At 38.1% G+C, this 72089-nt stretch overlaps 2 protein-coding genes and 2 pseudogenes across 2 annotated transcripts; 1 reads left to right on the top strand and 3 right to left on the bottom strand.

Annotated features, from left to right (window-relative positions):
* The first annotated feature begins 6072 nt into the window (after nucleotides 1–6072).
* On the top strand, nucleotides 6073–30921 carry SLC6A14 (solute carrier family 6 member 14). The gene is made up of 14 exons (XM_021686389.1): nucleotides 6073–6193; nucleotides 7214–7379; nucleotides 10567–10698; nucleotides 11955–12116; nucleotides 13459–13597; nucleotides 15214–15346; nucleotides 17496–17636; nucleotides 22691–22919; nucleotides 24394–24519; nucleotides 25823–25941; nucleotides 26505–26604; nucleotides 26838–26947; nucleotides 29291–29458; nucleotides 30429–30921. The coding sequence occupies exons 1-14, from the start codon at nucleotides 6146–6148 to the stop codon at nucleotides 30573–30575; spliced, it is 1920 nt and encodes a 639-aa protein (XP_021542064.1). The 5' UTR covers nucleotides 6073–6145; the 3' UTR covers nucleotides 30576–30921.
* A 2364-nt stretch (nucleotides 30922–33285) lies between these two features.
* On the bottom strand, nucleotides 33286–34767 carry CT83 (cancer/testis antigen 83). The gene is made up of 2 exons (XM_021685449.1): nucleotides 34693–34767; nucleotides 33286–33591 (listed from the first exon to the last, which is right to left on the bottom strand). Exons 1-2 carry the CDS (start codon nucleotides 34765–34767, stop codon nucleotides 33286–33288), a joined length of 381 nt encoding a protein of 126 aa, XP_021541124.1.
* An 8771-nt stretch (nucleotides 34768–43538) lies between these two features.
* Nucleotides 43539–44580, bottom strand: LOC110577122 (annotated as a pseudogene).
* A 13258-nt stretch (nucleotides 44581–57838) lies between these two features.
* On the bottom strand, nucleotides 57839–58751 carry LOC110577113 (annotated as a pseudogene).
* Nucleotides 58752–72089: the final 13338 nt, after the last annotated feature.

The following is a 72089-nucleotide window of genomic DNA, read 5'->3' as shown; positions in this document are numbered from 1 at the left end:
GTTGCTAACAATTTAAAGAGTACCTGTAGTGGCTACAGAGCCAGTGTTCCAGGGTGATGGAAAGAATGAATATTGATGTACTGAAGAAAGGCCATATATGTCCTAGGAGAGAAAATTCTTGATTTGTTTATTCACACACACAGAATAAATAAAGAAATAAAGATTTAAAAAATTCACATTAGCTCTATTGCCTGGTTTGATTCAGGTATCTCTTATATTAAGGATTGGTTTGGTTAGGGGCGTCTGGGTGACTCAGTCAGTTAAGCATCTGCCTTCAGCTCTGGTCCCGATCCCAGGGTCCTGGGATGGAGCCCCATGGCAGGCTCTCTGCTCAGCGGGTGGTCTGCTTCTCCCTCTCCCTCTGCCCCTCCCCCTGCTCATGCACTCTCTCTCTCTTTCTCTGTTGGGTGCTGGCTTGCTCTCTCTCAAATAAATAAATAAATAAATAAATATCTTTTTTTAAAAAAAGGGTTGGTTTGGTTAAAGATATTTAAAAAAAAAAAGCTGTATTGTGTGGGATTTGGTCCCACAGGCTCCAAGTCCTATGTGTATGTTACAGAAAGAGCATTGCATGTCTTTCTTTGCTTCTAAGATCTAGCTACTGAAATCCACCCTCACCCTGAACACTACTGATTAGCCTCACTATGAATCAACTGAATCCAAATCTCTTGATGGTGACCCTTGCAAATTGATAGTGTGAGACTCAGCTGGGAAGGCATCATGAATGTCTAAGTCGTGACGTCTTCAAGGAGGCAATGCAGAAAAGCTTATTCAATCTTCCCAAAGATGAGATTAAAAGGTTTCGTTTCTGTGGACTGTTCTACTGGATACAGAGGATCAAATGATGCCTAATTATTCCATGTCATCATTCCTGCTGATGGAGTGCCAAGTCCTCTGAGGCAGGAATTCCACAGATAACGCATTTTCTAATGCCTTGTGCTCATGTTCTTATTATAGTAAGGTGGTTTGGGAGCACAGACTGGAGAGTCAGATAGTCTGGGTTCAAATATTAGACCTGTCACTTACTAGTTGTGTAACTTCGGGCAAGTCACTTAGCTTCTCGGGGCCTCTGTTTCTTTGTTTGTAAAATGGGCGTTCCTACCTCAAAGTGGTTCTATGAGAATCAAATGCGATCAGAAATGTGGCTCACTTAACACAGTACCTGGCCCAGCATTTCTCTTCTTTTCCTATTACTCGCCCGCTTCCTTCCATCTCCCTTCTCTTCTTTCCACAAACCTATTCTGTTCCACGTGGCCTTTAAAATCGGTATGGTAGTGCTAGACAGAATGCAAATTGGAAAATCACTTTGGAATAGTGTTTGGCAACATCTGTTAAAGCTAAGTAGGGTATACCCTGTGATCCAGAGCATCCATACTAGGTCTATGCCTAACAGAAATACACACAGAAGACTTTGTTACAGGAAAGTTTGGAGCCACGTTCTTCAAGATAGCCCCAATCTGGAAACAGCCCAAATGTCCATCAGTAAAACAGATCAATAAATTGTGGTATAGTCATACATTGGAATACCATGTAGAATGACAGCAGATGAACCAGAGGTCTATGCTACAGTATGGGTGGATCTCCAGAACATAATGTTGAACCCAAAGAAGTGAGACATAGAAATGTACATGCAATAATATCCATTTATATGAAGTTCAAAAACTGCCCCAACGAATTTATGGTGTTAAAAATTCAAGATTGTGGTTAACCTTGAAGACAGTAAGGAGGGGTCTTCTGAGGTTCTGGCACTATTGTTTCTTGAACTTGAAACTAGATGCATGGGAGTGCTATATTTGTGCAAATTCATCAAGCTGTACACCTATGATTTGTACACTTAATACTTAAGAAAAGCTGTATGGTATGCCACAGTGAATGTAAAAATTATGGAATTTGGGGCGCCTGGGTGGCTCAGTCAGTTGGGCGACCAACTCTTGACTTCAGCTCAGGTCTTAATCTCAGGATTTTGAGTTGGAGCCCTGAGTCAGGCTCCATGCTGGGTGTGGAGTCTACTTAAAAAAAAAATTACGAAATTTGACAGATTAACTTTTTCTGTTAGAAAGCACCCACATGAAATTAATCACCAAGAGCTATCGTTTTCTTTCCAGTTTCTCTGGCATGGTACCCTCGAGTATTCTGTAAGAAAGGAGTGTGTATTTTCTCTGTCTCTTCACTAGTTGCTCCAGCTAGACAATCATTACCTCTTCTGCTGGCAGCAAGGACATCTATGCAATCTGTCTTTCCTGAGTCTTGCTTCCTAGAACTGAAAGACACTTTTTTAAAGAAATAATTTATTAATTACTTATTAATTTGTTTTGACTAAGGACAGAGCCTAATTTTTTAATCAAGTGTTTAATGTCTGAAGCTATAGACTTTAAATGGTGTTTTTAAGATTTATTTATTTATTTTAGAGAGAGAGAGAGTGAGAGCATGGTGGGGAGGGCCAGAGGGAGAGGGAGAGAGAGTCTTAAGTAGACTCCGCACAGACCCCAATGCGGGGCTCGATGTCACCACCCTGAAATCACCACCTGAGCCGAAACCAAGAGTCTTACGCTTAACAGACTGCGCCACCCAGGCGCCCCTGAAACTATAGACCTAAAAGAGATAATTCATATATACACATTTACTATGATAAAATTTTAAAAATACATGTTTATTTCTTTTTCCTGTTGATAGACTAGTAGGGTTCCTTTTCTTAAGGCTTTCAGCTGGGGAAGTTTAATGGGGTTCTTCCGGGAGAGGGTTACAGAATGGTGTGGTTGCTCAATAAGACATTGGGTTTTTGAGATTGTTCAAAGACCTTCTGATTAGTGCAAACTTTTCACATCCAAATAGCTGGAAGAAAGCTTTAGGTAATGAGTGTCCTTTATTTTTAGTGACTAAAAATATCGAAGGGACTTCCATGAATAATGACATAAATTGATTCTTAGTACTAAGGGCAAAGAACGTGGGATATAACTATTGGATCGGTTCTTAACTTTTTTTCCTGGCCAAATCACAGTTAATAAGATGATCTTTAGTTGCTGGTGACTTACTAAATAAATCTTTAAATTGCTGTCAGTGCTTTTTTTTTTTTTTTTTTACAGCTAAGCAGATTCATGGCTGTGGTGTGGGTGTCCTGGAAGAGCTGACCCATAGTTAAAAGTCCAGCATTGCACAACTCGGTGCATGGAGATCGTTAATTATAATTCTGAGGTATTTTTGCACAACCGAAGTAGAGTGTACCATGTGTCATTCCCAAGGTGACAATCACTTTACTATTGCCTACTAGACCATGGCTTAGGCCTAGATTTTGAGGCACATAAATGGCCACACTTTCTCTCTCTAACATTATTTCTTATTATCCTATCAATTAGCAGACTCTTCTCATATTTTCCCACATCATGCTCATTCATACCCCTGTGACTGGGTTTATGTAGTTCCCTCTCTCTTATGCCCACTCAACTTCTTTTTTTTTTTTTTTTAAGATTTTATTTATTTATTTGACAGAGAGAGAGAGCACAAGCAGGGGGAGTGGGAGAGGGAGAAGCAGACTCCCCGCCAAGCAGGGAGCCCAGTGTGGGGCTTGATCCCAAGACCCTGAGATCATGACCTGAGTGGAAAGCAGACACTTAACCGACTGCACCATCCAGGTGCCGTTACCCACTCAACTTCTTTTTCATTTTTTAAAAAAGATTTTATTTATTTATTGGAGAGAGACAGAGTGAGAGAGAGATCATGAGCGGGGGGAAGGGTAGAGGGAGAAACAGACTCCCCACTGAGCAGGGAGCCTGATGCGGGGCTCGATCCTGGGACTCCAGGATCATGACCTGAGCCGAAGGCAGCCGCTTAACCAACTGAGCCACCCAGGTGCCCACCCACTCAACTTCTATACTTCTTTCAAGTCTCAAATAAATAAAAAAAATCCACGAACGCAATTTGTCAGTTACTAAGTCAGAACCCAAAGAGAAGGAAATGCAGTCCTGGTATTTTATGATTTCTTGGGGATGGATAGTAGACCAGTTGTCCTTGCCCTTTCTGGACCACGGGGTTATTAGATGGCCTCTCTGAGTCAAATTTCCTAATAAGCATTTACTGAATGCCTGTCTGTGTCAGGTTTTGTGCAAGGTGTTGGGAATACAGGAATGATTAGGACTGTTATCCTGCCCTCCCTCGGAGAACTGGCAGTCTAGAGGACCGTAAGCAAATAATTTCACACGACGTAATGTGAGTATGGGGCAGCATAGGACTATAGAGGAGAGACATCCAAACCGTGTGTAATAATCGAGGTGCAACCATTGGAAAGACCTGAGGAGGTGACACCTAAGCAGAGTCTTAGAGCATGAGTAGTAGTTAGCCAAATGAGGAGGGTGAGAATTTCCAGAAGAAATAGCATGAGCAAAGGCACAGAGGTGAGGAACGGCAGGTAGGTGCCTGCACAGGAAACGACAGGCAAGCTTAGGAGTTTGAGGCAGAGAATGGCAAGAGATGCATCACAATGGGAAAATATCCCTCAAACAAATAATATTTTCTCTCAAATACCTTCTATTTTAAATATTATGTCCCTGATGCTCTAAGCTCTCAAGTTGTCAGACGCTTCTCTACTGCGTAACAGGCCGGGAGAATTGCTAGTTGTTTCCTCTGCATGCTCCCTACCCCTGCCTTGATATCCCCATAATCTATCTGTCCCTAAGACTCCTATTCTCTTTCTATTCCCACAGTCACCATCTGTTTCCAGCGCCCCTTGGTGGGTCCCTTTAATTTCTATGAGATGTTGATAGTTGGGGCAAATGCGACTAGATGTGTTTTTCAGCTCATCTTTTTACAAAGAGGGTTATACGTCCCTTTGCCTCTCCTTTCTTCTATGTCTGAGACAGGCTAATAATTCCTTCATTTTAGCCTTTAGGTCACACCTAGTTGTGTGTATATAATACTAGCAGGCACATGCACACACACGCGCGCGTGTACGCACAAAGCCGGATGAAATTCATTAATGCTTTCTCATGACTACTTTCCCACTTCCCTCCTGAGCTTTTCTCTGCTTTACCTGTCCAGACTCCTCGGGGTGTATTTCTTCTGCAAGTGAGAAATTCGTGTTGGTGGATGGAGACAAAAGGAGATGCACACAGGCTACAGAATTCGACTCTCTGCTGGTTCCTCTGTGTGCCCTGATTCCTACTGTGTTTCAGAAAGCAACCACCATCTTTGACCTGAGTCAGATTAAATCCTTTGAGCTTTCTGAGGAAAGGGTGCTACATTGGTAAACAGCATTATAGTAATTCTTTCCTCCCTGGCCAACCTGGAAGGCTTCCTCATAGTTTACTTTCCATAGTTACTTTGCAAGAGCAAAGTGGAGTCCTTTGTTAGGGTTAAAATTTCCCATAAACCCACTTGGTAATTTGTTTTTGTTTGCCCTCTTTGAAATGCTACACAAAGCAATCCCTGTAAAGGGCAACGCTGTCCCGAAGGCTGAGAAAGGTCCCTGAGACAGCGGCTCAAAGTTGCTCTTTTCAGGCAGAGCCAGCTGAGTAATCTTATCTCAGTGGCTGCCTTTCAAGGTGCCCAATTCAGGCGCTTTCCCTCTGGGAGCAGCGTTCGCCCCAGGGGATCACGTGCTTTCGAGTGAGGGGCAAAACTTTGAGACCTCCCAGGGCCCAGGACGATATGGTCTGTTCAGAAGAATCTTGGGGAACGGAACGGGCCCCACAGACCGTGCCCTTCACACCCCCACCCCAGCGCCAATGGAGATCAGCACTTGGCGTCAGGACAGAGACCAGATTAAGAGAGGAGGTTAGGAGGAAGCAGGGAACCCGGCAAAGGAGGCGAGATTGCGAAGGCACCTGCACGGCTCTGAGTCAAAGGCGGTCAGTCACTTTGGCTCAGGCTGCTCGGCTCGTGAACAGCCCAGCCCTTTCCCGGGGCCAGGGCAGGGGATTGCTCCATGCCAGCTTACCTGGGGAAAAACCAGAGCCTCACTTCGGTCCCTTCCGGTAACTGACACGACAGGGCGCCCTGAAGGGGGAGGGGAGAGCTCCCTCCATAAATGGTCCCACCCCTGGGCAAGGTGGCTCACTCAGGCAGGTAGCAACGGGGGAGTGTGCACCTGCCACCAGTCGAGCTCAGCCAGACTGCGAGACGAGTCGGAGCGAGCTGAGGGAGTGAGTCAACCATGGACAAGTTCAAGTGCCCGAGCTTCTTCAAGTGCGGAGGGAAGGAGGTAGGGGTCTGGAAACCGTGGGAGGTGTGGGGGGCCTGGGAAGGGAACACTTCAGGGGAGGCCGGCTCAGGTTTTGCCTTCGGCGGCTGTTCCTTGTTCTCCATATTTTTCTTCTGTTGCCTTCAAGTGTGCCTGAGATGTCCCCATAGGATAGAGGGAAAAGGGAACAACTCTTACTGGGGCAGCCAGAAGACTTAGGATGGATCACCTCAACCTCCGCCTTGGGTGTGCCCACAAAATCCTGGTCTTTGTCCCTCTCCAGACCGTGGCCATATGCTGGAGGAAATGAGAAAATGCATTGTCCTTATCTGACCTGAGGAACCCTCCATACCCCAGAGCAGCTAACAGGTTGGGAGAGAACCCCTTCCCTCTGAGGTGGAGAGAGAGCTACTCCACCTGGTGGGACAGGAGAATTTGTCTCTGAATATTATTCTGTGGCTTCCAGCCGGGGATAGGGAGAGAAGTTAAACTTGCCTTAATTCCAAACATCCCAAACTATCAGCCTATAGGAAAAGGAGTCTATAAACTCTTTTTGTTTGTTTGTTTTAGTAGAAGCTATATTGGAGCCTTCTTCTCAAAGATCTCCTGCAATCTCAAGAGTGTTGATTTTACCTAATTCATCTTTAAGACTTGTATTTTTGAAGTCTTATTTGTGCACCTTCATTTGTCCTTCATGCTGGGTACCACATGTAATCCTTCTAGCAAAATTTGTATGATCTCACCCAAAGAAGTAGTAAATATTCCCACCTGAAGAGGTTTTTGGTTTTGGTTTGGTTTGGTTTTTTTTTTTTTTTTCATTTCAAGGGGTAAATGTTGTAAAGTAAAAGCGGCCATTAGCAGAAATCCCCTCAACCTTTGGAAAGTGTTTCCCTTGGCTAAGGCTTTCAGGGTTCATTCTCCCCCCACCTCTCTCTCTCTCTCTCTCTCTCTCGTGTGTGTGTGTGTGTGTGTGTGTGAAATTATGCTTCTGTGGATTTTTAATAGTAGAAAGACAAACTCGTGATATTTTCTCTTCTCCAGAAAGTGACGGCTTCATCTGAGAATTTCCATGTTGGTGAAACTGATGAGAATCAGGACCGTGGTAACTGGTCCAAAAAATCGGATTATCTTCTATCTATGGTTGGATATGCAGTGGGATTAGGGAATGTGTGGAGATTCCCCTATTTGACCTACAACAATGGCGGAGGTACTCTCCCCCCCCCACCCCCTGCCCCAGCTCAACTTCTTTCCCTTCCAGTTTAAATGGTGTGCTGTATGGCCTCTGAAGCTATTTTAAGAACTGAGGAAAGGTATATGACAGTTTGGGTTAGTGGGGGGATGGGAAACAAGCATACCGCATCCATCATTAGACTGAGTTGCTAGCTCAAGTTAGGAAGCTGGCTTTGCAAAATCCTCAGGTATAAACTTGATAAAAGTTGTACATTTAGCACTTTTGAGTCTCTGGTTTAGGATCCAATGTAATCTTCCACTATGACTTGCTCTTCTTCATTTATACACGTTCATGTGATAATCTGTTCAGACTCAAGTTGTGTTTGGCTTAATTTATGGCTGAATCTAAGCAAGAGGCTGGGGATTCTCTTTCTAATATGAAGCTGAAATACATTGGTTGCTTAAGTAGCGTGAGGCATTACATTTTGGAAATACAAGTGTGGAAGGAGATGATTAAGAATTAAAGGTTTAGTATTTTAAGCTGCAATATCAAATTGGATTGACCATGTAGAGGATCCTTCTAGAATGCAACAGACTTTAGTTCAAGACTAGGTGTTTAATTTCTGCAAAATGATACTGTTTATACCTCAGAGATCATTAAGGAAGACTCAGTTAGAACAAGGAGAAAAAAAAATAACTCTGAGGTGACACGCAAAGGGAAACAAAATGAATTGCACAATTCTCTAGTAGTGTCGAAACAACTTTTCACTTACACCATATTTTATTTACTTGTAATTACAGGTTCTATTAGAAGTGTAGAGGTGACATGCCCTTAGATTTCATAATTGGGAACCAGTGAAACTGTGCCACTATAATTATTTTTCTTGGTATAATAGGATTTTGTGTGGTGATGTTTCAATCTTATAGTCCTTGTTAATTGGTTGCATTAGAACATTCATACTGGCCTGTGGAGACTTAAGAGAGAAGCTCTGTTTATCAAACACTTTAAGTGTTGGTGGCAATAAATTCTCCTCTCTGGAGCCTACATTGTTTAGTCATGGGTTGGGTCTAAGTTTGAACTGGAAAATGAGTTAGGAATCAACAATCCTTTGAGTGCTTAAGTCCTAAGGTCTAGTGTAACGAAGAGCGTTCGGACTTCTTTCCAGCCTCTAGTGCTCAGTTTCAGAAAAACCCCAGTTCAGAAATTCCCCGTGTCTTACCATCGTACATCAGTCCAGTGGTGGCCATAAACTTCCAGGAACTATATTAAACTAGGTTTAATAGAGAATTTGAAACGTAGCTCCCCCCAAAATGCTATTATCTCTCTCACCTTTTCCTCTAAAAATTAATATATCACATCAGTTCTCAGTTTTTAAAGATTGTATCATTTGGGTAATGCATGATCTAGGCTCTTTGGATTGCTTCTTTCTCTCCTGTCCAAGTGTAGGAGAGGAACATGAAACTCAGATTTGCCAAGTGTTAATAGATCAGATTTTTAAATATGGTTAGGTTTGGAAAACTATGGCTAAAATCTGGAATCATTTTTATCTATAGATTCTTTTTACCAGTTTATAAAAGAGAAGTATCATACAACCAAAGGGTCTAAGACGGCAGTATCAACAATTTGGGACCAGGATATTATATTAGCAATTTACCAATTATGGTTGTTAATAAAAACAATAATATAATGGGTAAAAAACTATATATGTCACTCAGGAAAATAATCTTTTTTTTGAAAAAAAAAACCAAAAAACAAAAACAAGCCAACTATTTATAATGGGCTATTAAGATTTACCTTACTGTTGTATTGAGACAGGGATAGTCTCTATTACTTTTCTTCATATTTATCACTGGTAAGACTAAAACTTCTATTAGTCATAGTAGTGATGGTATGTACATTGCAACATCTATGAAAACATATTTGTCCCTGTGTTCTAGTGACTAGTGACTTGTACATAACAAGTATTTTATTGTCTTATTATTTTTAATGGAATCTATTTTGAGGGTTGGGAAAAATGTTATTCCCAGGTATGCCGTTACAATATCATAGTATGAAAAATACATGAGGGAAACAGTGCCACATGGGTCAATGAAATGTATGTAATCCAAAAGCCCATTTTTTAATCTACTGATCCCGGTTTCTTATTAAACTTTGTTAAGACTTGTAGAGTACTTGATCAATAAATTTAATATTCTGTCCCTGCTTCTACCTACAATCTGGCCAAAGTTCGAATGAGCAATTTATTATGTCCCAGAAGTGGGTGGAAAAAAATCAAAAAGGGATCTGGATAATCTAAATGTATGAGCATTAGTCCTTCCTTTTAAAATAAAGAGCTAACTTTTTTTGAGAGAGAAAGAGCACTCTCACATGTGTGAGTGCTGGTGCGGGGGAGGGGCAGAGGGACAGAGAGAATCTCAAGCAGACTCTATGCAGAGGGTGGAGCCTGACACTGATCCCACAGCCCTGAGATCATGACCTGAGCTGAAATTAAGAGTCGGACACTTAACTGAGCCACCCAGGCGCTCCAGAAAGTTAACTTTGAGTGTGCCTCAAAACTTCAGAATCTTTTAACAAAACCAAGAACATTCTTATTAACATTGAAGAAAGACCCTTATGACTATTTGGAGAATAATCCACTTAGCTGCAGTAACTTCCACTCTGAACCACATGTAGCATTTGCACCTGAAGTCTTAAAAAAATAGACTATTTGGAAAGGAGAAAGGAGGGAAACTAACTTTGAACACATACTGTGTGCCTGCCATTTTGCCAAGTGTTTTCACAGAGGCTCTATAATTGAACGCTTACCACAGACTGATGAGCTGGTATCGCTCTCCCCATTTATGAGGAACCCAAGGTCCCGAGAGGTTAGGTAAATTGGCCCAGGTTACATAACTAGTAAATGGTGGAGTCAGGATCTAAACCTAGGTGTATCTGGCTCCAGAGCCTGTGATCATTCACCTCCTCTGGATTGCTTTTTTATAGGTTATCGTTTTTAATAACCACAGCAGCCTCTTTAGGTCATACTAGAATCCCATTTCACAGATGAGGAAACCAAGGTTTAGAGAATCAACTACTTTCTCACAGAAACTGGTAAATCTGGGGCCTAAACCTTGTACTCTGACTCCACTATATCAGAATGCTTTCAAAATGTTATGCTGGTTATCAACGTGCCATCAACGTTTGGGGACATAATAGTGCTTTGCTTCTCTTTTGCATTTTCTAGGTGCCTTCTTGATACCTTATGCGATCATGCTGGCACTGGCTGGTTTACCTCTGTTCTTCCTGGAGTGTTCACTGGGACAGTTTGCTAGCTTAGGTCCAGTTTCAGTTTGGAGGCTTCTCCCATTGTTTCAAGGTTAGTGTTCACATGTTTTTCTTACTGTGCCTACTGGTCTCTTGGGGTCTATAGCTGTCCGCACTAGGGGGCGGGAAAATGTTTCATATTTGGACATGTTAAAGGCAAAGAAGCAGATGTTGTTTTGCTGAATATTTGCCAGAGAATTGAAAGACCAAATGGTAATTTGTATTTCTGTTTCTCTCGGGCTGAAGATACAGAAGGGGTTAGGGAGGATACTGGAGGGGGTCGTTATTGTCTTATATTCACCTTTTACAATCCCGTGGCACATAGTTATGGTCCTGTTATGCATTAACTTTGTGGCTCTGGCTTTTTTCTCCTTCACGTGCAGTCTTTTGTCTTCTCGCCTTTGCGTATCTTTGACAACGCCTCATTCAGAGAAGTTGAAGGGCAGGTCACTATGTTTTCTGGGACACTCCCTAATAGAATAGGACACTGGCGAAGTTTTTCAGAGTGCCTTGATTGTTATTAAACATCAAACGGCCTTCCTGTCTGAAGATTACATATCCTTTTGGTGTGTGCTAGTGGTTGCAAACTATTTGTAAAAGCTTCAGTACAACATCAAATATAAATTTAGAGTGAGGCGAATAGAACATTGTGAGGGAATATGAAGGAAGCCACCTCAAAAGCGAGTCTTGAGCGTATGGGTTATATTCAGTATGCTAAACCGCATCTTGAAACGATGGAGTTCAAGAAATTTTGGAAGTTTAAATTCGGATTGTTACTGGATTATTGACTTTTCTTTACATGCGCTGCTAGAAATCCTGTACATTAACTCCGAGCCTGTATCTTCTACTTGCCAAAATATTGGTTTATAGATGAAGATGTAAGTAGTGGTCAGTGGGTCAATAGGATATGAGCTTTGTTTGTTTGTTTTTAAGAACAGGACCCACTCTGACAAGAACTTTCAGACATAGTAAGAGAGTGATGGCCATGAGCGATTCTTTACGTGAACTTGATGGATCCACACAGGTCTTCTGCCCTTGGTCTTAGTACCATTTTCTAATTAACTAAAAAAATGGTTTCAGAAGGTCAATCATCAAAATAATTTTAAATTTTGGAAGAAAGCTATTTAGACAGTAGTCCTTCCTCCCCACTCCCTTGCCCCCCACCCCCCCAAAAAGAAAAGACAATGTTTGAACCTGCCTTCTCATTTTCAAATAGATTTTGTGAAAATTGAGATGCAGCTTTTTTTTATGAATTAGCAAAAGAAATTGCACTTGTTTGTTTTTGATTTTAATTGTTCTCTTTTCCAGGTGTGGGAATTACAATGGTCCTGATATCCATTTTTGTGACAATCTATTATAATGTCATAATTGCCTATAGTCTTTACTACATGTTTGCTTCTTTTCAAAGTGAACTACCATGGAAAAATTGCTCATATTGGGCAGATGAGAACTGTAGCAGATCGCCTATAGGTAAACTTCATTTATTTACCTAAAAATATTGTGAACGAAGCATCATTCTTTTCTTTTTTTTTCTTTTTTTTTTTTAAAGATTTTATTTATTTATTTGACAGAGAAAGACACAGCGAGAGAGGGAACACAAACGGGGAGTGGGAGAGGGAGAAGCAGACTCCCTGCCGAGCAGGGAGCCCGATGCGGGACTCGATCCAGGGACTCCAGGATCATGACCTGAGCCGAAGGCAGTCGCTTAACCAACTGAGCCACCCAGGCGCCCCATTTTTTATTATTATTATTTTTTCTAATAAGCTTAAAGGGTTACATGATTTTCTAACCAATTTAGGGGCAATTTAAAGTGAGCCACGGGTGGGGCGCCTGGCTGGCTCAGTCTATAGAGCATGTGACTCTTGATCTCGGGGTTGTGAGTTCGAGACCCACGTTGATTACTTAAAAATCAAATCTTAAAGTGAGCCCAGGGTTATTGATGAAAGCAGGGTAACTTTGGCTAACTTTGAAAACTGATTAATGCAGTATGTTAATTTCTGAGGGCCGCCAGTAAAGCCAAGCCCTCCTTAGGAGTAGGCAGGAGAAAAGGAAGAAAGTGGGAAAGTGGTAGAGACAAGCACTATCCATGATAGATAGTACTACTGTGTTTCAGGAGCCAGTGAGTATCATCCACATAGTAAGTTGCTGATCTTTGGAATCAAGTAGTATTGATATTATAGACTATTACCACTGGGATTGTCTATGTATATTAGAGAATAAAGTAATAAAGCTTTAATGCTTCTTAGGAATTTAAAGGTGTCATTTATCTATATAGGTTAAATAAATCCACATACTAACAATTCCTTAGAGCACTAAGTCCTGTCCGAAATGATTGTTACTTTATAGCGGTTATTATTATACATATAATCATAGTTTAAAAGGCCAGATATTTACTCACCCCCAGGTTGGTAGTAGAGAAGATTTAAGATGCTGAATGTGCATGGCTTATTCCATTTGCAAGATTTCTCCTCTGCCCTCACCAAGTAACAATCTAAATGGTTTAATTATTTTACCATTAAAACTTTTTTTCAGGAAGGGCGCCTGGATGGCTCAGTCTGTTGAGCAGCCGACTCTTGGTTTCGGCTCAGGTCATGATCTCAGGGTCCTGGGATCCAGCCCTGCATCAGACTCCACGTTCAGTGGGGAGTCTGCTTCTCTCTTTCTCCCCATCTGCGACTCTGCTCACATGCTCTCTCTCTCTAAAATGAGTAAATAAATCTTTAAAAAAAAACACTTTTTTTTTTTTCCAGGAAAGTACTTGTCTAAAACTAAGTACGTGTCTCTGTGTGTATTCTTTTTTTATAATTTTTAGTTACTCATTGTAATATCAGTACACTCTCGGGGGAGAGCATCCAAGTGAATAAAAGCGTGGTAGACATCAACCCTTTAAACTGCATCAACGGAAGTGAAATTTATCAGCCAGGGCAGCTTCCCAGTGAACAATATTGGAAGTAAGTATGCTAGATGATCTACTTCTTTTTGGTTTTTTTGTTTTTTTTAAATTATATTATGTTAATCACCATACATTACATCATTAGTTTTTGATGTAGTGTTCCATGATTCATTGTTTGCATATAACACCCAGTGCTCCATTCAGTACGTGCCCTCTTTAATACCCATCACCAGGCTAACCCATCCCCCCACCCCCTCCCCTCTAGAACCCTCAGTTTGTTCCTCAGAGTCCATAGTCTTTCATGGTTCATAGATGATCTACTTCTTAAACAGATGTTATTTAAAAGTTTTTGTAAATAACAATAAAATATTAATCAGCTTGTTTCTTACCTCATATAGGTAGAAAAAAAAGGGGAATCAGAGCAAATTATACTTGATAGGACTCAAATGCTTATCTAGCTTGTGTGGGGAGTAGTAACCTGAAAGATCAGCTTCTAGTCAACAAATTGTCATTTGTAAATTGCTTATCAAATGAGAGCAATACTGTCAGTAATGATCTGTTCAGTGTTTATTATATATAAGTTAGGGCATTGCTCTGAAGAATAAATACTCAAATTTTAGACTATAATGAGCAAATTTGAATAATAAACTGTTGGGTGATGAGTAATATTGGGGGCAAAATTGCCATTTAAAGCTGTAATTCTTCATTATCCATTTTGCTTATAATTGTCATTATATGATAAAAATAGATATTCAGGGTTATATTTATTTGTATTAACTTTAATTGATCACTCTTTACTCTCCTGACTTATACCTACATTTTACCCTTACCAAACTGCCTTGATTATTGCTGTAATGAGCTCTTCCTCATCTACATGTTCATGCTCTGTGGGACCCTTTCAAAAACTGGGTCTTAAAATGTTCCCAAACACCAAGCTAAGAATTAAAATCTTAGATCCATGCATTCCTTAATAGAAATCACTGATTTTTACAGAAAGCCTTTGAAAAAGTCATAAAAATTGGAATCATTTAGGTTTGATGCTAACTATAAGTATGATGAATAATTTAATTTTAGATGTTTTCTTCATCTTTTTACCTTGAGAAAAATACTGTAACAAATAAAAGAAATGATCTGATAAGGTTCTTTTTTTTTTTTTTTTTTTTTTTTACATAAAAGATCTTTGAAATATTAGGGGGCAAATCATAGCTAAAGGAATTAGTAGATTTTTTATTCTGGGGTTTGGAACTTTGGATTGGCTACAGTTAACCCTAAAGTTCAGAGCCTAGCTTTTTACTGAACTATTTTTGCCCCTCTGTACAATAGTATCAATAAAAGGCTCACATGGGTGTGCCTGGGTGGCTCAGTCGGTTAAGCGTCTGCCTTCGGCTCAGGTCATGATCCTGGAGTCCCGGGATGGAGCCCCTCATTGGGCTCCCTGCTCAGCGGGGAGTCTCCTTCTCCCTCTGACCCTCCCCTCTCTCATGCTCTCTCTCTCATTCTCTCTCTCTGAAATAAATAAATAAAATCTTTAAAAAAGTAAAAGGCTCCCATGACATTGATGTATTAGTAAGATAGAATACTCATGAAACATCTCCCTGGATGATAGATATTACAAAATTCAATGTATGAAGACAAGTGATTCTGTGTTCATAAAAAAGGCTTGTGTGTTTTCAGTAAAGTGGCACTCCAGCGGTCAAGTGGAATGGATGAGACTGGAGTAATTGTGTGGTATTTAGCACTTTGTCTTCTTCTGGCTTGGCTCATAGTTGGAGCAGCGCTATTTAAAGGAATCAAGTCTTCTGGCAAGGTAATTTGGAAAACACATTAGATGGTGATGTAGCTCTTTTCCAATTTCATTGCAGTTCAATGTCAAGCATAATCAAATGCATGTTTTTTTCTATAATGGGAACATTCGAATGTGTGAAAAGCTTTCTAAGTAGGCAGCCTAGCTGTAGGAAAATACATAAGATCCCTGCTATTGGTACAAATACAACAAAACAAGCAAAACTAGTACTAGGGTTGTGCAATTACAGCTGACCCTTGAACAACGTGGGGGTGAGGGGTGCCAAACCCCCCTTGCATTTGTAAATCCAGCTATAACTTTTGACTCCCCCACAACTTAACTACTAACAGCCTGATGTTGACCAGAAACCTGATAACCTGAAGTCAATTAACACCCATTTTAGTATGTTATATATATTATATACCTTATTCTTACAATAAAGTAAGCTAGAGGGGCACCTGGGTGGCTGAGTTGGTTGGGCGTCTGCCTTTGGCTAGGGTCGTGGTCCCAGGGTCCCGGGATGGAGCCCCACGTCAGGCTCCCTGCTTGGTTGGGAGCCTGCTTCTCTCTCTGCAGCTCTCCCCTGCTCATGCTCACTCTGTATCTCAAATAACTACTAACTAACTAACTAACTAAATAAATAAATAAATAAAATCTTTAAAGTAACCTAAAGAAAAGAAAATGTTATGAAGAAAATCATTGGAGGACATCCATTTACAGTACTGTATTTATTGAAAGAAAAAATCCTCATCTAAGTGGATCCACACAGTTCAAACCTGTGTTGTTCAAAGGTCAGCTGTATCAGAAGTTGGACCCTGCTAGCTAATATAGCATTCGGAGACTTGAGTGTATATTTTAAAATTGTGTGTCCTCTTACATAAGTAAGCATCTTGGATGGAATTATATATTGCAATGTTTGGTTTGGCAAGTCTAGATCCTCGTTATATAAGGTTAGTGTAGGGATTCCTTTAATGGGAGAGAGAAAAAAATCAAATATGCAGTTGTTCTCTTAAAGCTGGCCAGAATTGACTCAGAACCGTCTTTTTCAGTGAAGAGTCCTCTTCTGAAAAACATTATACTTTCCCCCTTTATTGTTTTGTTTTTTAAACTTTCCCGAGAGCATCATGGCAATTTCAGGGAACAACATGGAATTTTCTCCACGAACAGTTGTAATGGTACCCAGAAAGTGAGCATTTATGGTAACTACTAGACTGAAATCTCCTTAAAGATGGAAGACTGGGGTAACTGTGGATACTACCTTTGTATTCCTGGTATAATATCTAGCGCATTCAGTTCATGCTAAATTATGATGAGACATTCTGTTAGATCACAAAAATATTGTGAACCTCAAAAAGTCAGTGGAGACTTTCCAAAATAATGTTTCAGTTGCACATTTTTGAAACCCATGGTTCCTTTTTGACGTTAATATTGAAATAATCCATTGAAGGCCATTTGCCTAGGCAATTAATTTTTATTGGTCTCTGGATGACTTTAGATTGTCTCCTTGGGCATATTATCAAACACAGGACATCTATGGATCAAAGAAATTGTCCACATTAATGAAAAGCCGGCCTCAAAGGCAATCTGCTCATCTGGAACCATGTGTTATCCAGGATACAAGTACACTGCTTTGTGTGCTATCAAACTCTCTTACTGGTATCTCTAAGGATAATAATACCGAGTGTTCGGTATTCACTTTAATCAGCTTTCAGGGGATTTGGACATCTACTAGGAGATTATTTTCCTTCTCCTTGGGGACTGAATATATACTAACTATTGCAAGTATACAAGCATTTCCCTTTCTACCTCAATGCAGTAATTTACCAAGAAGTGATATTCAGTCCCTTCAGACATTTACAGCCATATTTAGGAAAGCACTCTACGTAGATTCCAAGTTACCCCTGCTGATGTACTGTGTATTTACAACGTGAACCCAGGAAATACTGCTTCATACATCAGAGTGTTTTGAAAATGGATCATCTGAGAGTGGGGAGAAGAGAAAGAGAAAATTATGCCATTTTTGGTATTGGTATCACCAGGTTTATTAATAACTTATGAAATCTTTAATACTTTATTTTACTGATGTCAACCGGCTAATAACTTTGTGCATATACAGTTACATAACAGGACTTAAAGATTTAACTTACCCACCACTGGTTGTTTCTCTTGGTAGGTGGTATATTTTACAGCTCTTTTCCCCTATGTTGTCCTGCTCATCCTGCTAGTCCGAGGGGCGACTCTGGAGGGTGCACTGAAAGGCATTTCATACTATATTGGAGCACAGTCAAATTTTACAAAACTTAAGGAAGCTGAGGTAAGACTTCATTTGGATTTCAAATTATCTGAGGAGGTAAACCTTAAAAGCAAACACTGAAAATCTTTGGTTGCATATGAGTGTCATAATGTAGTGGCTTGCAAAAGAACATGGAGTTAAATTTATTAGTGTTTCTGTCCACTAGGAAGTCCAGTGTAGCCATTTAACATGACACTAGTGCTTTCCTTTTGGAAGTGAGATAATCATGTTTAGTAGTAAGGCTTCAAAAGTCATATTATTCATATAACTGATTCTATTTGACCAAAAGGATTTGGGGCCTATTAATCTGAGAAAGAACCTTTCATGTTTGGATACCTACCTACAAGTTGATGAGTAGGACGGTGAGACTTCTTGGATAAACTCATAGATTTCAAGATTACAGGTGAAAGTCTAATGGTCTAATATACATTTTAATTGTCTTCAAAAGGTAATATCCCCAAGTTAAGATCAAAGTGTACCTAATGGATTATGAAGTTAAACCACAAATTTGAAATGAAGCATTCCATAAATGAAACTGTTATTTGTCAACATAAATGTGTGCCATGAATATGAATTGGGTAGCCCTCTTTTAACTAGTCTTTCACCAGATAATGGCTGTGTATATCATGGATACATAAAATCTTTTACACTTTTGACTGCAGAGAGCATACAGATTAAGTGTACTCTATATAGGATGCATCTATTCACACAGCCTAAGAATGGTTTCACTTTGCCAGTAATCACATCACATTCTTGGCACACATTAAGCTTCTGGCCAGCTAAAACACCAAGTCTTATGTTGAAGTCAAGAAACACTATGTTACTATAATCTTCCATAGTAGCAGTGCTATCCAAAATGGATATTCGTTTGTTTGCTATGGTGTTCTCTGAGGAACTGATGCTAATTTCCAGCAATTTGCTATTTTCTAAATACTTACAATCTGGATATTTACTTTTTTAAGATTTTATTTATTTAGAGAGAGAGCGCATGTATGGGGAGGGGCAGAAGGAGAAGGAGAGAGAGAATCTCAAGCAGGCTCCCCGCTGAGTGTAGAGCCTGACGCGGCCCTCGATCTCATGACCCTGAGATCATGACCTGAGCCAAAATCAAGAGTCAGACACTTAACCCACTGAGCCACCCAGGCACCCCACAGTCTGGGTATTTAATTATTTGTTGTAGAATTTTTCTGGTAAGCAAGTCAAATTTATCACTTTTTAATCCTTCCTTTACCTTTTTTGAAAATTGAGATGTCAGTGTCTGGCCTTTGGTTTCCTGTACCCAAATAATTTTCACTCAGCAATTAACCCGCAACAGACTTAAATTATTTTAGAACTATGAACTTTTATTATTTTAGTCTTGGAGATTAATATAGTTTGATGTGTCCACAGGCCATTTGTTCATTTCTTCATTTATCTTGGGCCTCACATCTTTTAACCTTGTTTGTTAATATCTTTCCAACTCGAAGACCATTTTTGATGATGAATAAGAAACAAATAAAATGGAAGTTGGGAATCATCATCTTCTCTCTGTTAGGTTGTTAAACAAGATAAAATATTAATTAATGCACTTTCAAAATGGTAAACTGTTATATAAATATGAGCACACAATTATTTCAATTATTGCTGTTATACTATACTCTACTATTATGGATGCAACATTTTCCCTAAGAAGAGGACCCTCCATTTTCTTTAAACTTCTTAACTTTGAGCACAGGTGAAAAGCCCCTTTGATATTCTTTAAGTGACTTTTCCAAGCCTCAGATCACCTGAGCTTTATAGTTCCTGAAAAAATTATATGATTATTTTATATTGGTCTGTTTCAATGTCTCTATTACCTTTAAAATATCAGACCTAAACCTAAAGCTCCCTTTGAAACATACAATTTAATCCTCCCTCCTCTTCACCCCAATAAATACAGTACCCCCACTGGTACTGTATTACTGCTGGTAATGAGAATTTTTTCTTACACCTTTTTTTATTTCTCACAATCCATATTCTGAGCATGGGATCATAAATATATATATTTTTCCTTTTCTTTGAATATCTGAACTTTGTTGCAACCTCTAGGAGAGCAGAGAACCATACAAATTTATAGCTAGAAGGGTCTTCTGGTCTTCAATGATTATTTTACTAACTCCTTCATTTTACAGTGATGAAACTGAAACCCAGAAAGATTCACATTTAGTTAAATTTACACAGCCAGTTTGTGTATCTTGAATTAAGATTTTCTGATGCCTAAATTACTAATTTTGTATATAGCTATGAGATTGATAGATACGGAGATTAGAACTATGTTTGGAATTTTGCTTCACTTTATTTGCAAGCTAGGTATACATCATGGTCTGCAGTAGCATTTTGATAGAACCCAGACCTGCTACACCAATTTCCAGCTCCCCCTAACTCACATATGAATACAAAATGTTATCAGGTAAAAGCAGCTGAGACATCAACATAAGCATGTTGTTCATCTCTTAATATGTACAGGTGCCTAAAAAATAAGAGCATTTTATTTGTAATGATTTTGTTATAAGTGAAATAACATCTATCTATCCATCCACTCACTTTGCTTTCTACTGGCTGCAATTATAATGTAATAATAATCTAACATCAAGCTGTATTCTGAAGACCTAGTAAATTTTATTCCCCAATGACTTTTATATCTATTGAAATTGGAAATAGATTACATACCTTTCAAAGGGGGAAATTATAATTTTTAATTTCCATAAAAGAAACCGAGTATCAATTTATGATTATTTTCCATAGTAACAATAATAGCTACCATTGAGCATCCTAATTGCTTTACATATGCTCTTATTCAATTCTCACATCATTCCTAGTACACTTATATCATCATCATCATCTTCATCATCTCCATTTTACAGATGAACGAACAGACTTAAAAATGTTAAATAAATTGAAGTCAAGGAGAGTAAGAGGTATTGGATATAAATTTCATTCTTTTTGACTCCAGAGTTAGAGCTCTTTGTCGCCATGTTATATTGCCTGCTTTTCACTGAGCAGTCCTGTTTTTCAATGGACTAAAAAAAAAAAAAAAAAACCACTTTTGCCCAAATCTTTGCCAATCTATTTGAAATCTATACAATTAGGTTTTTTCTTTTGTAATGTTCTATCTACAGAATTTCACTGTTAACATGGATTTGCTTAGTTTCTGAGATTATTGTCCTTTAGCAAAGATATAGGAGGGGTAAATTGGAAAAGGCAGACTAGTAAAAGGGTAGGATTAGATGGAATGAGTGGGGGGCTGCTTAAAGAGTTGAGGTTGGCTACGCGAGGCTCTAATCGAACAAACACAGGATGAGGGAACTGGTGATCTAAGGGATTATAAATATATCATTATTCTTCAAAAATTGCCTAGTACTGTCCTTGTTAAGAATGGATATGTATCTATTGTCCCCAAATTGATATGTGGAGTCAATAGAATTTTAATCAGATTGACAGCACAGTTTTCCTTAGTTGTTGAGAACGGATTGTAAAATTTACACGCAAGAGAAAAAGGCAAAAAACAAAACAAAACAAAACAAAACCCTGTTTTTGAAGAAGGAACACTTGTCCTACCAGATATGAAACGATATTATAATACTATAGGAATTAAAATAATGTGGTGTTAGCGTAGATATAGACTTACAGACCAGTGGGACAGAATAGTCTCAGAAATAGGTTCATGAACATTTGGAACTTGATATGTGGCAGAGGTGGCCATGCAGATCAATGGGGAAAGGATGGACCATCTAATTGATATAACTGACATCCAAATGATTATCTTTAGATAACTGATACTCCATTTAGAAAAGAAAATGAATTGGACTTTCCACTTTAATATGTACTGTATCAATTTTTCGGGCTAATTGAAAACAATATGAACAAAGCTTTAAATCTTTTAGAAGAAAATGTAGGACAGTATCTATGATCTTTGGCTAAAGATTTCTTTTTAAGTCAGAGAAATCAAGGACAATACATAAAAGCAAAGATGGGCACCTTTAGTTACATTAAAACAACAATAAAATCTTTGGCTCAAAAGAATAAGCCACAAATTGGGAGGAAAAAATAACATATATAATAGACAAAGGATTAGAATCCAGCATACATAAAGAATTTCTAGAGATCAAAGAAGACAAATAACCCAAACAAGAAATTGGCAAAAGACCTGAACAGGAATTTCACAGGGAAAAAAACCTGTGGAATATGAAGACATAAAAACATACTAAACCTTATAAATAATTAGGGTAATGAAAACTCTCATTTGACAGCCACCAGATTGGAGAATATTAAAAATTCTGACCAATACTGGCAAGAACGTGAAGGAATGGGAGCTCTCACACCTAGCTGGTGAGAGTCCAAAGCGGTAAAATAATATGGCACTATTTCATAAAAGAGAAGATGCATATACTCTTTGACATCACCGTTCCTCAACTCGGTATGAGGAGACATGCACAGGAATACTTATAGCTACAACATTTTTAATAGCAGAATATTGAACCACCTCAATGTCCCTCAACAGGATAGAGGATGATCTGTGGTATATACAGTGGGGCAATACAGCAGTGAAAAAAAAAGTTCAAAACTACATATATTTAACTAAGCCATATGAATTTGTCTATATTTTTTCAGTTTTGACACAAAATTAAAATTTCATATGGTTCAAATTGATAGCGGATAACTCTCATACAATACTGAATGAAAAAAGGCAAGTTGTATAGGTTTACATGCATTTAGAAAACTTTTCTATCAACTCAGTAACATGAAAAGCTAAATACCATATTGCTTGGGTTTACATGTTTCTAGGGTAAAATCTAAAGAAAAATGAGGAAATGAGAAACCCAGAAGTCAGGATAGCAGTTACCACTGGAGGGTGAAGGGTGATCTAATCAGAAAGGGGCCCTGGGAGGTTTCCAAAGACTGGTAACATTTCATTTTTTAAGCTGAGCAGTGGGTTTGGTGTTCTGGTGTTTACTTCATTATTATTCATATTTATTCATTTGTATATATGAAATCTTTTGTAGAAGTAAAAAGTTTAAAGTGTATGTTTTTAAAGATGAAATTATCTTCTCTTATAGGTTTGGAAGGATGCTGCCACTCAAATATTTTACTCCCTTTCAGTGGCTTGGGGTGGCTTAGTTGCTCTATCATCTTACAATAAGTTCAATAACAACTGCTTCTTAGATGCTATTTTAGTTTGTCTGATAAACTGCTTCACTAGTGTGTTCGCTGGATTTGCTATTTTTTCTATCTTGGGACACATGGCTCATATATCCGGAAAGGAAGTTGCTCAAGTCGTAAAATCAGGTATGTGATGCTATACATTAATAACTTCAATTAATTTGGTGTAGCTCATTTAAGAAACACTAATATATTTTATAGCAATTTACTTAAAGCACTCAAGCAATGTTTAGGGTGTTGCATTTTCTTTCTCATTGCATCTTATATAATTTGATTACTTAATGATGTAATAATTCTTAGACGGTCTGAGAAAACAGGACTATATTAGGGAATAATTGTTTAAGAAAATAATTTCCTGAATTTTGTCCAGTCCTTAATATGAACTGTTTACTGTACAAGTATCAGGCATCATGGATGCCTTTACATGTGTTATCTTCATTTAATTTATACACATATACATGTGTGTATTCATATATCTATGACTGTATGAGAGTATATGTGTGTGTGTGTATTCTTCCATGTACAAGTGCAGCCTTGGGTCTGAATTTTTAAAACACATTAATATCATATAGATAGAAACCCAGGTAACTTTGAGTGTCCAGCTATGTCCAGCTTTAAAGGAATCTGATTAATGAACTTCCTAACTTTAAAGACATTAGCTAGGGATGCTTAATTATCTGGTTAAGATTCTTAGGAAAAGAATTCCAGGGTTCTTAGTAGTAGGAATCCCTCATTAAATTTTTATTTATGGCCAATATCATTTGATGGAGAGACCAATGCAGGAAAATAGAATGTTAGGACTAGAAGGGACTTTATAGATAATCTAGTGTCCAGCTCCTCATTTACAGAGAAGTGGACTGATGCACAGAAATGTTATGTCTTGCAGAAGATTAAATCATTAGGAAGTGACAGAGTCTAGGCTAGAAGCTAATCCTCCTGAATCCTAGGTCAGTCCTCTGGGAGTCTGGAGAAACTTAAAATACTTCAAACAACCAAGCATCACATAATATAATTGAAAAAAAAATTAAAAGCACCTCTAACGATAATATACATCAAATAGAAAATAAGATTCAGCTTCTAGTTTTGTTACATACAATTTTGCAAGTGTCCTTATACTAATTAAAATGGCTCTACAGCTAGTGACCCTGGGTGAACATCTGGAGAGACAGCTGAAGACTAAAAATGTAGTTCCATAAGCATAGCTCTCTTGATAGTGTAATTCTTCTAGAATTTCTAGGCTAAGATAACTTATTTTAGGTTTCTGGAGTTTAAGACAGTTGTTATTCTTCATGAATCTCTGAAAAATGAAATAGGTTAAACAAAATCGTTAAACAGTTAAGATTTCTTATGCGAGAAATGTACCATTTACAAAATTCATCTCACTAGCTTAGTTCACATCACATGCTCACATTATCACTTCATTGAACAACCAAGTCAAATATTCTTAAAAGTGGCAAGTGAAATAGTTGCCTGAGAATGTATATCATGGACTGAGTCGGCAAATCAAAATGACATTTTTCCAGTATCTCATTTTGAAAATGTCCAAATGTGTGAACTTTTTGGCAACTAATTTAAATGAAATGTCATACATTTTTCTTAGGTTTTGATTTGGCATTCATTGCTTATCCAGAAGCGTTAGCCCAACTCCCAGGTGGCCCATTTTGGTCCATATTATTTTTCTTCATGCTTTTGACTTTGGGTCTCGACTCTCAGTTTGCATCCATTGGTAAGTAATACTCCCAGTGTTACCATATCCCTCTTATATCCTTTTCTTACCCTTGTTTTCCCCATTAGCTTTTACTCTCAGAATCTGAAAATTCTTTTTAACTTGATTTTAAATACAGAAAAGTACAAAGTACTCATGTAGTAGATACCCAAAAGGAACAGACATTAATATCTTATATTTGCTTCAGAAATGAAATTGAAGTCCCATCTTTTTCTCTCCCATATACAATTCACATTTCTTCCTTCCTAGAACTAACTGTCCCCATGGATTATGTGTTACTCAGTCCATGTCTGTATACGTTATATATGTATCCATAAATAACATATAAATGTTGTCACATAAACGTGAAGTTTCATAACATACATATCATTCTGACAGTTGCTTTTTTTACATGTATTGTGAATCTGTGTTGATATATACTCATATAGATCGACTTAATTCACAATCTATTGCCATAATGATGGGCAGTTGGATTATTTCCGAATTCTGACAAATCACACACGCTACTGCAATGACTGTTCTTGCACGTGGCCCTAGGGTACACACCTAGACATTCTGAAACATTATTCATCAGATCACTCTTACATAACACACTTTAATAGTTGACTATGTACAGCATAAAGCCTGGCTTTCTTTAGCTGTCTTTCAAAGCCCTTGAAAATTTCAAACCTGTATCTTAATTCTTTCACCCCTACATCCTTCTGCTTTCAGCCAGTACTGTTTCATGAACACATTTATTTCTTAAACCTAGAAGGCCTTTCTGTCTCCATGCCATTTATTCAAATATTCACCTTATTTAAAAGTTCTCTTAGAATTCTTCCTTTCCCATAACCCTCTTTCAAACTACATCAGCCCTCAGGGATCTGTTACCTTGTAGTTTCTAGTGATGAAAAACCTTGTAAAACAGACTAAAAACAACAAAGAAAGAGAGCAGCTGCATTTGGTTTTTATCCAAACCAACAAGTGGTGACTGCCAAGAGAAAGGACCCTATGGATTTTTAAAAGCAAGGGGTAGGCACTGGGTGTGATATGCAACTGATGAATCCCTGAACTCTACCTCTGAAACTAATAATACATTACATGTTATTTAATTGAATTTAAAGAAGATAAAATTTAAAAAGAAATAAAAAATAAAGCACTTCATGTAGGGAAAAATAAATAAATAAATAAAAGCAAGGAGTAGGACCCAGAGTATATTTTCAGCATATATTTGTAAATTTGATTAATAGAAGTTGAATTCTTTGATTAAAATTATTGGCAAATGAGTTGACATATGACATGCCATTTTTTTCCCCTTCTGAAGAAACAATTACAACAACGATTCAAGATTTATTTCCCAAAGTGATGAAGAAAATGAGGGTTCCTATAACTTTGGGTTGCTGCTTGGTTTTGTTTCTCCTTGGTCTCGTCTGTGTGACTCAGGTATTACTATAGTATTTTTTCATAGACAAATCATTAGTTGGAACGTGCTTTATAATCTAAAGGAGGAAAACAAAGGTTTAAGAGGATGTTTAAGGACAAGTCCAAGTCTGATTCAGCTCAAGGTTTTCTGAGTTTGAGCCCAGAGTTCTTCCCAGTATAGCACAATTTCGATAGTTAAGTATATTGTGAAGAGGGGTGGGGACCCAATATTGGACAATTTCTCCAATTACAATAAAGTTATAAACGTTCAACACATACTAGCCTTTGGATAGCTACCACACAGCACACAGCCACTGCATGTCATTTTGATAATCAGCTACTCTAAATGCTTCTTTTTTCCCAGTGACTCAGTATAGGATGAAAGGTGCATCCTTTTTGAGATATTTAAGGCCACATTTGTGTTTACATTTGAAAATATTCCTTTTTCACATCTTAGTACAGGTGAAACCAAGGAGCACATGTTAAAATCAAATGAATAGATTTGATTTAAAGACTTCATCAATCCTAAAAATAATTAAAAATATACTTAGATGTAATTGGTATTTTTTTTTTTTTTTTGGTAGGCTGGAATTTACTGGGTTCATCTGATTGACCATTTCTGTGCTGGATGGGGCATCTTGATTGCAGCTATACTGGAAATAATAGGAATCATCTGGATTTATGGTAAATAGTAACTATAGAATTATCTACACATTTTATTAAAATAACTTAGTGTGATTCTTTTTCATTACGTTTACTAAAATTGTAAAGTATAATAATACTGGAAAAAAGGTGTATACTTCATTGCTATAGAATAAGAAAATGTTTAGACAGAAAGATAATTTGGGGCCATAATTATTAATGGAGGAAAATGTGAGCAAGGACTGAATGTACTCTTTTTTTTTTTTTTTCATAAGGTGGGAACAGATTCATTGAAGATATAGAAATGATGATTGGAGCAAAAAGGTGGATATTCTGGCTATGGTGGAGAGCCTGCTGGTTTGTCATTACACCTCTTCTTCTGATTGTAAGTAATTAATATGCCATGAATTTGGTATATATTTGACCATTTCTAAGATAAACTTGAAGAATAATTCATATTGGAGACAATAAGGCAAACTAAGGTCATAAATTAATGACCTTCAACTTTTGCTTTATGACTGCAAGTTGCCTCAATTAAAATGCCTTCGCAGTATTGTTTTTGAGGCTATAGGTTTAAACATTTACCATCTGAGAAAATGAACAGGCTCCTATAGACTTAAAGGTCCTACGTACTTAAAAATTATCAATCGAATAAAAATAAATCATTCATCTGCTGGTTCCCTAAAAAATATGGTGAGTCATCTACAATGTTCCTAAACTCTCTGCTAAGACCCAGACATGGACTGTAAGGACTGTGATCTAAATATATTAATTGCTAAGAAACAACACTCAGATTTTAATGCATATTTTTTTCTTCATGGGAGGGGTTTACTATCTGAAATTACTAAAAGAAACCACTGTCAACAGAGGCAATCGTTTATGTTAAATTCAACAATTGGTGCTATTTAGGAACTGAGGGAAAGCAAAAGATACCCTACTGGAGAGACCCGGCATATAGACATATCGTTAAATAACAGTTCAGGGCAGTCAATGACAAAATAAACACTTAACAGGATGGAGAATTACTGCAATGGTGGAGGTGGGGCAGGGGCAAAGCTTCACAGAGGATGTGTTTTGGTTCTCATTGCCTCCAGGCTTCAAAGCTTTTCCTAGGAAAGGGCATTAAATAATTTGATCCAGAATTTGCTTCACATCTGAAGCATTGTGGTTGTTTTAGAGGGTGTTAAGTTTTACTTTTTTCACATTTTATAAGGTCAGTTTCAAGTAGGGAGCAATTTGGGACTGGATGTACTGAATTAAAATATTTTGGATGTTCTGTATTCTAGCTAAATGACTTAGACAGTGGTACTAAATATTGTTTTCCTCTTCTGACAATTCTCCATAATAAAATAAACCCTTTATCAATTCAGAAGCTCTCACCAGACTTTTTAGCCAGCTAGTTTTTATTGATTACATAGCTTTGACAACTGGATTTAATTTAAAATGCAAAAGTATTATATATTAAATGATATACATTATTGTCTGTTTTGTATAAAGTGATGTGAAGTCATGGATACTCTAGTATTCCTCATCCATTCTCTTGTAGTTATGGAAAAAAATTATGATAATTGGGAAATACATTTAAATTACTGTAATTAAGTAGAATTCATCTATTAAATTGATTATTAATTAATCTATTAGATAAAATTAATCTATTAAACTTTACCTATTTGATATTCTTACATTCCATTTCCTCACTGATTTTAGTAAAACATAGACAGCTAAATAATTTAGAGAAACTACTAGGTGACTCTGGTTTTTGTTTTGTTTGCTTTACGGATTTCTAAATAATTAGTTTTAATGCTGCAACATGTCTAGTAGGTTTTTTAAAAAGTTTTTTTTTTTTTAACTTGGCTTTTAAGTGTTTTTCTTGTTAAGATTCAGAGTTCACTGTTTCACCCAAACATACATTGAGCTTGTTTTTCTCTCAGAGAGGCTGGAAGTGAAGTGTGCTTTAGCAAATACGTACCAGTAGCTTGTGAATGTGTCTGTGTTTTGGGTGTGGAGTAAGGGGTGCTCCGTGCAGTGAGAAATAATAGAAACAACTGCTAAGCAAGGAGCAAAGCATGTTCACTAAAGGGTACTTTACATTCTCCTTGAATGAATTGATATGCTGGCTAGCTTATAGCATAGAATAAAACCATACTATTATTAAGTGAAACTTAAAAGTTCAGTCATGGAAATGTTCAGATATTGTTTTATTTTCGATCTGAAATATTTCACGATAAAGTAGTTTATTGAAAAACATCTTGGACCAGCATTTGTATCTCTTATAAATATACGGAGGTGCTCATTTTGGAAGAATCTATTCAAAGCCAAATACAAGTTATTTAGATTAGTTCATTTAGTATTATCTTCTGGCTAGTTACGGGATTATCTTAGTTGCTTGAATGTATCTTCATTTTGTTTTTTTTTTTAAAGATTTTATTTATTTATTTGCGAGAGAGAGAATGAGAGACAGAGAGCACGAGAGGGAGGAGGGTCAGAGGGAGAAGCAGACTCCCCGCTGAGCAGGGAGCCCGATGCGGGACTTGATCCCGGGACTCCAGGATCATGACCTGAGCCGAAGGCAGTCGCTTAACCGACTGAGCCACCCAGGCGCCCTAATTGCTTTTGATAAATTATTTCTAAGGATAGGGATCAAATTCCTAACAATTAGTGCAGTTGAAATCATCAGTGCAATAAAGTCTAACCTTTAGCATTGTCTCTTCATACTTTACTTTCACAGGCAATTTTGATCTGGTCACTCGTGAAATTTCATAGGCCTAATTATGCCAAAATTCCATACCCTGACTGGGGAGTTGCTCTAGGCTGGTGTATGATTATTTTCTGCATTATTTGGATTCCAATTATGGCCGTCATAAAAATAATTCAAGCTGAAGGAAATATCTTTCAAGTAAGCACATTTATATTATTTATACTTTTTTATAGAAAGCACTTATCAAAATGAAGATTACTCATATGGTGGTAATATGAGATTATGAACCTTTAGGCTACTTCTACACCTGATACAATCATCTGATTACTATGTGCATAGCATAGCTTTATACCATATATGTATTTGTGTGTCTCGTACTAGACTCTAAGCCCCTTTAGGGAGAGTCTTATGTTGCTTGCTGCTATATCCTCAGGCCCTATGAGCGTGCTGAGCACATAGAAGTAATGCTTATACTTGTACTGAGTTTCCCTGAAGATGACACAAAGCAAAGGACCTTTTTGCTTTAGATCTATAATCTTTAAATACATTGTCTGGTTATAATACCTGTCCTCATAATGTGTTTAGACTGGAAAAAGCCTGGTAAATTATTTCAAACCCCATCTAGACCCTGAGTGATCCCTCTTGCATAGAGGTGTAGGCAGATGGAGTTGATTATGACATCTCACTAGGACAATGACTAAGACAAATCTCAGGAGTCAGATTTTAAATAATTTCCCAAGCCCACCCCGATCAATGGTTTGACCCTGGAGCTCCCTTTGTTCGGTTCTTGAAACCTCCCAAGTATACACTGGTTTAAATCCTCACCTAACCCTCCTTCTAAGGGCAGGATAGAAATGTCAGATAATTCAATGAAAATACATGGATTGATTCTGTTGTTCAAATGGGCTCAGACACTTTCTTTTAAAATCATTTACATACTCAGTTATTTTGGTTTCATAGTTGGTGTAATTCTAGTAACAGTTAAATCTGAGTATCATTTTTTTAGTATACTGTATTAAGAATTTTGATGATCACTTTTTTTACTTTTCTATGGTTCTTATTTCATTTTGGTTAGCAAAGAAACTTAATACGGTTTGATATTTGCTTGTTTACAGATTTTAACACTTATGGTCTAAAACAAGCTTTTTTTTTTTTTTTTCCTTTTCAGCGCATTGTAAGCTGCTGCAGACCAGCTTCTAACTGGGGTCCATACCTGGAACGACATCGTGGGGAGAGATATAAAGATATGGTAGATCCTAAAAAAGAGACTGACCATGAAATACCTACTGTTAGTGGCAGCAGAAAACCAGAATGAGATCTAATTTTTTAAAATACGTGGCTATACAATGTGATTATTTTAGAACAGAGGAAAATTTTATTTATGTTAACGGAGTAGAAAAATGTATATACTATGTTCATGATGGTATAAGTTTTTCCCATTTAAGCAGGAGTGTAATATAATGTGAATCTACTAATATTTAACAATGTGATTATATTTCTTTTTAGATTATCTACCTGTATAACACATACATAGCTGTCTCTATGTCACAGTAATACTTTTGTAAATATTACCATATTTTTCTAATATACCAAAGACTTTATTTTGAGCCAGTTATTTAGAAAATTGTTATATTTTCTATTATACAAGTTTAAAAATATTATTTGCCTATATTTTCTTAGTATATAATCTTTCTTTTCCATAAAGCTGGGGAAAATAAATCAGTATATTTAAAAGAAAGTGTTAAAATTGAAGGCCTCATTTAACTAGAAATGCTACACATACATGAAAAAATGGACGGTGTCTATGAGCACTGTAGTTTCATACTTTTAATCCAAATATATCTAAAATTTTCATGTATTTATGGGTCTCTTTTTCTATGTGAAATTAGTGGTTATGTTTACTTACAAATAGTGAAAGAAGACAGAAAAATAAGGAGTCTATGGCCAGTAAGTGATAAATCTAGAAAATGGAATCCAGAAGCTTCAAGTACTTCTCTCCCCATATAATGTCTTCCTAGGTTATACTTGGAAGAAAATATCTCCCACCTGATTTCTACTGTGTTTCACAAAATTAAGAGTTGTTCATTATACTCTCTGAAATCTAGGTTTATTTTCAAATAGAACATGGGACAAAATGCTAATGAGGAAATGGCTTCAATCAAATCTAAGATCTTATGATTGTAATATATCATTAATAGATCAAGTAAAATGATTTTTGTCTTATTTGAGTAAGTTACTACTTACAGGTGATAACTTATTTATACACTTAAAGGAGATAAACTTGTCAAGAATGAGGGAAGGCAAATTAGAAAGTCCTATGTCCCAGTTTCCTTAAAAAAAAGATAATGAAAACATATCATTAATAGGCTTATACATTGATATTATTGACCACTGGTTTAAACATCACAGCCTAGGATAGTGAACATTGCCTAAATATGCAAGAAACTTCTCAGCTGTTCTTAAGGTCCTTAACCTTTCAGGTTATGTTCATATGTTCAGAGAACATATGAAACCGACATTATACATAATATACATAATATCTATGTGAATGTGTACTTGCATTTTCTAGGGACAGAGTCTAGAGTTTTCATAAGAATACCAAAGGGATCTATGACACAAAAAAGCTTAAGAACCACATATACTACTACTTCTGGCTTTTTGTTCTCAGCAAGTGAGGAATAAAAGGAATCATTTTAAGCCTTAATTTCTGATACATTTTAGATTCCTTTTCCTCTTCCTTTTGATTGAAGATTAAAGGAGTAAGGGATTAAGGTATTTAATTTATACTGGTAATTTATTTTGGGGAGAAGGGGCATGAAAAACAGATAGGCCTATAATTGAACAATTTCAGTGAGCTATGTACATATATATAAAATGACCTTGTGTTAGATATTCTGAAGATTTTGAGGGTAAGTCAAATGTCATTAGTGAACTTCAACAGATTAATTCCTCAGTTACACTGGATTTTTATAAAATATTTGAAATAGATGGCTGACTAGAGTTAAGAAACACTTTCTCTTCATTTTAATCCATATTACATGCATTCTATCATTATATTTTGGTGCTATCTGAGGTGCCAATTTTCTTTTTTCTTTTTGTTTTGTTTTTTTAAAGATTTTATTTATTTATTTGAGAGAGAGCACATGAGAGGGGTTAGGGTCAGAGGGAGAAGCAGACTCCTTGCCAAGCAGGGAGCCCGATGCGGGACTCGATCCAGGGACTCCAGGATCATGACGTGAGCCGAAGGCAGTTGCTTAACCAACTGAGCCACCCAGGTGCCCTGAGGTGTCAATTTTCCACCAAACAGAAAAACGCATGCCATTTTCTATAGGTGATTCTTGTAATTCAGGGAAGATTTAGGCACATTTCTAATGAAATAACATCAAATTGATGGAGGAGAGGGTGATGGGGAAGAAATCCCCTTCAAGAGCTGACTACAAAGAGTAAAGAGTTTGTGTGATTATCTTCACAAGTGTCTAAAGCAAGATCTTAACAGTGCCTGGCATATTTTAGGGTGCTCAATGATAGCTCTTATTACAGATTTGACAGTAGTAAGAGAGAATTCTGTATAATAGCAAGAGTTCCATCAAATCCCATTTACTTTAATGCAAAAAGACATTTGCATATTGTATACCAAAACTGTTTTTCACAGGTGAGTGAAATTGAAATCACTATATCTCAACTATATTCTTTTTGCTGTAGTTTATTTTCTAACGCAAAACTGAGGAACCATTTCTTTCTCTACTGTACTTTCATTCCTTCCCCAGTAAAACATATATATATATATATATATATATATACATACATACATAAATATGTTTATATATGTTTATAAACTTGTCAAACTTGTATATATAAAATATATAAATGTATAAATATATAAAACATGTAATCAATTCTTAAAATGTCAGTAAAAGCAAATTGATAAACGTCTGGTTTTTGTACCTGACTTGGCATCCCCTCCCCTTTTAAACAATTCATTTGGTATAAACACATATAATCAAATGAATTCACTCAAAGTGCCTTTAATGATTGCCTCCACTGTCATTACATTCTCTAAGCCTGTCAGATTTCCAGTTAACTAATGCACCATTTAAACCCTTGGTAACTAGGAAATGTTCCAGTTCAGCCAGCTTGTATTCCACGATCCTGAGATTGGCCAATATTCGCTTCTGCATGGTTATGATGTGTGGGGAATTAATTAAGATATCCTGAGAGAGGCTGTTGACTGAAAGACTCTTATCAGTATTGCTCTTAGTTGACCCAGTAGAAGAGGTTGGTCTTACTAGTGCAAGAGAAGTCGAATTTGATGACATTTCACCAACGCTGCTCTGTAAGGGAAGGAAATTGTACACATGTAGTTATATTGAGTTTAACAATTTCCAAATACAGTTGACCTTTGAACAAGGTGTGGGGGGTTAAAGGCATTGATTCTCTGTGCAGTCAAAAACCCATGTATAACTTCTGACTCTCCCAAAACTTAACTACTAATAGCCTACTCTTGACCAGAAGCCTTACAGAAAACACTTGATTAACACACATCTTATATATGTATTATATACTGTATTTTTACAATAAAGCTAGAGAAAAGAAAATGTTATTAAGAAAATAATAAGGAAGAGAAAATACATTTGCTGTACTGTATCAAAAAAAGAGAGAACGTAAAGACCCATGGAGTTCAAACCTATGTTGTTCAAGGGTCTACTGTACTGCCAACTAACATGCTTAGTCTCGGTTACCAAAATAAACTGATTGTCCTCCCCTAAGAATTAGAGATTGAAAATCAACAATGTTGATTTTGGAAATATGCTCTTCCCAAACACTGAAAAAAATATATATATATATATGAAAGTAGCCTTTAAATATCAAAATGTCATATCTTTGGCTTACATTTCTTAGACAGAAAAGTAGGTCTTATCTAAAAGGACAGAAAAGTAGATCCTTATCTAAAAGGATCACTAAAGATCTAAAGTCACTTGCAGCTTTCAATATCACCAGGAAACCCACATTTTGACCTGAATTATTTGTGAAAGCCCAAATACCTGCCATACAGATGACTGAAACCAGGGGAGAAAGAGGCAAACAAACCTAAGGAGTAGTAGAAACTAGAGAAGAGAGAGAAGGTACAGATTCCTAAAACAGGAGGTGGTGGAGCGGGCACTTTCAGCTCTACTTTTCAAGTGGGTGAAAAGCTGACCACATACTCAGTGACTTGGGGCCTTTTACAGCAGACCACAGCTGCCCAGTCATTGGTCGGTAAGAAAGAAGCGTTGGGGGTAAACATCTGGGGCTCTTGCAAGAGAAGAGGAATGAAATAACCTTCTCTTACTCTTATTTTACTATTTTAGTATTGTTCTACTCTCTCAGACACACACCTCCCATCCATGAACCACCTCACTTCATCTAATTCCAATTTCTCTTACACACTGTACCTGAAAGTGGCTTTTCCAGAAGACAAACAGAAAAGCAAACAGAATACCGCTCAGTAGAAGCAACAGCATGCTCATGTTTCCTCTTCCGCCTCTTTCTCTCGGGCACGGAGGCACTCGGCTGGCAGTTGGGAAGCAGGGGGACACTAGTCACCCGGACTAGGGAAGTCACGGGCCAAGATGATAAGCATCCCACACTGCCTGGTGCAGCTGGAAGACGGTTCCGCTTTCGGCTTTATATACTGCAAAGGGCGTGTGACGTCACAATCGAGCACCTACGTGAGGGCGCTATGTCACAATCTGATGACGTAAGACCCAGAAGCAGGCGGCGTGACATCGGCCTACTTGGTTGCGGCGTCGGGTCGTTAGAGAGGGAGGTGAGAGACACCCGGGGCGGTCGGGATTTCCAGGAAGCTGAAACACTGTAGAAATAGACTCTAAATTCATCGGCTAAATACAAGATTTTAAAAGTGCTCGTCCCTCCTTTTTTTCTCTTTTAAGTTATCTTTGTCCTTGCTGCAACCACTCCATTATTCATTTCAAAATCAAGTTCAGAAACAAGATGGAAATGTACTGTGAAAAGTAGTTACCCACAAACTGTGTGAGTCTTTGCCAGAAACCTCCTCCACAGTCCCATTGCTGTTTTAGGATTCACTTTAACCCTATTCACATTGGGCTAATTATATACATTTGTGTCACTGTACAGCTTACAAAGTAATTCCAGAGACATTCTCCCACATAATTCTCACAATACTTTTGTGCTATAGGTATTTTTAATACCGTGTCTACTTTCAGAAATGCAGAAACAGGTCAGGTATTAAGTAAACTCATTTGAAACTAGCAGCAAAAGCAGGACTCGAATCCACAGAGTTGAGTCCTGAGATAAACTCCCCCATCCCCATCCTCAGGACCTCTACCTGTACTTGCGGACTTGTGAGCATCGAGTATTTCATATTTTCCACTCAAGGAATTGAACAGTATATTTGGATTAATATTAATGAGAGGTAAAAGATACAGGAATCATTGTACTCAACAGGAAATGTTCGAGAAATTTGGATAGATGTCCAAGATGACACTGAACTAAAAATTCAGAACTAAAAGCAATGGCCAGGGTAATCTCAACATGAGTGGCAAACTACAACCCCTAACTGCTTGGGGAAATGACTCACATCTTCATATAAATAGGAAAGAAAGGAATTATTTATAAATTTTGCACATCAAACTTATTTCCCAATGATGAGTTCAAAGCTTAAAGATTTCTTTATTCAACAAGCATGTAATAAACACTCATGTAAAGGGTGTTTACACTGTGATATATTCTGGGGATATGATTATGAGTGAAAATAAGGTCTCTTCACCTGGAATGTGCACTGTGGTGTGAGAGATGGACATTAATCAAACACCCACAGAAATGAATGTAAAAGTGCTAACGAGATAAGTGGTAGCAAGAAGTACATGGTGGCACAGGAGCTTCTCATAGGATATGGGATATAAAGGAGAGTGACGCTCCTGGCATTATGGCTTATTCAACTAGATGGATAGGAAATAACCACATGAAGGATTAGTAATCATGAATTTGGTGTTGGACATGTTGAGTTTGAGGTGACATTGAGACATGAAATAGTTGAACTCAGGGAGATAATTGAAGACATAAATTTGTGAGGCATCTGCATATACATGATAATTGAAGCTCTAGGTATGGAAGAAATTCCCTCATGTCAGTTTAGGACATACAAACAAAGAATAGAGCATGGAAGGATTTCAATATTTACTGGCTGGGTAATAACACTTCCTCTGGTATGTTATTGTGGTTATGTTGACATCTAACGTTCTTGCTTCGTCAAATAAAATGGAGTGCAGCCCAGTATCATTGTCTCTAACAAAAGCATTTTGAATTTTGATCTTACTGGTATCCAAGGGAACACTTCAAAGACCTTTGAAAATATTCTCATCAAGCACATTAGACTACTCTTGCTAACCATTGATTTTTTCATTTATTTTTTTATTACAGTATAATATACAAAACATAGAATTAACATTTTAAACAATTTTAAGGGCACACTTCTGTGGCTTTAAGTACACTCACAGGGTTGTGCAACCCATCACCACCATCCATGTCCAAAACTTTTTCATCTTCCCCAACTGAAAATCTATACTCATTAAACACTAAATTCCTATTCTCCCCTCCACTCGGCCCCTAGAAACTACCATTTTTCTTTCTGTTTTTACAGATTTAGATAGAATAGTTACCTCATAGGAGTAGAATGACACAATATTTGTCATGTTGTGACTGGCTTATTTCATGTAACATAATGTCTTCAAGTTTCATCCATACTGCAACATGTGTAGGAATTTTATTCCTTTTTAGGGCTGGATAATATTTCACAGTATATATATACCACATTTTTTTACCCATTTATCCATCGATGGACACTATGTTGTTTCTACCTTTTGGTTATTGTAAATAATGCTGCTATGAACATGGGTTATTTGTATGTTTTAGATAACAGTCCTTTATAAGATATGTCTTTTGCAAATGTTTGCCCCCAGTCTGTGGCTTGTGTTTTTACTTTCTGGACAAAGTCTTTCACAGAGCAGAAATGTTTAATTTTAAGGAAATCCAACTTATCAATGCTTTCTTTCATGAGTAGGTCCTTTGGTGTTATGTCTAAAAGTTATCACCAAACCCAGGGTCATCTAGATCTCTTCAAATTAACAACTCTTAGTTTGGGGGTTTTTTTCTCCCTATTGTTTTGATATTCTCTATTTCCTTTATTTCTGCTCTAACATCTATTATTTTCATCTTTCTGCTAACATTGAATTTAGTTTGTTCTTTTTCTAGTTCTGTTATTGTTCCTAAAAATAGCTGAATGCATGTTTCTCTCAAGTTCACGTGAAAACATTCTTCAGGATAGACTATATGTTAGGCCACAAAACAAGTCTTTTTTTTAAAGATTTTATTTATTTATTCATGAGAGACAGAGAGTCAGAGGCAGAGGGAGAAGCAGGCTCTCCGCAGAGCAGGGAGCCCAATGCGGGGCTTGATCCCAGGACCCTAGGATCACGATCTGAGCCAAAGGCAGATGCTTAACCAACCGAGCCACCCAGGTGCTCAAAACAAGTCCTAATAAATGTAAAAATATTGAATCATACAAAGTATCTTTTCCAGTCACAATGGATGAAACTGGAAATCAACAGCAGAAGGAAAACTGGTCAATTCACAAATCTGTGGCAATTAAACAACACACTTTTTTTCTTTTTTTTTTTTTTTAAAGATTTTATTTATTTATTCATGAGAGATAGAGAGAGAGAGGCAGAGGGAGAAGCAGGCTCCCCGCGGAACAAGGAGCCCGATGCGGGACTCGATCCCAGGACCCTGGGATCATGACCTGAGCTGAAGGCAGACGCTTAACCGACTGAGCCACCCAGGCGTCCCATAAACAACACACTTTTAAACAACCAATGGGTCAAAGAAGAAATTAGAAAGGAAATTAGAAACTATCTTGATGCAAATGCAAATGCAAATACAATACACTAAAACTTACGGGATGCAACAAAATCAGTGCTGAGCAGGAAATTGATTGGTTTAAATGCTTTCTTTTAAAAAAAGGACTTAAATCAACAACTTAGGGGCACCTGTGTGGCTCAGTCGGTTAAGCGTCTGCCCTTGGCTCAGGTCATGATCCCAGGGTCCTGGGACTGAGCCCCGCGTTGTGTTCCCTGCTCAGCGGGGAGCCTGCTTCGCCCTCTCCCGCTGCCCCTCCCCCTCAACCCATATTCTCGCTTGCTCTGCTCTCTCTCAAATAAATAAATAATCTTTAAAAAAATCAACAACTTAACTTTACACTCCCTTTTGATTACTATGTGCATGAAATATCTTTTTCCATCTTTTTACTGTCAATCTCTGCATGTTATACCTAAAATTACTCCCTTTTACACAACATACACTTGGGTTCTGCTTTTATTCCATTCTGCCAATATATGTCTTTTGATTGGGCTGTTTAATCTGTTTGCATGTGAAGTAATTACTGGTGGGGAAGCATTTGCTTTCATCACTTTATTTATTTTTTGTTTTTTGTACCTCTTTTAGTGTTTTTGTCCTTCCTTTTCTCCATGACTGCTTACCGCCTTTATCTTTAGTTCGGTTTTTTGTAGTGATGCATTTTGATTGTTTTCTTATTTCCTTTTGTGTGTATTCGATAGATATTTTATTGTGGTTATCATAGGGGTTCCATATAACATCCTAAAGTTATGATTATCTGTCTTAATTGATACCAAATTAACTTCAATTACATGCATAAACTTCACTCTTTTACAATTCTGCTTCCTGCTTCCACTTTATGTTATTGATGTCACAAATTATATCTTTTATATATTGGATACCCACTTACATAGATTTATAATTATTTTTATGATTTTGTCTCTCTAAATCCTGTAGAAAATAGCAAGTGGAGTTACAAACCAAAATCGCTATAATACTGTGTTTTGTTTTGTTTTGTTTTTTTTACATTTGCCCATGCATTTGCTTTTACTAGAAGTCTTTATATTTTCATATGGCTTTGAGTTACTCTCTAGTGTCCTTTTTCTTTAAGATTTTATTTATTTATTTGAGAGAGAGAGAATGCGAGCACAAGCAGAGGGAGAGGCAGAGGGAGAGAGAAAGGGAGAAGCAGACTCTCTGCTGAGCAGGGAGCCCATGCGGGGCTCTATCCCAGGACCCTGGGATCATGACCTGAGCCGAAGGCAGATGCTTAACTGACTGAGCCACCCAGGCGCCCCTCCTTTTAGTATTTCTTTTAGCATTACTTATTAATATTATTTTTTTGAGGGGGGAGGGGCAGAGAGAAAGGGAGAGAGAGAATCTCAAGCAGGTGCCACACCGAGCGTGGAGCCTGACATGGGGCTTGATCCCATGACCCTGAGAGCATGACCTGAGTGGAAATCAAGAGTCAAGAGTTGGACACTTAACCGACTGAGCCACCCAGGTGCCCCTCTTTAGCATTTCTATTTGTAATGAACGCTTCCCGATTTTGTTTGTCTGGAAATGTTTTAATTTCTCCCTTATTATTGACAGACGTATTTGCTGGATGTAGAATTCTCAGCTGACAGTTTATTTCTTTCTCACTGCCTTCTGGCCTGCAAGGTCTCTGCTGGGAAATCCACCCATAATCTTATTGGGGATTTCTTGTACATGATGTGTCATTTTTCTCTTGCTATTTTCACTATTCCTTCTTTGGCTTTCAGTAGTTTAATTATAATGGTGTCAGGGTAGGACTCTTTAGGTATATCTTAAGTGGAATTGTTAAGATTCTTGGGTTTGTATATTCACATATTACCTTAAATTTGAGAAATTTTCTGTCATTATTTCTTCACATAAATTGTCTTCGCCTTTCTCTCTCTCTCTTCTGGGATTTCCCTAATGTGTGTATTGGTTCACTCCATTGTGTCCCATGAGTCCTTTAGGCTTTGTTCACTTTTCATCAGTCTTTTTTTCTTTTTACTCCTCAGACTCAATAATTTCTAATGTCCTTGCAATGACGTCGATGGAACTAGAGGGTATTATGCTAAGCGAAATAAGTCAATCAGAGAAAGACAAGTATCATATGATCTCACTGATTTGTGGAATTTGAGAAACAAGACCGAGGATCATAGGGGAAGGGAGGAAAAAATGAAACAAGATGAAACCAGAGAAGGAGACAAACCATAAGAGACTCTTAATCTCAGGAAACAAACTGAGGGTTGCTGGAGTGGAGGGGGGTGGGAGGGGTGGGGTGGCTGGGTGATGGACACTGGGGAGGGTATGTGCTATAGTGAGAGCTGTGAATTGTGTAAGACTGATGAGTCACAGACCTGTACCCCTGAAACAAATAATACATTATATGTTAATAATTAAAAAAATAATTTCTAATGTCTTTAACTTTGATCCTTTTTTCTCCCTGTTTGAGTCTTCTTTTGAATCCCCCTCTAGTAAATTTTTCAGTTCAGTTATTGTATTTTACAGCTCCAGAATCTGATACTTTATTATTTCTATCTTTGTTGATATTCTCATTTTGTTTATATATCTTTTTCCTGAATTCCTGTAGTTTTTGTCCATGCTCCCCTTTAGCTCTTTGAGCATATTTAAGATAGTTCTTTTAAAATGTTTGTGTAATAAGTCTGATGCATATGTTCTTTAGGAATGATTACTGGAGATTTATTTTTTCCTTTGAATGGGCCACGTTTTCTTGTTTCTTTGTATGCTTTTTGATACCTTGCTGAGAATCGGGCATTTGGAAAAATGCCCACCTTTTCTAGTCTTTAAAGACTGACATAGAAGACCTTCACTATTTAGAGGGACCCTGAGCCTTGGGATCAGCCCTGGGTCTTCTCTGGGTGTGTGTTTTTTTGTGAGTCTGTGTGTGTGCTTTTTAAATTTTTATTTCCCAGGGGCTTTTAAATGTCTCATTTCCCCAAAAGTCTCATGCAAGCTTCTTGGGGCCTTAGAAGTTCTATTGTATTCCTCTACTTAGAATCTCTGGCTCGCAGGCCTGCACCCCCCTATAGTGTTTGCATGCCAAGATACTCTCCATTGTCTCGCATGACTTCCAGACTGAGATCCAAAAGTTTCTGCTGTTCCTCAAGTGAGCTTTTAGTCAGGCAAGACATAAACCAGTCACTCCAACAGCCCAAGGACAGACCAAGTCCTTGTAAACAAGTTTCACTCTGCTCCTGCCCGATGGATGTAACCAGGAATTGGGCTGCTATTTTTCCAGCATGCGCCCATCAGGGAGGGGTGAGGCAAGAGTGAGCAAAAAGGCTGCAAGATTTCCCACTAGTTTTCATGTGGTTTTTTTTTTTTTTTTTCTTGATTGGGCAATCAGTTGGTTGCTATAGATCTTTCATTGGTTTACGGAGTTCCTATAAAGTTAAATTTAGTCTATCTATAGTTGTTTGATATCACCAGGGGGAAAAGAGGGCCTGGGGCCTGGGGTTTTCTTGTTCCACCATCTTGTTGATATCACCCACTAACAACTGACTTTTAAAATACTACAGCTGGGGCATCTGGGTGGCTCAGTTGGTTGAGCGACTGCCTTCGGCTCAGATCATGATCCTGGAGTCCCAGGATTGAGTCCCGCATCAGGCTCCCTGCTTGGCAGGGAGTCTGCTTCTTGCTCTGACCCTCCCCCCTTTCATGTGCTCTCTCTCTCATTCTCTCTCCCTCAAATAAATAAATAAAATCTTTTAAAAAAATTACTACAACTGGAGGGGTGCCTGGGTGGCTTAGTCAGTTAAGCGGCTGTCTTTGGTTCAGGTCATGATCTCGGGGTCCTGGGATCAAGCCCAGTGTCAGGCTCCCTGCTTGGTGGGGAGTCTGCTTCTCCCTCTCTCTCTGTGCTCTCTCTCTCTCTCAAATAAGTAAATAAAGTCTTTAAAAAACAAAAATAAAAATAAAATACAGCAACTGGAAAAAAATTAAATAAATAAATAAAATGTGACAACTGGTAGGAATAATTGAAAAGTATAGAGTCCTGGGGCACTTGGGTGGCTCAGTTGGTTGGGCATCCGACTCTTGGTTTTGGCTCAGATCATGATCTCATGGGTCATGAGATGGAGCCCCACATCGAGCTCTGCACTCAGCAAGGTGTCTGCTTGAAAGATTCTCTCCCTCTACACCTCCCCACACCCTCTCTCTCTCTCAATAAGTAAATAAATAAATCAATCTTAAAAAAAAGTATGGAGTCTCTCCACCTGTGAGAAACTAACAGAAAAACAAAAACAAATTATGGATTGAATGTCACACATATTATTAACTTTTAATTTTGTTACCTCCTGTTCATTAGATGCCACATTTTCTATTGGCATAAGTTACTAGGTAACAAAATAGCAGAAAAATGAGACACGTTGTTTTGGGGATGATTTCAAGAGTAAAGAGTTTTATGAATTGTATCAGAAAATAGTTCATGTAATATTCCAAATAAGAAGATGACACTTCGGACAAATCACAGTGACTTAATTTTGGTTTAATGACAATTTTTTGTCTTCTCCCTGATTTCACCACCCTGTAAAAATAATAAAGATATAATATTCTAGATAGTTTAAGACTTCAATTTATGAAGGTTTAAAATATTTAAATTTCCTACTTTGTTTTATAGGTCAAATAAATTGTCATTATTGTTTCCACAAGCAGTTTTAAATTACTAAAATGTAAAATTTTGTGAACTAAATGAATTTGCAATAATGGGTATATTAAGAAGCTTAGTCTTGTGAATTTTTATAATGCTAAAATCATTAAGTCTTAACGTGTTGGCTTAAATTCTAAGTTCCATGTCTTTAGTTAACTTTATGTCCTTAAATTCATATTGAATTGAGCTAATTAGTAAATATTCTTTGGCTATCTGGGCAATTTCTAAGCAAGAAAAGTATATAACACATTGGTCACTACACAGAATTTTTCATTTACTCTTGTCCCTTATTTCTATAACAGCTATAAGTTGATAGGATAAATAAAGTCTTTGGATAGTTTTAATATATATGTTTATTGTAACTTGAAAATTTTATAAGTAATATGAAATGTATGATGGTGAAAAAAAAGGGCCAGGCAGTTCTTGACTTCCTGGCTTCTAGTTTTCTCTGTAAGGAAAGAAGTTTTTTTGTTTTTTTTTTGGCTGGGTACAGTATACTTTATTGATGGTACATGACAAGGTAGGGCTCCCTAAGCCCCTCCCCTTCTTCAGGGGGTCTGGGATGGAAACGGTGGAGGTCGGAAGATTCTCAGTGTTTTGGGGGATTAGTTGGGGCAGGGACTCCCCAGCAGCTGAGGGCCTCTCTCTTCCTCTTGCTCTCGCTGGGGCTGGTGGTCCAGGGGGCTCTTACTCCTTGGAGGCCATGTGGACCATAAGGTCCACCACCCGGTTGCTGTAGCCAAATTCATTGTCATACCAGGAAATGAGCTTGACAAAGTGGTCGTTGAGAGCAATGCCAGCCCTGGCATCAAAGGTGGAGGAGTGGGTGTCACTGTTAAAGTTGCAGGAGACAACCTGGTCCTCAGTGTACCCCAGGATGCCCTTGAGGGGGCCCTCTGATGCCTGCTTCACCACCTTCTTGATGTCATTGTATTCGGCAGCTTTCTCCAGGCGGCAGGTCAGATCCACGACGGACACGTTGGGGGTGGGGACACAGAAGGCCATGTCAGTGAGCTTCCCATTAAGCTCAGGGATGACCTTGCCCACAGTCTTGGCAGCACCAGTGGAAGCAGGGATGATGTTCTGGGCAGCCCCTCGGCCGTTGTGCCACAGCTTCCCAGAGGGGCCGTCCACGGTCTTCTGGGTGGCAGTGATGGCGTGGATGGGGGTCATGAGTCCCTCCACGATGCCGAAGTTGTCATGGATGACCTTGGCCAGAGGAGCCAAGCAGTTGGTGGTGCAGGAGGCATTGCTGACAATCTTGAGGGAGTTGTCATACTTCTCATGGTTCACACCCATCATGAACATGGGGGCATTGGCAGAGGGAGCAGAGATGATGACCCTCTTGGCCCTGCCCTTCAAGTGAGCCCCAGCCTTCTCCATGATGGTGAAGACCCCAGTGGACTCCACAACATACTCAGCACCAGCATCACCCCATTTGATGTTGGTGGGATCTCACTCCTGGAAGATGGAGATGGACTTTCCATTGATGACAAGCTTCCCGTTCTCAGCCTTGACTGTGCTGTGGAATTTGCCATGGGTGGAATCATACTGGAACATGTAGACCATGTAGTTGAGGTCAATGAAGGGGTCATTGATGGCGACAGTATCCACTTTGCCAGAGTTAAAAGCAGCCCTGGTGACCAGGCGCCCAGTACGGCCAAATCTGTTCACTCCGACCTTCACCATCGTGTCTCGGGGACGCGGCTGGCTCTGCACCAGAAGATGCGGCTGTCTGTCGAACGGGGAGGAGCAGGGAGCCTGTAAGGAAAGAAGTTTTAATTGTTGGTTCTGGTAGCAATAAATGGTTGAGTTTAGACTAGGTATAATAGTTAGAAATGAATACATATGAGGCAATGTATATAATTTATATTTTAATCTATCAAAAAATTATTACAGTTTTATTAAGATAATAAATTCAACATACCTTACACATTGTCTTATTTAATAATCATATAAAGTTAATTATATTTTAAAAATAAGATGGAAAGATTCACATTATCATATAATATACATTTATATATGTATAAACACATTTTTTTAAAGATTTTATTTATTTATTTGAGAGAGAGAGAATGAGAGAGAGAGAGAGCACATGAGAAGGGGGAGGGTCAGAGGGAGAAGCAGACCCCCCGCTGAGCAGGGAGCCCGATGCGGGACTCGATCCCGGGACTCCAGGATCATGACCTGAGCCGAAGGCAGTCGCTTAACCAACTGAGCCACCCAGGCGCCCTGTATAAACACATTTATCTAAAGCGATATTAGGATTAGAAATAAAGGTGGTTTATGAATCCTTTACTGGAAATTATTACATTAAAACATACAGAACATAAAATCAGATTCTGAGTTTCTTTCTGTTCAAAGACCAACTTATTGTGTACACAGAAAACAGATTACTTTTTATTATTGAAATATTTTGTAAACTCTCTGTGTTTCTGGCCTATAATTAAATCATCTTTTTAAAAGTTCTTATTTCAGGGAAAAAGTTAAGTTCCTAATAATTATTGTTGCTTATTCCTGTGCTTTCAAAATATTAGCCACAAATGTTTCAAAATTTGTAATCTTGGTCACTGGCAGGAATGTGCTTATTCAATTATAAAATGTTGTTTCAATGGTCTCTGCAGCAAATTTATTTAATTTAATGAGCATATCTCTAAATTTCTTTACTACTTCTCTCCCTTTGTAATGATTTTGCTTTTTATGTTAGCACAAACAAAAATCCACTCTATTTCCCCCAAAAAATCTTGGTTTGTGCTATGAAATGATGTTTCTGACAAATATGTTATCTTTGCAAACTATTGTGGATAAAAGGAACAATTTGCATTTTCTTGTTGGTGCCTTTTCCTATTTGTATATGCAGAAGAGAAAGGTGCCTTCCAGGTCTTTCTCTCTGCTAATGACTATTCCTTCTCTGGGCCCCTAACAACATGAGTTCAACTTGAAGACACTGTGTAGAACACATGCTTTCCCAAGTACCTATTCCTTTATAAATCAATGTATTCAATGAAGATCTCATCCTTTTGGTTATTGTTTAAGCACTGTGACTATCAGAAACTTTGCGAAATGTGAAGTATTATTGATTTGCTGAATTTTATGAAATGTGAAAGATTGATATTTTAGTAATACTATTAATTTTTATTTTTTTATTTTTAATTTTTTAAAGATTTTATTTATTTGAGAGAGAGAGAGTGAGAGAGAGAGAGCACGAGCAGGGGTGGGTGGAAGGGGTAGAGGGAGAAGCAGACTCCCTGCTGAGCGGGGAGCTCTTGTGTTCCATCCTGGGACTCCCAGATCATGACCTGAGCTGAAGGCAGATGCCCACGGATTGAGCCACCCAGGTGCCCCCTTATACTATTAATTTTTGAAATATCTCAGAAAGGATATGTTTGATATTAGGAAGTGTGATGGTAGGCATTAGACACAGGTAGGGTGTTGGCATTGATAGAGATCCAGTATACAGATATAGCTTCAAGAATTGGATAACTGCCTCTTGGTGCAACAGGAAAAATTAAGCCCTTTAGGAAGGAACAAGTCAAGTAAGTGTGGTTTAGAAGGATGGTTGAGTGGTGAGAGGTTACAGGTGTGTGTGGGGGGCGCAGCTCAGATTATCCAGAATAAAGGAAAGATAGGAAACAAGCAGCAATACTCTGCTTCTTATTTAATTGCTGTTAACAAGCTAAACTGTTGCAGTCTTATAAGTGCTATTTTGTAAAGCTACATGGTTCAGACAGGAATTACAGAGGCCTATCTTATTGTTGGGATATGACGGAAAAAGTATGTTTTGCCCTTGATTTCCCATCAGAATTAGGCTTATCTCATATGCTTACAGAATGTGGTTTTAAAGTCCATGGGCTGGTCCTTTGCCACTTCGGTTTTTACACAGGAGAAGATTAATCCCCCTACTAATGAGCTGAAATTCTTAGGGGAGGAGGTTGTGAAAGCTTTTGTTTACTCCACATTTTAGAGATAAAACTTAAAATACTTCTCCCTCTTGAGACTTTTTTTATTTTTTAAAAAAGATTTTAATTATTTATTTGAGAGAGAGATAGCGAGAGAGAGCATGAGCAGGGGGGAGAGGGAGAGGCAGGCTCCCCGCTGAGCAGGGAGCCCTATGACTTGGGACTCCATCCCAGGACCCTGAGATCACGACCTGAGCCGAAGGCAGACGCTTAACTGACTGAGCCATCCAGGCACTTTGTGAGATTTTAATTTATGCCAAGATGTACATGACATCAATTTTTTAAATACTCAGATTGCCTTAGTTATTTGATGGGGTTCTGCTGGTGGAAGGGGGTAAAATGAGAAAATAGGTTTAATACAGTTGTGTGAGGGTAGGGAGTAGGATAGAATCAAGAAAAAAAAAGGATACTGAGGATATCGTGTATAAATTTTACTGCAATTTTCCCCAAGTCCTGACGTATACGTCATATAATATTAAACTTGAAAATACCAGATTCCTCAGCCATTTGGATATTATTGTGAAATATTTGTGGGCAACTTGGTGAGTGTTTCCAAGGCTGGTGTTTGAATAGATGTGATTTTTACATTATAGTGGGAGCACTGACAGTGCTTTCTATGGTGAAGAAGTTAGATAAGTGTATTTTGTTACATCGTCAATTTATTCATGGAAAGAGTTTGCTATCTCTAGTAATCTGGATAGAAAGGTAATGCTCTTACATTTGTTTATCATCTCTATGATTTCCAAAGCATCTTCATTTAAATGATTTCATTTAATCCTTCTCAACAGTCCTGTCTGGTAGGTGTGACGAGTGTAATTCCTATTTTATGTCAGAGGAAGCTGGTGTGATTTAATTGCTTTGCTTAAGGTCTCAGAATTAGGGGCGCCTGGGTGGCTCAGTCAGTTAAGCGTCAGCCTTCGGCTCAGGTCGCGATCCTGGGATTCTGGGATCAAGCTCCAGCATGGAGACCCAGCATGGAGCTCCGCATCGGGCCCCCTGCTCAGCAGGGGAGTCTACTTCTCTCTCTCATTTTGCCCCTCCCCCCACTCGTGTTCTCTCTTGCTCACTCTCTCAAATAAAAGTAAATAAAATCTTTTAAAAAAAAAGTTAACTAGGAACCAGGCCTCTTGATTTGGGGTCCTTTCATCATACTGCCTCAATATGTTTATCCCCAAGTAGAGAAGAATCACAAGTTAGATAGTCTATGCTATTAATTTTCTGTCCCTGTGTTGAAAAGATGAATAAATGGAGATACCTTGTCAGCAGTTACCTATACACATTAAATCTTTCAGTGTTCACCATCAGGTTCATTGACAAGCAACCCATCATCTCTCTAGTTGTGAAATTGACAGAGGGGATATCAAATGATATTAAGACATCGTTGTTGTAATTGAAGCATTTGCCCCTTTAGCTGTGCGATGGAGATTCTACCATTACTCAGGAGCTTCTCTTGGGTTATGCTACCATATTTAATCACCTCCGTAACAATGTCATACATCTTAAGCTCAAAGTGTAGTAGCTCCTGGTGTCTGGAAGATGTGAGCCCATTTCTACTTGATTTTGAAGGAAGAGTAGTATGAGTGTAGAATGAAACCTGAGTTTCCTCAGAATAATCCTTTGCACAAAAAAGGACATTCTACAACCTGAATCATCAAGGAAACCCTCCTTAACAATTGTGTCAACATAACCACTGAAGTAAGGTAATTGGTATCCAGAAAATATTACAAAAGTTTTCATTCTATAACAATAAAATTTACCCTAGGTTTATACAATGTATCTTTAACACATTCAATGGAAATTTAATGCAAATTTATTTGAATAATGTGGTAAAGGTTATGCAAATAATCGGTATAAAGCAACTTGTCATAATGCTTGATAGTGTCATAGTCTCTGAAATTTTTTACCCAAAACTCCTTTTTATTTTCATTCAGGTTTAGATTCAGGTGTAGCTAAGATGCACACTAATAACTTAACAAAGAAATAGTTGATTAAGAGACAGGCGGTCCAGCATGAGTAGGGGAGATTCATAAATGTATTGGGAACACAAATGTTATATTCTGTTGATTTGTCATCTTCAACATATATGTTCTAAATTCCAAGATGGTTGCCGAACAGTCCTTGCTTATCAGGCTGGTGGAAAAGGTGAAGAAGGACATGCGTCCTCTCTTTTAAAGACATTTCCTGGAAGTTACATATGTTACTACCATGTTCATTTTACTGGCCAGAATGTAGACACGTGGTCAAATCTAGCCACAAAGGAGGCTAAGAAATACAGTGTTTATGCTGGGGACCAATATGCCCAACCAAAATTTATGATCATGTTACTAAGAAGGAGAGGGAGAAGAGTATCAAAGGATGTCTATCAATCTCTATAACACCTTCTAGAGGAGGGGACTTAGATTTTGTTTCAGGGTACCAACCCATCCTTGCACCCATACACCACAGGTGAACTCCATCAGTTGTAAGGACTTGGCTGATATTTGAAGACTAGGGAAAAGGAGGGAGAGAATAGCAATCTATCTGACTTGTTCAGAAGACCACCCATCTACCTCTTTCACTCTGCCTTAGTTGAAATTCTCTAAAAATGGTTCTTCCTTCCCTATTGTTGTTCTCCTGGAACAAGGCCAGACTAGATCATACCTGTTCAAAGCCATGTGACTGGAACTGCTGCATTAACCATTTTTATTTTGATTTTTTCCTATTAATTTTTATAGTTCTGTGCTGACTGCCATAAAAATGGAATATTCATTTTATGAAATTAAATTAAGACATATTTTAGAGAAACTACTTTAAACTGATACAAAAATGAACTAAGAAACATACATTGAATTTTTCCTTTTTGATCATGCATTCTGTAGTCACACATTTCATCAACAGAGGGCATTGTAGGTTTATTTCATTTTTTGGTTGCTCTGTACTGTTCAATCACAGCTTCCTTTCATTTGGAATAGTACCATGTTATCCAGGGTCAAATAAATAAGTGGTATGTTGTATTTGTGAAATATACCACAGATCATTGATCTATTATGACTCATAATCCAGAAGTCACTACATAAAAATTACCATCGTATTTTGCCGAGGTCATGCTCTTTAAAATTAATCATCTTTGAGTTAACATTATCAGACCATATTTCCTCTCTTTGTTTGAAAAGAAAGGGATTAAAAACTATATATATTATGATCAATCCCAACCTGAGACATTTTTTGCTCCTCTATCCCCATATTACCCCTGATGTTGTAATATAGGCAAAAGAAAACGATTATATAATCTGAGTGATGATGCTTAAATTTGATATTTTATTTTCAGTGACATAGTTTTACTTTAAGTGACATTTAGAGCTTATTTTAAGTGACCTTTAGGTCTGTAATGTGTTCTGAGAAGTATTAAGGGACTTGGAAGAGAAATTGCTTTTAGCTTTTTTACCAAGATAATGAGCTACATGTCCATCTCAAATTGACACTAACAATTCATTATGTCTATCACTGAAACTTTGAAATGTCAGCTTGAAAATTTTCTTAAAATATAATTTATGGCCTTGTTAAAACTTATAATATTGGAAAATTTTAGAAAATTTTGATAATTGTTCTTAATATCAGTGGGGAATTTAAGCACAATACATGGTCTTTGTAGTAACACCTGTACTTTGGTTTTCTAAAATAAACCAGTTTTGTGTGTGTGTGTGTGTGTGTGTGTGTGTGTGAAGTGATACACTAAAAGAGCTTTATTGAGCAAAATACAGAATAATTCAGAAAGAGAGAAACCTTCCAAACAATACTATACAAAAGGTCTGAGGATACTATCCATTACATTTATTCAACAAATATTTACTGAATATTCTAGATAGTAGAAATACAGTAGTGAACAAGAGAGACAAAAATCCTCCTTGTGGCTTATATTCTATTGAGAAGCTCTATTCAGATTCCCAGACTGATTATTTATGGGTTTTTTTTCAGATTTTCATGGAATATGTAATTAGCCAGTAATTTTTTTAAAAAAATCACACCATGATGAAAGAAGGAAGCCTCCTAAACACATTTTTTGAAGCTAATCTGACCCTGATACAAAATCTTAGCAAAGATAGCACATAGAAATTAAAGACTGATTCTCTTAAAATTAAAAAAAACTGACATAAAGAACTAAGCCAATAAAATATGGCCAGTATTAAAAAGAAAATAATATCACCAAGTACAATTTATTCCAGAATGTTAGCCTGACAACATTAGGAAATCTCTTACTATATCATACCCAGAGGTCAAAAGAAAACTGAGTTACTAGACTATCTCAGTACATGGCCAAAAGGGGCATTTGCTATATTTCAACACCCATTTCTGGATAAACGAAGCTAAGCATTAATTTTTTAAAAGCCTACACATGAAAGAATAGGCTCTTAACATTATGATATTGAGATGAAAACAATAAGCAACATCATCTGTAACAGTGAGACTCTGGAGACATTATAATCAAAATTAAGAACAAGGCAAGCATACTTCATCGTTAGAATTATGGCATAGAAATTCTAGCCAATGCAACAAGAAATATCTGCATAGAAAATCTAAGAGGTTCTGCATTAAAAAATCTTAGAACTAACAGGAGAGTTTAGTCAAATGCCCGAATACAAAGGAAACAAACAGACTAAAGAACTTTCTTACATATTGATAACTACTAGTTAGGAAATATAGCAGGGAAACAAGACCACTGAAAATGGCAACATAATGTACAAAATACCCAGAAGCAAACAATTAAAAATTGCCTGAGGAAAATGACAAAACTTTACTGGGAGAGATACAAGATTTACATAAACGTAGAAGAATAACATGTTCCTGGAGAGGGAGACTAAACAATATAAACATGCCAAGTTTTCCAAAATTCAGATGTAAGTTTATTGTAATTCAGATCAAAATCCCAGTGGGATTTTTGAAACTTGAGAAAATGATTTTAACACTCATCTGGAAGTTTTAAAACATGGGACAGCCAAGAAATTTTTGAACAACAAAAATAAAGAGAGATTACTTGCTTATATAAAAATGTATCAAAGAAACACTTTAACCCCAATGTGGTGTTAGAACGGGAATGTAAAGACAATGGAAAGAGACTAGAAAACTCCAAACAAAGATGAATATTCTAATAAAAAATTGATACAGACATAAAAAAGAAGAGAAACAATTGACCAAAATATAATAATAATGCTCAACCTAATTAGCAATCAAAGAAATGAAAATTAAAATGAGGTGTATTTATTTGACTAATGTTTTTAAGATACTAATTCTCCGTGATGAGTGTGGATACTCATTTTACTGATAGGAATGCAAATTAACCCAAATATTCTCAAAGGCAATATAGCAAAATAGGTATCAAAAACCTTAAAGTATTAATCTCCAAGTAATTCCACATCAGAAATCTATCCTAAGAAATATTCAGTGATGGGGCCAAAGATGCACATCAGAAACAGCCATTTCTTGTTTATATAAGTAGTGAAAAACTGGAAGGTATTGAAATGGCTATATATCAAATGCTCAAATGCTTACTATATGATGTTAGATGAAGAAATTAGTATGTAAAACTTCATGATCCCAATTTACTACACACACACACACACACACACTAGAGAATAAGAAAACAAGGGAGAAGCGCAGAGGCTCTAAGAAATGTGTTACAAGTTTAACGATGGTAAACTCTGGATCTTGGGATTAGGAGAGGTTTTATGTTCTTTCCAATAATCTGGACACTAAGAATCCACCATCCACCTTCACCGATATTAAGATTTTGCCATATCTGCTTGAGTCTTTTTTAAAGAATAAAACTTATAGATGCAGTTGAAGCCCATTTTGTACCCTGAACTTATCCCAATATGCCCTCCCTTCCTGGAATGACCACCATTTTAAAGTTAGTTTCCTCCATGTCTCATTTTATGTTAATACAGCAAAAATGTTTCCATAAACCATTTACAGTATATTACTGTTGTGAAAATTAATACAGGAAACCTAATTCAAAATGGAGTTGGGAAGCCATGAAGGAAGGTTTCTCACTCACGTACCACTCCTCACAGCTTTCTTTCCATACCTAGCAGGAAGAATGATTTTTCTCCTTGCTTAGCAACAACCTAGCCAATGAGACACTGCTACTACCCTGAACTTTCCATCTCCTCCAGTGAGCTTTCGTTCAAAATGACCCTTCTCAACTTCCTCCTTTCCTCTATAAAAGCATGCTCTGCTCCTTATTTCTTTGAACTTGACTATGGTTTGCCTTAATTTGCATGTCCAAGACAGCAATTCTTACATTATTTCCAAATAAATTCATTTTTGCTATTTCAGTAACTGGCTATTTTATTTTTAAGATGGACCCTGGTTGTGTGTTTTTTTTAAATTTATAAGCATTTTACTATTATATATGAATTATTTTGTAACTTGTTTTATCATTCATTTTGTTTTGAGATGTATCCATATTGGCCTTGTTCATTTATTTTACTGTTGAGTAGCATTCCATTATGTAAATAAAGTTCTTTCCAAAATTATTTTAACAACTGCACTCCAACTGCACAGCATTTGAGTGAACCTAACCTGTTTTTCTATATCCTTGCCTAAATTTACACTGTCAGATTTAAAGTTTCATCCATTTGTTGGGTATGAAAGATATTTATTTAAATTTGTATTTCTTTGATTATTATTGAGATCGAACATCCTTTCATATGTTTATGGACTGTTCGTATTTCTCCTCTGTGAATCGCTTGTCCGTATTCTTTGACCACCTTTTAACTGCTTTAAAAAAAACAAACAAACATATAGGAGTTCTTTATAGATTCTTGATCCCCAATGTGTTTTTGGTTTATATGTATTGGAAATGTCTTCTCCCAGTCATATCTTCTAATTTAACCCTGTCTTTTGTCATACAGAAAAATTTAAATTACTACATACTCAAACTTTGATCTGTTACTTTGTAGTTTTAGCTTTGGGTTCCTGTGTTAGAAAGCCATTGACATTTCCAAATCATAAAGATAGTCTCTTGTATTTTGTCTAAAAGTTTTTTTTTTATATTAGGTCTTTAAATCCATCTGTAATTGATTTTTATTATTATGTGACGTAGGGATCCAATTTTATTTTTCTTCATATGAAGAAAAATACATTATTTTAATTTTACACTATATATATATATACACATATATATATATACACTCAATTGGTCCAATGCCATTTATTGAAAAGCTTGCACTCTCCTAAAAAATTCTTTTTTTTTTTTTTTTAAAGACTTTATTTATTTGACAGAGAGAGACACAGCGAGAGAGGGAACACAAGCAGGGGGAGTGGGAGAGGGAGAAGCAGGCTTCCCGCGGAGCAGGGAGCCCGATATGGGGCTCGATCCCAGGACTCTGGGATCATGACCTGAGCCGAAGGCAGACGCTTAATGACTGAGCCACCCAGGCGCCCTCCTAAAAAATTCTTATGTCATCTCTGTTATATGATAAATTTTCATATACGTACAAATGTATGCATATACATTTGGCTTAATTCTATTTCATTAGCCTAATTGCTTCATTTTGCCAATATCACACTGTTTTAATTACTATAACTGCATAGTAAATTCCTATATGTAGTATTTTTGTGATTATTCAATTACAGTTATATAACCATTTCCTTTATGATTTGTTTGACTCATCCATTTAGAAAAAAATTAATTTCTATTTTTTTATTTTTACATATCTGAATTTTAAATATCATTTTGTGCTTTCATCATAGTTCTTATTTATTTATTTATTTAAAGATTTTATTTATTTATTTGACAGAGAGAGACACAGTGAGAGAGGGAACACAAGCAGGGGGAGTGGTAGAGGGAGAAGCAGGCTTCCCGCTGAGCAGGGAGTCCAATGCGGGGCTGGAGTCCAATGCGGGGCTCGATCCCAGGACCCTGGAATCATGACCTAGCCGAAGGCAGACGCTTAACTACTGAGCCGCGCAGGCACCCCGTTCTTATTTATTTTTATAATCTCTATAATCATTTTACTTTATTTTTTAAATATTTATTTATTTATTTTAGAGAGAGAGAGAGAGAGAGAGAGAGAGAGAGAGTGTGCGAGTGGGGGGAGGGGCAGAGGGAGAGGGAAAGAATCCTCAAGCAGACTCCTTGCTGAGCACAGAGCATGACTTGGGGCTCGATCCCTGGACTCCGAGACTGCGACCTGAGCTGAAATCAAGAGTTGGACGCTTGACTGACTGAGCCACCCAGGTGCCCCTAATCTCTATAATCATTTTAGATATTTATAGTCTCTTTCTTATTGTTCTTTTACCACACTGTATTCAGAGAACATAGTGTGAATGAAATCAGTCCTTGAGCATAATTTTTTTTAATGGTACAGCAATTTTTTAAAGGAAACTTTTAATTTTAGAATAGTTCTACATTTACAGAGAAATTGCAAAGATAGTAGAGTTTTCATATATTCAGACCTCTATTATAAACATTAGTATGGTCAATCTGCCACAATTAATGAACTAATATTCGTACATTATTTTAAACTGAAGTCTGTAGTTTATTCAGATTCCTCAGTTTTTAAAAATCTAATGTCCTTTTTCTATTTCAGGATCTCATCCAGGAGATCATGATACATTTAGCCATCATGTTTCCATAGGCTCCTGTAGACAGTCTGGTATTTTATAGAACGTCCCTCGATTGAGGTTTCTATAGGTGTCCTTATTTTGCCATTCTGAGCGAAGTGTAGAACTCTTACCTCCTTTTATGTCTCATTTCCTTCCCCCTTTTATAATATAGTTGTCCTAAATATTTCTTCTGCATACATTTAAAACCACACCAGTGTTAGACTTTTTTAAAACCAGCAAGTATAATTTAAAAAACTCAGAGAAACGCCTGTTGTATTTACCCATATTCTTGCTTGCCATGTTCTTTCTTCTTTCTTGATGCTTCAAGGTTCTCTCTTTTATCATTTCCCTTTTGTTTAGAGAACTTCTTTGGGCCATTCTTTTAGAGCATGTTTCTTGGCAACGAATTCTCTTCATTTTTCATTCATCTGAGAATGCCTGAGTTTCTCTTTATTCCTGAAGGGTACTTTTGCTGGGTATACATTTATGTGGGTGCCATTTTTTTCCTTTCAGATAATTCTAACATCTCTTTCATCTCGACCTTGGCATCTACTGATTGTCTTTTCTCATTCTGTTTGAGATCATTCTAGTGCTTAGTATGATGAATGATTTTCTACTGAAAGCTGGGCATTTTCATCTTATCTTAGGAGGCTCTGGATCTTATTGAAATCTTCATATTTTTTTTGCTGACTTTCTCTTTCTTCTGACACTTCTCTGGCAGGGGAAAATGAAGTGCTGCCTCATTTAGTGTAAGGTGGAGTAGTAGTAAAGGGTCCCAGCTTGGTTTCCACTGACACTGGCATTGGAGTGGGGTGTACCCATTTCTGTTGGATAGGATTGTACTTCCAGCCATGTGGTTTCCACTTTCACCATGGGGTTGTGTCACTTCATTTCCTCTACAAAATTGTAAAAGTCCTGACTCTCCACCAGGCCTCCTCTTACACAACTCCGGCAGGGAGGGAGCACAATGCCTCATTGATGGTGGGTGGGGCGTAAGCTCAGCCTCCCCATAAGGTATCCTCTGACACCATGAGGGTGGGATTCGTTACCAGGCAGGGGGGATAAAAGTCCCTGCTTTTAATATGGCTTTCTCTGAACCACCTAATCGTTGGTGTTGGAGAACCTTGTTACAGCTTTGTGAGAGTGGGTGTCTAGGTTCCCCCTTTGGCCTTTGCTTTCATGGGTGGGAGTCAGGTTACAGTTTCTTCCATAGTGTCTGAGTGCAGTAGACTGGTTGTTGTCTAAAAGATTTTTGTCTTATTAAGGTCTCCCATTCCTGGTTCTTTGGCTGGAGACAATAAGTCTCACTGAAGCTTTTTTTGTCTGCTCCTATTGATATTCGTGGGATGGAGATATATTTATTTCTATGTCTCTCTATCATGTATCTATCTTTCTGTCTGAGAACTCACCAGTGTACCATTCCTTGGTCCCCAAAGTCCATAATTGACTTGCTTTCTTTTCCACTTTCTAGAGTCTTTATATGTTTGTTTTATATATAATGTCCAGCATTTTCAGTTGTACTTAGCAGGAGGAATAGGGAAAATCCATCTCCGTCTTCCCCGAAGTGGAGGTCCCAACTTGTTTTTAAACTTGCCCAAAGTGTTCCTCATAGTATACGTTTTACAAGTGATGCCTCATTAGCTTTCCTCACATTTGTGCCCACTTCTTTGTTCACCACAGCCCTTTTGCATTTCCATTACTTCGTTCAAGGTTCAGACTTTGTCTCATTTTAGGATAATCTTTAGTCACGCTTTCGGTAAGCATTCGTGAGTGGTAAACTCATTCAGTGTTTGTCTGAAATGTCTTTTTTCACATTCACTCTTGAGTATTTAGCGGCCCTAGGCAGGCAGTTATTTTCCCTCAGCTGTTGGATGATAGATGTCCACTGTCTTCCTGCCTGTGTTGTTGATACGAGATCTATTGTCCATATGATTGCCATTTTATTGGGGGAATATATCCTTCCTCAGATTATTTGTAATCTTTTCCTTTGCGTTTGCTATTCTACAGTTTTCCTACCTTGTTTCCACATGTCCCTTTAGTTTGATTTATCTCCATTGGAGCTTTGCTCTTTCGATCTGAGTATTCATGTCTTCCTTAAATTCTCCCCTCTTTTCACTACTGCTTCTCCTTACTTCCTATCTTCTTCTTTTGGAATGCTTGTTAGATATGTCATTCAGAGAGCCCTTATGCCGCCATAATACTACTTAATTTGCTTATCACTCTGGTTTTGACTTTTTTTTTTTTGGCTGGACACAGTATGCTTTGTTGATGGTAGGGCTCCCCAGGTCCCTCCCCTTCTTCAGGGAGTCTGGGATGCAAACCGTGTAAAGGTCAGGAGATTCTCAGTATGTGTCGGGGGATGAGTTGAGGCAAGGACTCCCCGGCAGCTGAGAGCCCATCTCTTCCTCTTGCTCTTGCTGCAGCTGGTGACCCAGGGGGCTCTTACTCCTTGGAGGCCATGTAGACCATAAGGTCCACCACCTGATTGCTGTAGCCAAATTCATTGTCATACCAGGAAATGAGCTTGACAAAGTGGTCATTGAAGGCAATGACTGGCCCAGCATCGAAGGTGGAAGAGTGGGTGTCACAGGAGACTCCCTGGTCCTCAGTGTGGCCCAGGATGCCTGTGAGAGGGCCCTCCGATGCCTGCTTCACCACCTTCTTGATGTTATCCTATCTGGCAGCTTTGTCCAGGCAGCAGGTCTGATCCACGACTGACACATTGGGGTGGGGACACGGAAGACCATGCCAGTGAGCTTTCTGTTCAGCTCAGCCAAGACCTTGCCTGCAGCCTTGGCGGCACCAGTAGAAGCAGGGATGATGTCCTGGGCAGCCCCTCAGATATCATGCCACAGCTTTCCAGAGGGGCCATCCACGGTCTTCAGTATGGCAGCGATGGCATGGGCTGTGGCCCATGATGCCAAAGTTGTTATGGATGACCTTGGTCAGAGGGGCCAAGCAGTTGGTGCAGGAGGCATTGCTGACCATCTTGAGGGAGTTGTCATACTTCTCATGGTTCATGTTCCTCACAAACATAGGGGGCATCAGCAGAGGGGGCAGAGACGATGACCATCTTTACCCCACCTTTAAAGTGAACCCCAGTCTTCTCCATAGTGGTAAAGACCCCAGTGGACTCCAGAACATACTCAGCACCAGCATCACCCCATTTGATGTTAGTGGGATCCTGCTCCTGGAAGATGGAGATGGGCTTTCCATTGATGACAAGTTTCCCATTCTCCGCCTTGACTGTGCCATTGAATTTGCTGTGGCTGGAATCATACTGGAACATGTAGACCATGTAGTTGAGGTCAATGAAGAGGTCATTGATGGTGACAATATCTATTTTGTCAGAGTTAATAGCCCAATGTGGCCACATCTGTTTTCTGCGACTTTCACCATGATGTATCGGGGACATGGCTGACACTGCACCAGAAAATGGGGCTGTCTGTTGAACAGGGAGGAGCCGAGAGCTTGAGTTCTTTTTAGACTTCTGTCAGCTGGGAATTTTTCTTTCAGGATTCATTATGATTATTAAAATAGCTATGGGGCGCCTGGGTAGCTCAGTCTGTTAAGCGTTTAACTTCAGCTCAGGTCATGATCCCAGGGTCCTGGGTTCGAGCCCCATGTCGGGCTCCCTGCTCAGTGGGGAGCCTGCTTCTCCCTCTCCCTCTGCTCCTCTCTCCTACTTGTACTCTCTCTCTCTCCCAAATAGATAAATAAAAATCTTGAAAAAAATAGCTATATTTTATTCAGTATTTATATGTCCTTAGAGCAGAGTTTGGTGTTAGGTCAGTTTGCTACATTGATAAAACTACTATATACATTACTTTTTATAGTTTAAGAGGCCACTGTTCTAATGTATTCCAAATAACACTGATTCCATGCAACAGTATGAGAGTATGTTTGGTAAGCTTTTCTACTTGCCTTCATGATCATTTACTAGGAGATGTGTTCGTTTTACCATTCTCACAGAAAAAAAAGAGTCCTTTCTGACTCAAACATAAGAACATACAATTGTATGTTTAACTACAAATACTACAACTAAACTTTATGGCATTTAGGGATCTTATTTTCAGACTAGTATAGGGCATGTTTGACTACACTCATCGTATCACGTTGGTATAATGAACAAACATCACAGAGCGTATCTTTGTCTGATTGAAATAACCTATGGTTTGCTTTGTATCATTTCTCAAGTTTAGATCATTGATTTTCCCTGTGTGGACCTCATGGAGTTAAAATTATGCCTGGTAATTGTTGAGGTTGTTCATCTCCACTCAGTGGCTGGGAGATCTAAAATTATTGGTGGGGCACTACCAAGCACACATGCAAGTTAGAGAAATCAAAGGAGCAAGCAAATGCAGTGAGAAACTGGCCAGGATGACCAGGATAAGTCATGGCCGGAAGAGAAAACAGACCCATTATGGATGATTAGCTCATCAAAAGATCATGAATTATGCCTGAGTTGGAACTGAAACTGCCCCACGCAATCTTTAGTTAGGTACTAGGATGAGGGTGAGCCCACCTTTTTTATGGTTTAGAATGCATCGTCTCTGCAAAATATCGGATCCTGCTTTAGACATGTTAATTTCTACACGTTGGACATAGTTCAATATTTTTGCATGAGAGCCTGCCTTGGAGAGGAGACGATAAGCTGGACGCAATAAAGATATGGTGGAACCATTGACCCAAGGCACATAATAAGTTTGAAAGGAAATGTTGTCCCCTCATCTCCCCATTAATGGAGCCCTGTAACTATTGGAGGACAGACTGAATGTGAAAAGTGGTTTAAAATATGGGTATTTTTGACTTTGGAGAAAAACTATGTCGACAAAATTGCAGTCATTTCAATTTAAAGAATATTCCCACCTAAGATTATTACTGAATTTTATATATGTTTTAAGATGCTAGTTCTTATGTTTTGCTTTATTTATTCAGCTGTAAGAAATAGCTGTGGCTGACTGAATACAGAGAAATAGGAACGGCACCATAAAATGAACTAGACTTTTTTTTTTCCCTTTCCATTATATCTTATTTATTTCTTGGTCTCTTTCAGCCCTAAAGCTGATCATTATTCTGAACTCTATTTTAAGATCAGCCTGTAGTACATTGGACTTGGAATCCTACTGCTATTATTGTTCCTTGACTTTTATTCCAAATTACATTGTAAGAATTCAGTAGAGAGTATATTAAAATTACACTCAGAGAAGAGGAGTCAAGCTTTAAATAAATAAATAATGGAAGTCTACAAACTGATAAGAAAATCTGGTGAAATAAAATGTTGGACAAAAAGCCATACAATTCTAAAAATAGTAACAGAACTACTTTTAGCAGGTTATTTACTTAAATTCAGCTATGAGTTTTGAATGTTCATTGCTACCTTTTTTGAATCAACTTCACCGCATATAAAGTTTAGAGATTTATTTGAATATAAAGTTTTACTTTTTTGCTTTTAGTAATATTATGTGTGTGTGTGTGTATTATTACAAAATGAATTAACAAATGTTGTTTTCTCTCCCCCCAGAATCCAGTTGCATCTACCTGATAGTTAAATTTTTAGAATCTTAAAATCCCCTGAAGGATTTTTCAGCCTATGACTCTGATAAATTTCTTTAGCTGTCAGGCAGGTGCAGTTACATTGTAGAAAGAGCATAGATTTTTCCAGTCAGAAAATCGGTGTTCAAAGCCTCTCTGTTTCAATTACAATCTTCATGACCTCAGACCAGTTAATATCACTAGAACTCAGTTTCCTCATCCATAAAGTGGGGGAATTAATATCTGCTTCCTGAGTCCTCTAATTATTAGGCCTTGCTGTTTTTATAAGCAAAGCATCTGTCTACTCTGTTGCGTGATTTGAGACATTCAATGATGATTGTCCTCTTAACATTTCTCCCATGGGTATTACTGTAGTATTTAAAAACTCCATATCATATTTACATGTGAGTTATTGAAGGTTTATTTAACAATGTACATTTTTCTGAACAGAGTAAAGCTTTTGAAGCCATTATGAGATTATAAAAGTGAAGTTGATTGAAATTTTTTTCTGTCACGTAAAACCCTGATATTCAAAGTGCTGTCCCCAAACTAGCAGATGCGAGTATCATTAAGGAGTTGGTTAGAAATGTAGAATCGTGAGCTCCAACCCAGTCCTACTGAATGAGAATATGCATTTTAATAAGATACCAGTGAGTCACGTGCACATTAAAGTTTGAGAAACACTTATCTGCATGACTCCTGAAGAAATGGGGTAAATTTTGATGTGGGAAAGTGGTTTAAATCTGGGCAGGAAAGGGAAAGATTATCGTGGTAGAGGACCTTGTATATCAGACAATAGCAGGAAGACAAAGACACCAAGGAGGGGAGACAGAAAGAGGGCTCCAGAGGAGACATGCAACCCATTTCACAATCCCTAAAGGGATGTAGCCATTATGACAAAGACTATTGGTAATCTGAAGAAAAAACAAAAAAACCAGACAGAGAACTTCAATGCAGAGAGCTTCAATGTTATAAGGACTATTTTTCATTTTTATTTAAATCTTTCTCAATTCAAAAGAAGAACTTCTTCTAGGCTAGTAAAACTTTTTACAGACTCTGGAATGATGAGCAGATTTGCATGTTAGTTCATGTTCACCCTACAAAACATGAAATGCCTGATCAATTCTAAGACATAAAAAATCTATAGTAATATAGATACAGTCTGTGATCTCTGTATAAATCTGGGACACTTTTACCCTTATTCTTGAAAACTAATTGGCTTTGGGCCCTGTTTGTCAAAAGGTACTTGATTTCATCCAGCCAATGAGATCTATGTCTTTGTATAAATCAAACTATTTTTGAAGTTTTAAGCATCATTCCACTAATAGTAAAGCAGGACCATTTTTTTTTTCTTTTTTGAATTTTAGTCCACAATGTAAATGAATTCATTGGATGAAAACGAGCTAAAGATAATCAAACTTTAGAAGTGACCTTTGGAAAGTCTACTTGAAAAAGTGCTGTGAAGTTCCCACTCTGAGGCTCTTTTCTCAGTGATTCACAGCACGACATCGAGAAGTCATTTCATCTCCTTTGCTATTTGAAAATGGGTGGATTAAAAGACTGTGAAGTAAAAGTGAGTGAATGACAAAAAATTACATAGATTTTCTGTTCATGAAAAGAGTGTATATTGAAGCCATGTGGGTTCGTATTTCTATATATCGAATATCTATAGCTAAATTTATATTTATGGAAAGCAGAAATTGCCAGTGGAGACATCAAGAACATTTGTAGTTAAGGGGGAGATGTCCTGATAGCAGTACATTCACAGGCAATTTTACTCTTTGCAGAATGGTGAAACTTGTTTCATTTTCTCAACAAATATATCTTAGGCCACCTACTTTGCCCAAAGAACCAAACTAAGCATTAAAGTGGGTATAAATTATCTAAGAAAAAACCTTTATGTGATTATGGTCTACTAAAGGAGACAAGACATTCTAATAGAATACATAAGTGCTATAAACAAAATGTTCCTGGAGTTCTCAAGAAGAGTGGGAAATCAATTCCAACTTGGGAGAAGTCCCAAAGCCCAATGGAGGAAGTGGCTCTGGAATGAAACCTTCAAAAACAAGGATTGTAGGGGCACCTTGGTGGCTCAGTTGGTTAAGCATCTGCCTTAGGCTCAGGTCACGATCCCAGGATCCTGGGATTGAGTCCCGCGTCAGGCTCCCTGCTGAGCGGGGATTCTGCTTCTCCCTCTCCCTCTGCCCCTTCACCCTACTCATTCTCTCTCTCTCTCAAATAAATAAATACAATCTTTAAAAAAAAACAAGGATTGTCATTAGCAGACAAGTGAGGAGGAGAGGCTATTCTAAGCAGAGTCTATACGAAGAAACAGAAAAGGCAGATGGTACTTAAGAAATTGCTGTAGTCCTGTGTATGCCGTAGGGAAGCAGAGGGAAATAGGGCTAAAAAGGTGTGTTGAGACAGTGGTTTTCAACCACTCTACACATCAAAATCACCGAGTTAGGGACAGATTGCTAGGATAGACACTGAGGCGATTTAATAAAGATCACTCTGGCCTCAGTGATTAGAAAGGATTAGAAGAGTGAAAAGGGCAGAAGCAGGCCCATTAAAACTGACCATTGTGCTAATAGTCCAACAAAGGGGCAATAGTTAATGATTATGGGGAACACCACTAGAAATGGAAAGAAAAACTAAGAGGTGTGAGATACTGCCCAGAAGGATAGGCTATAGTGATTGATTGAAGGTAGTCACAGTCTAGGAAAAAGGTTAGATCAATGATGATTGTGAAATTCAAGTGTAGGTGACTGAATGAACAGCAGTACCGTTATCCAACTTAGAATATAAAAATGAAGTGAAGGCTTCTGTGAAGCATTATGAAACGATAACCTAATAATAACCCTTCCTTGACACCCATGGCTTTAGGTTCGTCTCCATATTATACAGTTTCATAGCACCACGGACCTTTACTTGTGGCATATCGTAGAGCATAATTTTACATTAATTTGTATGGCATGTTAGTATCTATGTGCCCTATGAGACCACAAAGTCCACGAGGGCAGAGAAACACACAATGTTTGGCAAATCATACATTTTTTGTTGGTTCAATTTTTCCATGGTTGAGTAGACAAAAGAATGGCTTTTTAAGGAACTTATTAGAAGCAACCAGTACATATTACTGGCGTAAAAATATTTACATAAAAGACATTCAGTGTTAACTCGCATATATTTTTTTATTCCAAGAACTTCAAAATATATAATGGTGAAATTGTGCATTTTCTGTTAACCTAGAGGGACAAAAAAAAAAAAAAAAAGAGTAAACTAGTTTGATGAAAGACACCCTAAGTTGAGGCTATGTAGGCTGACTTGAACAAGAAAAATTCAAAACATTTTAGAAGCTCTATCTTTCTGGGGTGCCTGGGTGGCTCAGTTGGTTAAGTGTCCGACTCTTGGTTTTGGCTCAGGTCATGATCTTAGGGGTCATGGGACCAAGCTATGCTCCTAGTGGGGAGTCTGCTTGAGATTCTCTCCCTCTGCCCCTCCCCCCATTCACACATGCTTTCTCTCTCTCAAATAAATACATAAATCTTTTTTAAAAATCTATAAAAAATAAATAAAAAGAAACTCCATCTTTCTGAGTGTTTGCTCCTTGTAAGACAAGCATGTGCTCAATAGATTTGCTTTTATAATTCAAGATCATAGCATATGATTTTGTATGAATTTTGGAAATCGTCAGTTGCATTTCTATAAAATAGAACAGAATTACATAATGGAACCACTCTTCATGAAATGATAAGGATAGGGGTCTACACACTCCTGAGTCCTGCATGACCTAAAATGAAAATAACCCAGAGGAATTTTAGAGAGGTGCAGCTTTTTGGTGTTGTTCAAGATCTACCCATCTTCTGTCTTACTGTTAAACCATTGTTCTTCTCCCTCATTTTACTCACAGAAAATGGAAGCTAAAAAGGTTCAAGAACTTGGTGATGATTCCACATTTAATTGGTGACAGAGCTAGACGACACGGGAGATGGAGCTCATATTTGTCGAATGTGTCTTGTATGTAACACCACTTTAAACATATTCATCTTTAAATGTCACAACTCCCCTCTGCGACAGGGGTATCCCATTTTTATAGACAAAAACTGAGGCTCATGATAATTCACTTTTACCATGGCATATACTAAGTCGGAGGGTTGATTCCTTTGATTCCAAACCCTATGCTTCTTTAACAATAGCATGTGATGCAACAGTCCTGGTTTCCACTACTGTGTTCCACACCCATCGCTTTCTGGGAAAGACAGAGCCATTTCAGTAGAAACATTGGCATCCAAAGGGTGGGTATGTTCCTACACTGTAAACAGAATGAGCATTTATGCGATTATTGGCAAGGTTGAGGAGACAATGTAGATCTGGTCTGAGCAACATACAGCAATGAGTCAGAAAGGCAGACCTGAAAGAAGCAGAAAAAAGCGTCTCTGTATAGACAGGGCAAGCATTATCACACACTTGGGGAAAGGAAGGCTAAATGAGTAGGAAAAGGGCAGTTGGGGGTCACCAAGGGGGACTTGGTCTTCTTTGTAATTTTTGTCTTGTTCTTTTTTCCCCAGATTCTTTCCTTTTTTATTGTTGCAAAATATACGGAACATGAAATTCACCATTTCAAAGTGTATAATTCGACAGCATTTAGTACATTTATAATGTTGTACAAGCATTGCCACTGTCTAGTTCTAGAACTTCATCATCTTCAAAGGAAAAATCATACCCATTAAGAACAGATTCCTTTGTTTTCAAAGTCAAGTGAGAGAGCAGCTCTTCAGGCTGGGATCGAAACATTTAGCTGTGAAACAGAAAGCTTCCCGCTGAAAAATAATCAAGACCATCTCCCAGTTTCCCAGTCATTCAACTTCTCCCTTCTGCTGAAATGTTCAGGGTGTAAATCCAGCTAGTAGGGATCTGAAGGGGTACGTGCATCCCGATGTTTATAGCAGCAATGTCCACAATAGCCAAACTGTGGAAAGAGCCAAGATGTCCATCGACAGATGAATGGATAAAGAAGATGTGGTGTGTATATATATACAATAGAATATTATGCAGCCATCAGAAAAGATGAAATCTTGCCATTTGCAACAACGTGGATGGAACTGGAGGATGTTATGCTGAGCGAAATAAGTGAATCAGAGAGACATATATCATATGACCTCACTGATATGAGGAATTCTTAACCTCAGGAAACAAACTGAGGACTGCTGGAGTGGTGTGGGGTGGGAGGGATGGGGTGGCTGGGTGATAGACATTGGGGAGGGTATGTGCTATGGTGAGCGCTGTGAACTGTGCAAGACTATTGAAACACAGATCTGTACCTCTGAAACAAATAATACAATATATGTTAAAAAAAAGAAGAAGAAGAAGATAGCAGGAGGGGAAGAAAGAAGGGGGGGATATCGGAGGGGTAGACGAACCATGAGAGACGATGGACTCTGAAAAACGGACTGAGGGTTCTAGAGGGGAGGGGGGTGGGAAGATGGGTTAGCCTGGTGATGGGTCTTAAAGAGGGCACAGTCTGCATGGAGCACTGGGAGTTATACACAAACAATGAATCATGGAACACTACATCAAAAACTAATGATGTAAATCCTCAACAAAATCCTACCTAATAGGATCCAACAATACATTAAAAGGATCATCCACCACGACCAAGTGGGATTTATCCCCGGGATGCAAGGGTGGTTCAACATTCGCAAATCAATCAATGTGATAGAACACATTAATAAGAGGAGGGAGAAGAACCATATGGTCCTCTCAATTGATGCAGAAAAAGCATTTGACAAAATACAACATCCTTTCCTGATTAAAACTCTCCAGAGTATAAGGATAGAGGGAACATTCCTCAAGCTCATAAAATCCATCTATGAAAAACCCACAGCGAATATCATCCTCAATGGGGAAAAGCTGAGAGCCTTTCCCTTAAGATCAGGAACACGTCAAGGGTGCCCACTCTCACCACTGTTGTTCAACATAGTACTAGAAGTCCTAGCAACAGCAATCAGACAACAAGAAGAAATAAAAGGTATTCAAATTGGCAAAGAAGAAGTCAAACTCTCTCTTTTCGCAGACGACATGCTACTTTCTGTGGAAAACCCAAAAGACTCCACCCCCAAATTACTAGAACTCATCCAGCAATTCACTAATGTGGCAGGATACAAAATCAATGCACAGAAATCAGTTGCTTTCTTATACACTAACAATGCAACTGTTGAAAGAGAAATTAAAGAAACGATTCCATTTACAATAGCACCAAAAACCATAAGATACCTCGGAATAAACCTAACCAAAGAGGTAAAGGATCTATACTCTAGGAACTACAAAACACTCATGAAAGAAATTGAAGAAGACACAAAAAGATGGAAAAATATTCCATGCTCATGGATCGGAAGAATAAACATTGTTAAAATGTCTATGCTGCCCAGAGCAATCTATACCTTCAATGCCATCCCGATCAAAATTCCAATGCCATTTTTCAAAGTGCTGGAACAAACAATCCTAAAATTTGTATGGAATCAGAAAAGACCCCGAATCGCCAAGGAGATGTTGAAAAAGAAAAACAAAGCTGGGGGCATCACGTTGCCCGATTTCAAGCTATATTACAAAGCAGCGATCACCAAGACAGCATGGTACTGGCACAAAAACAGACATACAGACCAATGGAACAGAATAGAGAGCCCAGACATGGACCCTCAACTCTATGGTCAAATAATCTTTGACAAAGCAGGAAAAAACATGCAATGGAAAAAAGACAGTCTCTTCAATAAATGGTGCTGGGACAATTGGACAGCCACATGCAGAAGAATGAAACTCGACCATTCTCTAACACCACTCACAAAGATAAACTCAAAGTGGATGAAAGACCTCAATGTGAGACAGGAGTCCATCAAAATCCTAGAGGAGAACATAGGCAGTAACCTCTTTGACATCGGCCACAGCAACTTCTTTCAAGATACATCTCCAAAAGCTAGTGAAACAAAAGCAAAAATGAACTTTTGGGACTTCATCAAGATAAAAAGCTTCTGCACAGCAAAGGAAACAGTGAACAAAACAAAGAGGCAACCCACAGAATGGGAGAAGATATTTGCAAATGACACTACAGATAAAGGGCTGGTATCCAAAATCTATAAAGAACTTCTCAAACTCAACACCCAAAAAACAAATAATCAAGTCAAAAAGTGGGCAGAAGAGATGAACAGACACTTCTCTGAAGAAGACATACAAATGGCTAACAGACACATGAAAAAATGTTCATCATCATTAGCCATCAGGGAAATCCAAATCAAAACCACACTGAGATACCACCTTACACCAGTTAGAATGGCAAAAATGGACAGGGCAAGAAACAACAAATGTTGGAGAGGTTGTGGAGAAAGGGGAACCCTCTTACACTGTTCGTGGGAATGCAAGTTGGTACAGTCACTTTGGAAAACAGTGTGGAGGTGCCTCAAAAAATTAAAAATAGAGCTACCCTATGACCCAGCAATTGCACTCCTGGGTATTTACCCCAAAGACACAGATGTAGTGGAAAGAAGGGCCATATGCACCCCAATGTTCATAGCAGCAATGTCCGCAATAGCCAAACTGTGGAAAGAGCCCAGATGCCCTTCAGCAGATGAATGGATAAAGAAGATATGGTCCATATATGCAATGGAATATTACTCAGCCATCAGAAAAGATGAACACCCAACTTTTGCATCAACATGGATGGGACTGGAGGAGATTATGCTAAGTGAACTAAGTCAAGCAGAGAAAGTCAATTATCATATGGTTTCACTTATTTGTGGAACATAAGGAATAACATGGAGGACATTAGGAGAAAGAAGGGAAAAATGGAGGGGGGAATCGGAGGGAGAGATGAACCATGAGAAACTATGGACTCTGAGAAACAAACAGGGTTCGAGAGGGGAGGGGGGAGGGGGGATGGGTTAGCCCCGTGATGGGTATTAAGGAGGGCACGTACTGCATGGAGCACTGGGTGTTATACGAAAACAATGGATCGTGGATCAGCACATCAAAAACCAATGATGTATGGTGACTAACATAACATAATAAAATTTAAAAAAAACTAATGATGTAATGCATGGTGATTAACATAACAATAAAAAATTTTTAAAAATGTTCAGGGTGGAGCTATCCCTTTAAATCCAGCCCCTGATCAAAGTCCATAGGCTCAGACTGACAGAGAGCTGGAATTTCATAAACCAAGTTGGTTAGATATCCATTCTTGTCCTAAAGTAAGAGAATTACCATTGAAATCATGATATAAGACTCCATTGGCATAATGTGCTTTGGGTCATTAAGACTTTACTACCCATACACATAAAAACCAACAAAACTTGGTGCGTGCAAGCTGGGCGGGGAAGAATCTCTTGTAGTTATTACTGAAAAGGAGGAAAAAGAGGTTTGCGGTAACATGTTAACACACGGTTCAGTGTGTCTAGACCAAAAGAAATAAAGCAAGCGCCTAAAATACTGAAGAGATATTGCCCGGGAGCATACAAGAGGGACAAAAAGGAGCAATGCGAATGAGGACAGAACTGAAGGAGGAAAACAGAGGCGTTATAGGTTAAGTCTTACAAAAAGCTTTACGCAGTGAAAGCTACAACGTAATCTACTGGAAGGTTTCTTCAATGGAGCAAAGCACGCCTGCCTCCAATAGAAAGAGAAAAAGAAACTGATAATTGATTTTCTTCCCCAACAGGCCATGCTCCATTCATAGTAACCGTGCAGGGTCCTGTCTGCAGAAACCCGCCAGACGGGCTGGGTGGAGAGGGAGAACATGCAAGATGATACAAGGGAATACAAATCAGTCACTTTTATTGCAGCATTGCTGGGAGTTTGATGGGAATGGCAGACGGCAGGAGTTTTTTAGTATGCATTTGATATCTTTCTTTGGGGAACCAATTTATTTTGATATTTTACCTCAAACATCAAAATGATACACAGTACCAGAGGCTCTCAGCAGGCTTTCTTAGCTTGTCCCCAGAATGGGGACAGATTCAATCTCCCAGCCTCTCAGGTTACAATTCATTAGAAGAGAGAGCAAGGTGACTAACAATGTGAGACAAGTGGACCAAATATTTACAAAGAATTTTTGACCGCTCTGCATACACTCCTTGGAAAATCTCAGCAGGCAGAATAGAGAACAATTTTGACTTTAATGGCTTTGATACAGTTTTTTAATGGGTACAATAATCTTAAATATTCACCTTTAGAATACCAGCAAGGAGTTCATTTATATCTTCCCAGAAAGGATCAGGATACAGGAATTGAGGTAGTCCTCAACCTAAGGAAATGGGTGGGCTCCATCGTTCCTTTGTAAGCTGGTTGCTTAGCGTTTGTAATGCATTTTCCTTTAAAGACAATTTACAGAATGAGTAACCAGGTCAACTGCCAAGCCCAGAATGTAATGGTCAACTCAGTCTTAGGTCCTGGTTTTGGATCATGAAATAAAAGGTCATGAATCTCTTATTTTTCACCCTTTTTCCAAGGTGAGTGGTCAGTTCAAGGTAGATTCCTAAGACAAGCAAGGTTGGTCTTTGATTTGGGACATACACCAGTGTCCTCAGAGCCACATGAAATTCAATGCCCTCAGTCTGCCTTAAATGCATCCCCTGCCCCCTACTGTGGGATTCCAAGCAGGCCTGACCTGCTTCTGAAAATGCCACTGGATCCAAAATTATCTATTTTATTTGCCTGTAATAAAATGGTCATGCTTTTCTTCCAGATAATTCATCTTCTACCCCAGTGCCAAGAAGGAAACAACCTGCTTTAAATCCTTCTTCATGCATGGATGGCTCATAATCCCTCTTTGTTGGCACCGATGTTTAACTTATTTAAAGAGAAGTCTTGTTAATCCAAAGATATCGCTAATCAATAGACTTCGTTTGTGTTGATAACATGAGGTGAGAATATTCAACCAGTGTAGGCAAATTTTTTTCTGAGCTGGAGGGAACAGGTTAGCGCTTCCTGAATGGTTAGCTCTCTCAAAGAGATGTTTTCCCTAAAATATAAAATGTTTCTGATTGTTTCTTTCTTTTTTGTTACTTTTTTTTGTTTTTTAAGATTTTTATTTATTTGACAGGGAGAGAGACAGCGAGAGCAGGAACACAAGCACGGGGAGTGGGAGAGGGAGAAGCAGGCTTCCCGCCGAGCAGGGAGCCCAATGTGGGACTCGATCCCAGGACCCTGGGATCATGACCTGAGCTGAAGGCGGACGCTTAACGACTAAGCCACCCAGGCGCCCTCTTTTCTGTTACTTTTGTATCAAAAGCCCCCACAACTTTGTCTTGTGACCTAGTGATACCTGAGGTAGGATTGGTAATAAACATCAGCATCAAGGACCCTCCTGGAGACGAGGCAAGAACAGAAATAGCAATCCTGCTTTGTAAGGTAGGTGTTTGAAAGGGGAGAAACTAACCGAATAGCCTCTCATGATCAAATTCACTCGTTTTCAAAATGAATTTAACAATTCATGAGAGCAAGATGTTCACTCTTTTGTCTGACTAAATCCCAGTGAATCATAAGCAGTACAAGAACAGTATACACAGTATTTGACAATAATAAACTGTGGGATGGCAGAATAATTTAATGTACGCCTTGTGTAAAACAAGAGTTGTGTTTCCTTCATTGGGGTTATTTTTGCTGAAATGCACTGGGGAAAGTCATGAAGAGGCAACAGAAATATTAGCACTTAAAAATTAGATTGCGAGGGCAACACAAATTTCATGGGTGGTGTGTGTTACTGAGCAACACAACTCGAAAGTTTATCAAGAAAAAATGTGCAATCAATTATAATTGATGTAGAGGAAAAAATGACTGAAATTCATTTACTTAGTGTCTTAACCCTTGCCAAATCTTTAAAACTTTGTTTGAAAGAGAAAGCAGAGATTGAAGAGTAAGATTAAGCAAGTAGGTGTAAATTTACCTCTCTGAGAAGCGCCAATCAGAAAATAAACAGGCCAGAGAAATGTATGGTATCCCAGAAAGTTAACAGTAATGAAAATATTCTCTCCAGGAACCAAAGGATTTGTTGCCTGCGAGCTCACTGATTCCTTAAACATGGCCAGTTTTGGAGAGAGTCTCATCCCAAATGGCTGTCCTCTGAGACAATTCTATTATTTACGAGGCATTTCCCTTCTCTTCTCAA

This window comes from Neomonachus schauinslandi, chromosome X, assembly GCF_002201575.2.
Source record: "Neomonachus schauinslandi chromosome X, ASM220157v2, whole genome shotgun sequence".
Lineage (NCBI taxonomy): Eukaryota > Metazoa > Chordata > Mammalia > Carnivora > Phocidae > Neomonachus > Neomonachus schauinslandi.
This window is presented reverse-complemented; position numbering and strand designations above follow the sequence as displayed.

What these genes read in the sequence shown, in the direction of transcription:
- SLC6A14 (XM_021686389.1), top strand. Translation starts at nt 6,146, where the DNA reads ATGGACAAGTTCAAGTGCCCGAGCTTCTTCAAGTGCGGAGGGAAGGAG. An exon ending in CTCTCAGTTTGCATCCATTG is followed by an intron (nt 24,520 to 25,822) that starts GTAAGTAATACT and finishes CCCCTTCTGAAG; the next exon opens with AAACAATTACAACAACGATT. An exon ending in CTGAAGGAAATATCTTTCAA is followed by an intron (nt 29,459 to 30,428) that starts GTAAGCACATTT and finishes TTTCCTTTTCAG; the next exon opens with CGCATTGTAAGCTGCTGCAG.
- CT83 (XM_021685449.1), bottom strand. Translation starts at nt 34,767, where the DNA reads ATGAGCATGCTGTTGCTTCTACTGAGCGGTATTCTGTTTGCTTTTCTG. An exon ending in TCTGGAAAAGCCACTTTCAG is followed by an intron (nt 33,592 to 34,692) that starts GTACAGTGTGTA and finishes CTTCCCTTACAG; the next exon opens with AGCAGCGTTGGTGAAATGTC.